Genomic DNA, 72,089 nt, shown 5'->3' with positions numbered 1-72,089 from the left:
TATGTGGTCCTCCATTAATATGGATGGATACTTTGGGTTAACTTGCCACCACATTACACCAGAACCAAAGATGGCAACTGTTGTATTGGGTGTAAGGAGGTTTTACCAAACCCACACAGCCCAGCATCTCACGGAGGCCAAAACCTTGCTCATGTCTGAGTGGGGAATTACCTCCAAAGTTCAGAGTATGGTGACTGACAGTGCATCCAACATGATCCTAAGTGCCCAGCTACTCAACTTTCACCATATCTCAAACCCACCAACTTATGTGAGCACTTTCAGTCTTCATCTAACTTTATGGAGTTATGTCATCTGTATAATTATGTTATGAGGCGCCACGTAGGATTTTAATCAAACTTTGCTTATCAATACATGCATAAAACACATGCATATGCACCTATAAATTACTCACATATACATGTATACTATTGTGTTCAAAAATACATATATGAAATACACGTGCACACTTAATTTCTAGCGATTATCGCCGATTTGATTGCACAGATAATATTTAAACTAAACTGAGCTAGACAATGACATCTCTGAATTCAATAATGAAATGCCTTTAACTGAAAATTGAGTGTTTAATCTTATCATTATACATTACTGACACTCTATCCTCCAATTTGATACTGTTAAGTGCTTTGACACAATCTGTATTGTTAAAAGCGCTATATAAATAAAGGCGACTTGACTTGACTAATATGAAATCCATACCAATACATATTATGTTAGTAATGAATGCATACACACTTGTGAATAACTTGCGTATACATATTGTTACGAGCCCCTTTTAGCAGTCTAGGGGTAACAGGGGTGTAACAAAATGGGGAGAGGCTGAGAGAACTGCCGTCTCCAAGTCCCAGAGCAGGTACGCAAGAATGCTCAGTAACACCAGTTTTAAGGAAATAACCCAAAAATGTATTTTATTTAACAAATTGTGGAAACAATACTTAAGGCTTCAGGAGGGGAAGGCGGCCAAAACAACAAACAAAAAGTTCCTCTAACTAAGGTTTTAAGAAATAACTTACCTATCAAAAGAAAAGTGAAATAAAAATACAGAGATACTTCCCTGTCTTCCTCTCTAACTCAAACACAGGAGAAAAAGGTAACTTCTAAAGTAAATGGCATCCACCTCCCTACAAATGTTTTCCACTTAAACAGTTACAAAAGAAACAACTGAAAACTCTCTGCTACCAACACTTTTAACAACTTTACCTTAACACTACAGGTAAAGGAAGCAACAAACACTTTGTAATTTACAGCTTAATAACAGCGCTGGGACTGGAAGATGGCAGCTGCAAGGACGGAACACCTCAGCCTCTCTCCCTGGGTTAGCTCTGCAGGCTCCTACATACTCCAGCTAACGAACCCAAACAGGAGTCAGGTGGCACTCATTAGCCTGTCAAGCAGAGAGAGCAGGAGGAGCAAGAGAGACAGGAACACAGTATACACAGAATACAATTGTTAGTCGAATAACACCAAAATAGAATGACTTATGTCCCTATGGACGTAACAATATAAACTTAAAGCATGCATACACCTATAGACACTCGCTTATATGTATAAACTCGATCCATGCATATACACCTATAAACACTCGCACATACATATAAACTCGCTGCACGCATATACATCCATAAAACACTTGCGCATACATACAAAATAAAATTCACTAACGTATACAATTCAGATAAGAATGACGTATGCTTTAGTTGTGCATACATACATATATATATATATATATATATGCAAGTGATTTCATATGTGGATGTGCGTGAACTTTTCAGTGCAAACGGAAGGCATTTCAGTGTAAAAGGAAGTCGTTTCAGTGTAAAAGGAAGTCGTTTGAGCGTAAACGGAAGTAACCTGTCTATACTTAATGCATTGTGTTGCCTTCTTGAGCATCAGTAAATGTTTATACCTTTTGTAATAGTTATGTACGAGTCCCTCAGTTGTCCTTAGTGTTAAAAGATGGATCTCAAAATCATACAGTCACTGTTGGAAAGGGTTCAAATATGCAGAAGATGCTTGAAAACCAAAGAATGTGCAGGAGCTGGAGGATTTTTCTTAAGTACAGCAGTCAGTTGAACTGCTCAGGACCAACAAAGAGACTCGTGAACAACTTTCACAAAATATAAAAACAGTCATGGATCATCCAGGAAATGACACACAGTATTAAGATTCAAGGGTATGTAAACTTTTTTTGAATGGGGTCAGTTTTATAAATTCAGTTATTATTTTGTCTTGTGGAGTATATGTAAACATCTGTTATGTGAAATGGCTTATTCAGGACAGTACTAAATAAAAAATAACATGCAATTTTCATGATCCCTCTTGTTTTGTTTCAATTATTAACAATTTACACATTCTGCAAGTGGTATGTAAACTTATGAGCACAACTATAGTGTCTAAATTATGTAATGCAATGTTAACTTGTTTTATACTTGATAATTTACTTTTAACTTTCTGTTTTTTTTTATTCATTTTCACATTTGCAGTCACTGTTGAAAACTCTTGTGAAGTGGCAACAATACTACAAACTATGCAAAATACATTGCTAAAAAAGAGATCTCATCTGTGCTGTATTATTTTCCAAGGCTGAAACAGACAGCTGAATTATTGTGATATAGGCTATGAAAAGCACTGAGCACATCTCAAACGCGTCCTGGCCAGGATTTCTATATTACCTACAATATCTAGATTTTGGCTTTGTTTGTGTGTGCAGACCGATGACATCGAAATGTGCCATACAGACGGTTCCTTATGCTTTCAAAACGCTCTTGAGGTACTTTGATGTCAAACACTGATTGGTCTGATATGTATGCGTATTTGCATCGCTTTCACTGTAGATCCCACCTTCTCACACACACCATGATTGGTCCATTATGTACAATGCCTGCATGTTATTGGTCAAACAACTTTTCGATCATTACCTTCAGCAAGCATGAAAACAAAGCCAAAACAAATCCTGGCAAGGATGTTCTCCGGGAAAAATGGCACGTATGGTCACCCTATGTGAATGTTCTAAATACACCATTGATCGTCCACCTCAAATGGTAAAATGGTAATTGACACCGTTAAGGTCATTGCACACTGAGTCTGAAATTTTTGTATGCATTTTTTTCCATATTCGTAATCCTAAAAATTTGTCACGCACAGAAACCTTGCACACCGAGTCCGATGCGTATTAATTAATCCGTTGCGAAAAAATTAGCAAAACAGTAGCCTACTAAATGGAGTCTTCAAGCATTGAGGATGATTTTGTTGTCCTCTCGCTTCTTAAAAAAAGAAAGGAAATATTGGGTCCATCCAATCCTAAAATATAGAGAGGACGGAGAGTCCCCCCTCCTTATTAAGCAGTGGGGATTATCATGGGTGATTCAAAGTTTACTTCAGGATGTCAGTGGCTCAGTTTGATGCTTTGCTAGCGATACTAGAGCCGCATATTAAAAAAAAGACCACCAATTTCTGTGAGCTCCGTGTGCAAGGATCTATATACAGTGCTTTGTGCCGCGAGATGAAGTGGATGAACTGGATGAACTTAACAATCGCCATTCTGGATTTTGGTGTTCGCATGTATGGAGGCTCTGAACTGTCAAAACGATGCTTGCTACGGATACGGGTGGAGGGGTGGGTCATTCAGATCAATGCAGTGGGGCTTCAGAAGGGGGCAGGGGGCCTTGATGCCAGACCTGGACAACAGGCAATAAACCGAATCAGCTGAGTCAAATAAATTAAACTTTTAAATTCACAACTAAGGGATAACTGTTATCATTCAGTAGTTTAAAGGGGAATTTTAAAAAAATCACTTAACAGGTGATATTTACATTAATATTCAAATACATTTTGTTCTCAACACATGTAATCCATAGTAAACATTACTTTCAAATGTTAATTTATTTTAATCAAACCAGTGAAAATAATAGTTTTCTACAGCAATATTTCACTAATTCTAAATTAATCACTATTGTTTTATATTTTATTTGTTACAACAATTTATTCAATGAAATTGTAACTGACCCAAAATTGACCATTTTAAAATTTAACCAGTAAAAGAGATTTACCTTACTAAACAGGTAATACTTCCAACAAATCACTGAAATTTGCTACATTTTCAAATCTGAAAAACTATTTATTTTATGGTAACTTTTCCAGACAAAGTAGCCCCAGCTGAAGTCCCTCCAAAGCAGTCCCAGTTGACCACACTAAGCAGGTAATACATACAAATGACTAAAGTTCACTTTTTTTTTTAAATCTAAAAGCTGTTCATATCATTGTCTATTTTTATTTTATTTTTTTAGTCTAGGCAAAGCAGCCCCAATTCAAGTTATGCAATCCACCCGCTGTTCAGGAGAAAGGTGCCATGACATTTAAAGTTGTGTCCTCCCTAATTTGGGAAGAGAAGCACAACATCTGAAAAGTTGTAGTTTTTAAACCAGAGCTACATGCTTGGATAGGTTAGGCTTTGTTTCACTGATATACTTGTCAACTTGCTTTTAAAGTTACTTATTTTGTTTTAAATATACAGTTTTTCTTTTCATAAAACAGGACTCCAGTGAATCAGCTATCATGCACGACTGAGGGAACACATGATATCCTGTACACACAATTTCTGCCAAAATTTCCCAGTCTCAGAGATACTAAAAATGTAGATGAGGGCATACCAGAGAGTTAGTACTTACTGTTTAAATACACTTTTTCTAATTCACCCCCAAGCTCCGTTTAGGTTGAAGAAATGTTTTACTTTAAGTTATCGATAACTCAAATGCTTGTAGTTGTATTCATACAGTCTTGTATTCAGTATTCAGTCAGTCTTGTATTCATACAGTTTTTTTTTTTTTTTTTTTTTGCAGCTGAAAGTTTCAGCAAAGATTATTCAGGGGCAAAGTCAAGGACACAACTTTGTGATGGCAGCTGAACACAACATTCTCAGTTGCTGATAAACCCCACCACATTGTGGAGAGAGCCAAAAGTTTCTGATTTGCTCCTGGTATTAAATTTTTATTTTTTCTGTCCACCAGTTCAAGGACAAAACCTTTCTCTCCACCACAAAAGAAGGCACTTTATCTCAGCTCACCTGCCAAAACACCACATGCCCTGTAGAACACAGCACTTCTCAGAACCTTACAACAGACATCACTGGAGCAACAATACACATTTATCAAATTTGTTCACAACAGCACAAATTTCTTGATATGCCAATATCAGCTTCCCCCTGCACATTACCAAACGCTTTCTTTTCTTTAACAGTGTACACATGGTAAACTTACAAATCAAACAACAAATGACATTACAACTGTCAATATAGAAAAACGATCTCCCTGTTAGCACTGCCACCTGTAAAAATCACAATACACTGTACATTCCAAACCTTATTCTCTGCACCGTGAAATTCCACAAATAATTCCACCAGCACCACCTACAATCATCCATCACACTATTTCCACTGATAGTCTTACAAGACTTCATGCTTGCACACCAACCAGATCATCAACCTCTCCATTTACATCAGCCCCAATATCTACACCACTTACAGAAACCCTATGTCCTTTGATTAATCCATAAAAAATGGACACGTAGTGTCTGGGCTGCTGAAGCCTATTCCAGTGTCAATTGCATGTAATGGCGATAGACAACAAGTTTGAAAGTAACCTTTTATAAACAGGCATTGATTAATTTGTGAAATGTGGTCCATTTGCAAGTAGAATTGTTTCAGCTTGATTTTATCTAGAAGGATACTCCCATAATTTCATGTAATGTTTGCTTGTCTTGTCACAACCTCACCTTGTGTACTACATGATCTTCAGTACATGTAAGTCTACATGGGATTCTGACTCCTCTGAGTTCGATTGCTTCAGTCTGTTGTGCTGCTGAGAGGTTTGTGTTTGTAGCTCCGTGTACCTTCGCTTTTTATTGAATCTCTACTTTACTTTCAATCCCTTTTGTCTAAAGTGATAATATATAACTTAATTCCCACCATATTTCTGGTGTTATCTTTCAAACTAATCTAACTAATTTGATCGTTCTCCTTTAAAAACCGCGAGTGCAGCTTGTTAGCCTGTTAGCTTGTCACTCGTGGTTCCATTTACATTCTATTCGCGCCTATTATTATTTTATTTTTCCTCGCTCCGTTTTCATGAGCTCATCAAACAACAGTGGTAAGTGGTAAGTTAAGTTGGTATCATTCATCAATCACGGTGAGTAATGGCTTCTTCTCCTGCTATTGTTGTTTGCACTGTTTGCCACATGTATAGTTTATCTGTCTCTGTCAGCAGCGAGGATTCACATGTGATAAATGCAGGGAAATAGTTAGGCTGACAGAGAAGGTTTTAGAACTAGAGACACGCATCCAAACTTTAGTTGAGGATAGTAAGAATGTGAGGGCTGTAGATACTGCTTTGGATGCGACTAGCTCAAGGAGTCCTGTACATTGTTCGGTTTCGGTTGAGCCCGTGCAGCAGGGCAACTGGGTGACAGTGAGGCGGCATAGTCGCGGGTCAAAACACCACTCTTCCGTTCGATCAGAACATCAAACAGGTTCTCCCCACTCGGTGACGCACCCACCGAGAAACCTGATGAAAGTGCTCTAGTTATTGGCGATTCTGTTATGCGGAACGTGAAAATAGAGACACCAGCCACCATAGTCCATTGTTTACCAGGAGCCAGAGCGCCTGACATCTTGGCAAATTTAAAAGTGCTGACTAATGCTAAACGTAAATTCAGTAAGATTGTTATCCACGTCGGCGCTAATGATGTTCGACTTCGCCAGTCGGAGATCACCAAAAATAATGTTAAAGAGGTGTGTGAACTTGCAAGTACGATGTCAGACACTGTAATATGCTCTGGTCCGCTCCTGCTTACCGTGGTGATGAGATTCATAGCAGACTGTCGTCACTTAATGGCTGGATGTCTAAGTGGTGCCCGCAAAATAACATAGGCTTTATAGACAATTGGAAGAATTTTTGGGGCAGACCTGACCTGTTGAAAAGAGATGGTGTTCATCCCTCCTGGGGTGGTGCCGCTCTTCTCTCTAGAAATATGGCACATAGTCTTAGAGTTTGTACTTGACTAACTGGAGCCCAGGTCAGGAAGCAGACAGACTGGCTAAACCGATCGTCTGCTAGCCGCCTCACGCCACCAAAGTCAGTTAACTCTCAGCACATAGAAACTTTTTCACCTAGATATCACACTATAGAGACTGTGTCTGTTCCCGAACTAGAAAATACAGAAAACATCCAAACCAAAGTAATAGTAACAATTTAATTGATGTTCAACAAATAAAAAACGATATAATACAGATAAACACATGATAAAGCTTGGCTTATTAAATATTAGATCCCTTTCTTCAAAAGCACTTTTTGTAAATGATATGTTCACTGACCATAAACTAGATGTGCTTTGTCTGACAGAAACCTGGCTAAAACAAGATGATTACATTACTTTAAACGAGTCTACACCCCAAGATTACTGTTACAAACATGAACCGCGTCCAAAAGGTAAAGGGGAGGTGTTGCTACAATTTATAGAAATATTTTCAGTATCTCTCAGAGGTTGGGTTTCAAGTATAATTCGTTCAAGTAATGGTGCTTCATATAACGTTATCCAAAGAAACAAGTGTTAATGATAAATCCTGTGATGTTTGTACTGGCTACTGTATACAGGCCACCAGGGCACCATACAGACTTTATTAAAGAATTTTCTGATCTTCTATCGGAGTTAGTGCTGACTGCAGATAAAGTCCTAATCGTTGGTGATTTTAATATCCATGTTGATAATGACAGAGATTCGTTGGGATCAGCATTTATAGACATTCTAAACTCAATTGGTGTTAAACAACACGTGTCAGGACCTACTCATTGTCGAAATCATACTCTAGATTTAATACTGTCACATGGAATTGATGTCAGTGGCGTTGAAATTTTGCAGCAGAGCGATGATATCTCAGATCATTATCTAGTCTCCTGTATATTCCATATAGCTAAAGCTGTAAAGCCAACTTCTTGTTACAAATATGGTAGAACCATTACCTCTACCACAAAAGACTGCTTTATAAATAATCTTCCTGACTTATCTCAGTTCCTCAGCATATCCAATAGCTCAGAACAACTTGATGATGTAACAGGAACTATGGACTCTCTCTTTTCTAGCACTTTAGATGCGGTTGCTCCTTTACGCTTAAGGAAGATTAAGGATAAGAGTCCAACACCGTGGTATAATGAGCACACTCGCGCCCTAAAGAGAGCAGCCCGGAAAATGGAGCGCAGCTGGAGGAAAACTAAATTAGAGGTATTTCGTTTAGCTTGGCGGAAAGTACCCTATCCTACAGAAAAGCATTAAAACTGCTAGATCTGATTACTTTTCGTCTCTTCTAGAAGAAAACAAACATAACCCCGATATTTATTCAATACAGTAACTAAATTAACGAAAAATCAAGCATCAACAGGTGTTGGCATTTCCCAAGAGCATAGCAGTAATGACTTTATGAACTACTTCACTTCCAAGATCGATACTATCAGAGATAAAATTGTATCCTGCGGCCGTCAACTACAGTATCGCATCAGATAGCGCACAATAGACCCCCTGAGGAACAATTCCACTCATTCTCTACTGTAGGAGAGGAAGAATTGTATAAACTTGTTAAATCATCTAAACCAACAACATGTATGTTAGACCCGATTCCATCTAAACTACTAAAAGAGCTGCTTCCAGAAGTCATAGATCCTCTTTTGGCTATTATTAATTCATCATTGTCATTAGGATATGTCCCCAAAACCTTCAAATTGGCTGTTATTAAGCCTCTCATTAAAAACCACAACTTGACCCCAAAGATCTAGTTAATTACAGACCGATCTCAAATCTCCCTTTTCTGTCAAAGATACTAGAAAAGGTAGTATCCTCACAATTATATTCCTTCCTAGAGAAAAATGATATCTGTGAGGAATTCCAGTCAGGATTTAGATCGTATCATAGTACTGAGACTGCTCTCATTAGAGTTACAAATGACCTGCTTCTATCATCTGATTGTGGTTGTATCTCTTTATTAGTTCTACTGGATCTTAGCGCTGCGTTCGACACTATCGACCACGACATTCTTTTGAATAGACTACAAAACTTTGTTGGCATTAGTGGAAGTGCCTTAGCATGGTTCAAATCGTACTTATCTGACCGCCATCAGTTCGTAGCAGTGAATGAAGAGGTATCATATCGATCACAAGTGCAGTATGGAGTACCTCAAGGCTCAGTACTAGGGCCGTTACTTTTCACGCTCTATATGTTACCCTTGGGAGATATTATCAGGAGACATGGTGTTAGCTTTCACTGTTATGCTGATGATACTCAGCTCTATATTTCTTCGCGGCCCGGTGAAACACACCAAATTGAGAAACTAACGGAATGCATAGTCGATATAAAAACTGGATGACGAGTAATTTTTACTGCTAAATTCTGAAAAACAGAGGTGTTAATTATCGGACCTAAAACCCCACATGTAACCTAGAACATTATCTAACACTTGACGGCTGCTCTGTCAATTCTTCTTCATCAGTCAGGAACCTAGGTGTGCTGTTCGATAGCAATCTGTCATTTGAAAGCCATGTTTCTAGCATCTGTAAAACTGCATTTTTCATCTCAAAAGCATATCTAAATTGCGACCAATGCTCTCAACGTCAAATGCAGAAATGTTAATTCATGCTTATGACCTCAAGGTTAGACTATTGTAATGCTTTATTGGGTGGTTGTTCTGCACGCTTGATCAACAAACTACAGTTGGTCCAAAATGCAGCAGCTAGAGTCCTTACTAGAACCAGGAAATATGACCATATTAGCCCGGTTCTGTCAACACTGCACTGGCTCCCTATCAAGCATCGGATAGATTTTAAAATCTTGTTAATTACTTATAAAGCCCTGAATGGTTTAGCTCCTCAGTACTTGAGCGAGCTCTTATCGCATTATAGTCCTCCACGTCCGCTGCGTTCTCAAAACTCTGGCCGTTTGATAATACCTAGAATATCAAAATCGACTGCGGGTGGCAGATCCTTTTCCTATTTAGCACCCAAACTCTGGAACAGTCTACCTAACACTGTTCGGGAGGCAGACACACTCTGTCAGTTTAAATCTAGATTAAAGACCCATCTCTTTAGCCTGGCTTACACATAACACATTAATACGCTTCTATTATTCAAATCCGTTAAAGGATTGTTAGGCTGCATTAATTAGATCAACCGAACCGAACACTCCCCATAACACACGATGTACTCGTTACATCGTAAGTTGAATGGCATCTGCGCTAATGTTTGTCTGTTTTTTCCTAGTCTGTTTCTCGGTCCGTGTCCGATCAGATGGTGGGTCGGCGCCGGAGGTGGCGTCTGCGGCCCTGATCGTCGGCGGAGACCAGGACGCCGGATGACCCCAGAGATATATCCCCAGATATATCAACCAAAAATAACAAAATAACTAAAATATAATAAAATACCTAACTACATAATACTACTATTGTTAGAAATTGCAACAAAATTAAAATAGAAATAGAAACTTTTGAACTGCGGGTTTCGTCTGGTCAGAGGAGAACTGGCCCCCCGACTGAGCCTGGTTTCTCCCAAGGTTTTTTTCTCCATTATGTCTCAGAGGAGTTTTGGTTCCTTGCCGCTGTCGCCTCTGGCTTGCTCAGTTGGGGACACTTAATTTCTAGCGATTATCGCCGATTTGATTGCACAGATACTATTTAAACTAAACTGAGCTAGACAATGACATCTCTGAATTCAGTAATGAAATGCCTTTAACTGAAAATTGAGTGTTTAATCTTATTATACATTACTGACACTCTATCCTCCAATTTGATACTGTTAAGTGCTTTGACACAATCTGTATTGTAAAAGCGCTATATAAATAAAGGTGACTTGACTTGACTTGACATGATATTTTAAACTTGGTTACAAATTTAAATATTGATTGCTCTGATAAAATTTTTTGCTCATTTGTAAACCGTACTGAATAATATAATTTGCTAAATGAATAAATTGTTAAACCACATGTTCCTCACACTGCTGAAATATTTTCATTTTAACATTATAATTTAATTTAAAAATGAATTTTCTCTAATCATTTGGCTCAATTAAAAGGTTCAAGTGTTACTAAAAATGAAGTCAAATATTATTATTTTAACTAGAATGGGCTACAAATTGTTACACAATATATCTGGCTTGCTACTTTTAAAAAGCATACAGTTTTCCTTACTGTATACTTACGAATATACTTGCAGTATACAACTACTAAACTAGTAGTTTACAGAGACTACTTCAAAGTGTACTAAAAATGCTACTACAAGTATTTAATTAGTAAACTATCAGTATACCTATAAGTTCACTTTTAGTATAGCTGCAGTACAAGCTAAAAAGATTGAAACCTAGTTGTGTACTCAAATTTGACTACTTTTATACTTATACACAGTAATTAAAAGTATACTTTTATATACTAGAAAGTGGGCCAATTTAGTCCCAAGGAGTATTGAAATGGTACACTTACAAGTATACTACTAGTACACTGATATTTGTATACTTACTACATAAAGTATACCTAAAATATACTTGAACTTAAGTATACTTAATAAAATAAACTTGAAGTATACTACTTTTTGGTAAATTAGGATTAAATTTGGATTTGTGTAATTTGTAAAGATTGAATTTAAAGGGGTGGTTTACTGCGATTTCACTTTTTTCATTTTAAATAGTGTGTAATGTTGCTGTTGGTGCATGAACAGTATCTGCAGAGTTGCTGCGCTGAAAGTTCAATGTAAGCGGAGATAACGTCTTTTAAAAATCAGGAAGTTTAATGCCTACAAAAACGACTCATATGGGACTACAACGAGATACTTCCCGGGTTGCATACGTAACAAACCCATAAATTTGCATTAACCCCTCCCTCCGGAACATGCAAAAAAGGGGGCAAGGCCATGTTCTGCGGCTTTGTCGAAGAGGAAGAGTTATAGTGGAGAGTTGTAGCCATGCCGTCGAAACGGTGTTATTTTCACCCAGCTGTCAGGTCTTCTGTGTTCAGGCTTCCTACAGATGCTGTAGTTGGTCAACAATGGTTAAAATTTAAATTTATGTTTGATTATGTTCCTGACAATTACAATCCTAATTTAGCTCTCTGTGCTGCACATTTTACGGAAGACAGCTTCCAGAATCTACACGAGTTCAATTCCGGATTCACACAGAAACTATTACTAAAACATGGAGCAGTTCCAACTTTAAAAACAGAGGCAGCAGCTGTTGGGCCACAACCTGTAAGTAAGATTTAATAATTTTAAATGTATTTGCATGTATAATTTCAGACGTAATGTTTTAGTTTTATCAAGGTCGTAAACAAATGCCAACGCTGGCTTTAGTAGCCAGTTAGTTAAATGCTATTTCGTGTGTCTATGACAAATGCGTACAAACATTTTGGACCCGAATTTGTAATTATGTACTAATCTTGTAAATGTATTTTCCATGTATACTTTATGACGTAATTTTTCGATTTGATCAAGAATGTAAACACAAGCCAACGCTGTTTGGTTATAGTAGCCAGTTAGTTCGATGCTATTTTGTGTGTATAAGACAAACATGTACAAACTTCAAAAAATTATATGTAATCACAACAGCAAACTTCCATTCAGAAACGTTTGTGAGAGCCGTGCTTGCGGAAGTTCTGCTTGACTCTCTTCATTACCGCTTTCTGGGTCTGATTCTGGCTCAAACTGATACGGCAATATTGACACCATTATTTACATTTGACCGGAGCACATGCAACTGTCGCCCGTGAAGGTAATGGGCGTGAAGTTTCCGGACAATGTGCAGTACGCAGTTTAGCCAATCACAACACACCGGCCCAACTAACCAATCTGAGCCCATTGCCCGTTTCTGAGGGAGTGGTTTCAGAGAATCAGGAAGTCAACCGGTCGTTCAAATGACAGAGGAGAAAGCGGCTTACAATAAAGGTGAAATATATGAAAAATAAGGCGTTTTTTAACAAACGAAACACGAAGACATGTTATATTGCACCCCTTAAACACAATCAAGTAAAGAAAAAAAGCAGTAAACCACCACTTTAAGCAAAGTACCATGAATATAAAGATGACTTGCCTCTTTTTAATGTTTTGTTGTTGTTCTTTCTCACTTAACTGCAGACACTCTAAAATGTGCTTGCCATGAAACTTGATGTATGCATGTCAAATTCACTACACATTTCCCTTCAGCCCATATTGCTTAGGTTGGCCACACACTGGACGTCTTTAAGGCCGATTTTAAGCCCGATTTGCATCCCCCGAACGATCGGGGGGTGTGGCCCCATTCACGGCTCATCACAAACAATTTTTCTAAAAATCCTCTGTTGGGTTGGTACCATTACGCTTATTTATCTGCTCCCGGTTGAGACGGAGTGTGCCCGAACTCAAGTCGTAAATATAAAACATGTTTGATCGAAGTTCTGTCTATATTAAATTATCGTAGTTTTCTAATGCTGGATTCACACTGCACCATTTTAGCCCAGGTTTTCACTCGCAGTCGAATGCCCCAAATCTGAGGCAAATCGGTTCTCATTCATGGGAGTGACAATCATATAGTGTGTTATCAAATATGTGATCTGAGAGAAGCGTCACATTCAAGTGCTTTGTTGTCGGGAAAAAAATTAATAAATAAATGTAGCATCCCATTGGTTGACAACAGTATAAACATTCTAGAATTTAAGTTATTCAAGAAAGCATGTGGCAGAGAGAGGGGGGAATGGGATCGGCAAAGAATAAGAAAACACTTTTAATAAACAAACATAACAAAAATGTTGTTTTAAAGAGGACCTTATCAGCTTTTGAGAATTCCATTTGTTTCCTCCAATGCTGAAATATCAAGTGCTTTTATTTGCAATTAATTAATCTATGTGTGGCTGCAAGTCAGCTGTAGTTGTTGTTTTCGCTCATCGCTTCTCATTTTTTTCCCTTCTGCTTTTTTTTATCTCAGTGTTCACATGCACAGTCTTGCTTTTGATTATGCTTAACAAGCTGATAACATTTAGATTTTTAATAGATTTTTGTTCCCATTACTCTGATTTTGCTTTGCATGCATGCAAGCGTCTTTAGTGGTGTTCTCACAGCTTATCCATGTGCGCAAGTCTGACTGTGTAGAAGGTAAACATCACAACCAGAAGTATAAGTAAGAATGTCTACCAAATGGCAGCACTTTTGGTGCAAAGAAAATTCTGTTGCAATGCTAAGCCACATAAAAGAAATTAACCTTCTGAATTATCTAGATGGGTGGAAACATCAAAATGTGTTTGCTGCCAATGGAAAGCGTTAAAATCTTTACATTACAAATCTAAAAATCACTACAGCACCAAAACCTTTGGACCCACAAAAAAGTCCTTTCTTAGATAAATTAGACTAGCTTCTATGTCACAGGCCACTGTCACCAATTGATGATAGCCATTGATATCATTTTTGAAGTTAACTTGTCCCACACAGTCAAGTTGTTGACTGTAAAAACATTTCATCCATTGCTGACATCAGTGACATTTTATCACTTTATCTATTGTATTATTTATGAATATTAGTTTGCTGTTACAGCTTGGTTGCAAAATAAAGATGAGGAGAGGATCTAAATGCAGCAAATTTTATTTACAAAAGAACTCAGGAAGTGAACTACCAAACTAACATACAACAAGAACAGACAATGAACAGGAGAAAACACAGGACTTAAATACAGAGAAACAAACCAATCAAACAGGTGCAGACACTAATCAAATCAATGAGTAATGAAGGTAACAAACTAGTGGCAGGAAAATTAAAACTAGGTCGAACAAGAAAAACTAGAACAAAACCAAACAAAACATGCATGTAACACTTGCTTATTAATATCTTGTCAAATTATGCTGGGTACGCACCACAAGATAATCAGGCTAATTTTGGGCCGATTTCTCCCCTTCCAACAATCCTAGGTAATGTCCCAATTATCTTGGTGGTTCTAAAGATTATCTTATCAGATTTTCCTGTGGTGTGAGGTGTGTTAAGAGTGACTGAATCTGCTCGGAAGAACGTTGGAGGCGCCCCGATCGCGAATCGTAAATATTCAACATGTTGAATATTTACAATGAAAAATCCTGATGTGTGAGGGGGAACCCCGAGGACACCACACACTATAGGAGCAAAACGGTTAAATCTAGGATTTTTTTCCCTCTCATGTTTGTGGTCTCTCACATTTTGAAGATCTTATAAGATTTTAAAAATCTTTTAGTGTGTACCCAGCATTATTTGTTTTTGTGGAATTTGCTTAGACTTACTTAAAGGGGAAGACAGATTAGGGGGCTGTTTCATAAAACAAGTTTACCAAATAAGCCAGGTTTATTTCAGTTAAGCCTGGAATACACTACCCGATTTCCCCCCGATTTTACAGTCTGAACAAGTTGACGCTAGTTGAGGAAAGTCAGAGCCAGTCTGCAGATTACAGCTGACAGATTCCACAGAAAATCGCGTAGTGTACGATGGCCACAGACTCCGATTTTTTAGCTTCAGATTTGGATTCTATCCAGTCATAGATATCAAACCATGTTTGATATTTTCGGCCAATTTTGGAACACATATTCTGTGTATGACGCGTCGCTATGGCAACCGGATACGCGCTGACCAGCACAAGAGAAGAAATGGAGACATACACCACCAAGTGGAGCTCCGCCATGGAGGAAAAACGAATTAATCTATGGCAGGAACATGAGTGCCTTTATAATGTAAATGACAACTCTTATCATAACCGGACAGACAAAGAAAAAAGTTGGGCGGCAATCGCTACAGAACTTAACCAACCAAGTAAGTACTGATTTGTCCATTATCATTAGCTCCTTCTTGACATAATTAGCAAACCACATTCTGGGGTAAACATTTATCTCAATTCATTCATTATTATGTTAATATTTATCATTACCCAGGGCTCAACATCAACGCGTGGATACGTAGCCTGTCCTTGTTTTAATAATCTGTAATAAGTGGATACGTAGCCTGATAAAACGTCAATAGCTGCTAATGATTGATTGTATCACATTAACGGTTATATATTAACGGCTATTTATTAACTGGAACAAGGTAGCGTTCTAGCTCGTGCAGCCTGTCTGTGTGGGTAGGAAACAAAACAGAAAAAAAAACTGTCATAAAAAATCATTATCACAAGTACTCAACATTAATTGACTTACGTTTTAGATTGTCAATGAAAGTGTTTGAAGAGTTCATTTGCAAAAACAGATAACTTTTATTTAACAGATAACTTTTTATTAATTTTCATAAATCCTGTTTTTATTGTTATGTTTTTATTGTGAGTTAGATTTATTTATTTATTTTTTGGTTATTATTTAATCAAAACAACCCAACTGCAGTTTGATTGATATTACTTGGAATGTAGAATAAAAAAACATGCTTTTATCGCAGTTATCTGTTTTAGCAGATGAACTCTTCATTTACAAACAAAGCCACAGCAGAGCAGCTGTGCGTTTCAGAACAACGCAGTAGTGTTTCTTTTCTGAAAAATTCATTGTTTTAAACTAATGAATGATTTAATGCCACTAAAACAGACAGTGCTTTTTGAATTAATTAGTCGTTTTGAATGAATGTTTCAATGAGTCACTCATTAAGACAGTGACTTGCCGCCACCTACTGGTGGGTTTTGTTTCAAATCTAAAAGCATTGCATTTTTTCCAACATTTTATATTTAAATAATGAATCCTGTAACATTCTTTATGCAGTTATAATTTAATTTAACTTAATGATATGAAACATTTATAAATACATTTACATTTCAGTTTCAGAGGTGAAGAAACGAATTACTTCATTGCGTACACAGTACAGCCGATTACTGAAGCCCAAGCCAAGTGGCAGTGGAGATGCAACTGCTACAGCAAAGCAGATCTGGCTTCATAAAAATATGGAATTCTTAAAAAAACACTTGATGCCACGTAACACAGAGACCAGTGTATGTATTCCACTTTTTTTCTCCATAACAATTTTTTTTTTTTTTTTGTATAGACAATGAGTAAAAAAAAAAGTTATTGCACACTTTCCTGTACAATTAAAATTATAAATGAGGACTGACAAATTCAGATCTTGAATGAAATGGCAATAAATGTCTGCAAAGCACCCTTTTGAATGTAGACATATCATGTGTAAATAATGAGATAAATGTATGTTCTGATTTTTTATTAAAATAATGATCTTATATACACTTATATTCAATTTATTACTTTTTACTTTGAGTACACCAAAGCATATTTTTAAAAGTAATTGATTGAGTAAATGTGTATTAAGCTAGACGTAAAAGATTTTACCATTTCTTTATTGTGTATACTTTTATATGTCAATTAATTATTCACCAAGACTTTAATGTCTTTACAGCTTGACCCATCAATAAAGGAACTGTTGAAAGAAGATGAGAAGTACCCAAATGAAATGAGTGATCAAGAAGACTGCATGTCAGATGGATCTGACCAGGAAGCAAGACCACTTCAAAAACGGTCCGGGAATGCTCAAACTGACACTTACAAAGAAAAAAGTGCTTTTCCAACAACAAAAGCACAACCAAAGAAACGGAGACAATCTGAAGACATAGAAATTCAGAAACTTACAGTGTTGAAAGAGATGTCAGCAATCGTTCAAAATGCCAGTTCAAAGCAGTCTGCTGCTGCTGCTAATTCAGAAGCCACGTTTGGGCACCAGGTGGCAATAGAAATTAGCAACATTAAAGATAACACCTTACGAATTAGTGTAAAAAGAAAAATAATGAATATAATTTATGAGGCACAAGAAACAGAGCAGTTTGGTGCAACCCCAAACTATCCACAAAACCCACCCTTCATTGCTCACCGTATACACCAACCTTTCAACCCCCACCTCATTTTTCATCTCACTCACTTCCACCACATGCACATAATTACAAGACACAATTTGACCATCCTCAAACACATGGGTTTCCTAAGATGGTCCATGATGTTGAGGACTAAAGACTTAATTTATGCTTTGCATTCTGCTTGTTATGAATATGCTTTAAATGTACTATATGTTGTTTTATGAGCTCATATTTGCTTACATCAGGGCTGCCCAACTAGGGGTGCCCCTGGTTTACATATTTCCTTAGTTCAGTAACATTTTCATGATACATTTGTAAATTGTAGAAGATTGCAGAGAATAATTCATTGGGTTAAAAGAGGTGATAGAAAAGTGTATTTATTTCTGTTTATACATCAAATAAAATAAACAGGTCAATGTGCAATCCTGGTGTAATCACTGTCAATCAATTGTATTGTAAGTTTAATAGTTACAATTAAAAAACAATCTTTAGTATAACATTATATTACTACAATAGTTTGGTAGACTGATTTGCACTCAATTAAACAAATGTGTCTTGCCAAGGAACAAGGCCTGCAGGAGAAACAAAGTACTCTTTAAGTGCGTCTCTCTGTTGCCGCACTTGAAGGCTGAAGTTTCTAGCTTTTCCTCCTTGCCAAGACTGCAGTGCTGGTTCCTCTTTCCTCCACTCTCCCTCCATAAGTCTGTGGTCTTCATCCTCTCTGTCAGCCAGTCCAGGGGGTGTGTATGCATCAGAGTGCCGTTCACTGAGGAAGTTATGGAGGCAGACTGCTGCCAATGTGATTTTCCCCACATTGTCTGGGTGAAGAGGGACAGTGGTGCGAAATAGCCTCCACCTATTGGCCAGAATGCCAAAGGCATTTTCAACAACACGACGTGCACGTGATAGTCTGTAATTAAAGATCCTCTCCTGATGATCCATGTGCCTGTGAGAGTAGGGCTTCATTAGGTCTGCACGTAAAGGATATGCATCATCTCCTAAAAACATGAATGGTATGACGGCTTCTGAGTTTGGCAGTGGCTGTGGAGGTGGGATGTTGAGGAGTCCCTGGTCAAGTGCTTGTCTGAAATCAGAGTGGGCAAAAAGTCCTGCATCTGCTATCCTGCCCTGAGCACCAACACTCACATACAGAAACTTATAGTTAGCATCCACCACTGCCATCATCAAAATTGAGAATCTTCCTTTGTAATTGTGAAATGTACTTCCACTGTGTGCTGGTGGCTGAATAAAGATGTGTTTCCCATCAAGGGCACCCAAGCAGTGCGGAAACTGCCATCTTTGCTGGAACGAAGAAGCAATTGTTTGCCATTGCTCCTCAGTTTTTGGTGTCTACAAGTAATAAAAAAAGGAGACAAAGAAAGAAAAAGAAAGTATACATGCTTTCTAAATTTATTTTACTGACTACCTAACACCAAAGTATTTCATTGGGAAACAACCAAGCATAAACTGACAAAAATCTATAATGCTACATAAAGCAAGGCTCAACATTAAGCATGTCATGTGTTTGCATAAAGGATTTCTACTTAATTCTTTGATATAACCTAAGTTGTCTGATTAGCTTGATCATTAAGATTTTTAACCCTTGTGCATCAATAAAAAAAAGTTACACTTAGCTCCATAGTGGACAAAAATGTCCATATTAAAAAAAAAAGGTCATAAAAATTGGAAGCTTGGGAGCACAGACTTAAGTTTGGTCTCATTTTAAAGAAGACCCATGGCAGATTATTGTTGAAGTAAAAAAAGTTTAAAAAGTGAAACCAAAAAAAAAAAGTTATACAGGTTTAATTTTATGAAAATGATTTATGAACAATATTTAATTTTATGAATATTTTATATATGAAATAATGGGTTTCAATGGGGACATTTTTGTCCAAAAGTTGCTGAGTGTTTCACTTTTTTGTACCTAGTGTAAAATAGATTTATTAAAGGAAATGAGGGTGGAAAATTAAAATTCCAATAAAAATACACAACTGAGCCAAAAATTGATGCAGTTAGCATTAACATAGGCAAAATTATATATAAAAAAACTAACTAAATGACAAAAAAGAGTGTCCATAAGAGTGCACAAGGGTTAATGTACAAATTAATATTTCAATACAAATATTTAATTTATATGCCATATGAAGCACATTGTTACCTGATAAAACATTTTGCAGTATAGCCCGACTTACTGATATTCAGATGATGCATTAAAAATAGAAATAGAAATCGTTGGAATTTTTAAGCTTGTCATTCACGTTTTCATCAAAATCAAAATACTTCACCTCTTCCTTACATTTAGATAATCGTCTTTAAGTACTTTGTGCAGTGCATCAGATGTTTCTGACACAATCCTGGAGACTGTACAAGCACCCATCCTATACTGGAAGCTCAATGATTTGTAACTTTCACCTTTGGGATTACAAATATATAAAAGATATCTTAAAAATATGAAACACACACACACACACACATATACATATATATATATATATATATATATATGTATGTATATGTGTGTGTGTGTGTGTGTGTGTGTATAGAGAAAGCCCCAGATATCATACATACAAACCTGTTGCCAAAAAGCGTAGAGTTAATGACAACCTTTCCCTGGCAGTGATGGCCCGTCTCATTTTGGTATTCTGCTTGGCGATCAGAGGTTCAACCATACCAAGAAGGATGTTGAATTCTTCATGGGTCATTCTAAGCATTTGTCTGAACCCGAATCTGTCCTCTATCTATCAGTGTTGCAGAGAGCGCGGCCAACCCGCCGCCGAAAAATACGGCCAACCCGCCGTCAGTGAGTGCGGCCAACCCGCCGTCAGAGAGTGAGGCCAACCCGCCGTCAGAGAGTACGGCCATCCCGCCGCCAGAGAATGCGGCCAACCCGCCACCAAATATGGCAAGCCCGCCAAAAAGTATGGCAAGCCCGCTGGTCCCGTCCAGCTCACCGGTGCCTCCGCTGGTCCCGTCCAGCTCACCTGCCCCTCCACTGGTCCCGTCCAGCTCACCTGTGCCTCCGCTGGTCCCGTCCAGCTCATCTTCGCCTCCGCTGGTCCCGTCCAGCTCCGCGCTGCAAGAGCGCCGCCCAGTGCCTGCGCCAAGAAGGCGCCTCCCTGTCTCCGCGCTGCAAGAGCGCCCCCTTGAATCCGCGCTGCAAGAGCGCCGCCCAGTGCCTGCGCCAAGAAGGCGCCTCCCTGAATCCGCGCTGCAAGAGCGCCGCCCAGAGCCCGCACTGCAAGAGCGCACCCCAGTGCCTGCGCCACGAAGGTGCCTCCCTGCCGCCGCGCTGTCCGAGCGCCCCCAAGAGTCCGCGCTGCCAGAGCGCACCCCAGTGCCTGCGCCAAGAAGGTGCCTCCCTGTCTCCGCGCTGCAAGAGCGCCCCCTTGAATCCGCGCTACAAGAGCGCCGCCCAGTGCCTGCGCCAAGAAGGCACCTCCCTGTCTCCGCGCTGCAAGAGCGCCACCCAGTGCCTGCGCCAAGAAGGCGCCTCCCTGTCTCCGCGCTGCAAGAGCGCCCCCTGGAATCCGCGCTGCAAGAGCGCAAACCAGAGCCCGCGCTGCAAGAGCGTCACCCAGTGCCTGCGCCAAGAAGGCGCCTCCCTGAAGTATCTACAGGGAGGGGGAGATACTGTTACATGTATGTCTGTCCTAGTCCTCATTTTCCTTATTTGGTTTGGTTCCTACCCTCATTAGTTAATTATCGTTTGATTGTCCCCACCTGAGTTTGATTATGTTGTTTGCTCTTTTGATCCTGCTCCTTTATAAGTCCTGAGTTCTCCCTCTGTGTTTGTCCGTGATTGAGTATGTTAAGATGTGCGTATATTTAGTGATCTACTTATCTTCATTAAAGAAACTACCTTTTGTGTAACGGTCGCCTCCTCGTACTCCTTGGACACCCCACGCACGTAACAACTCACTGTCCGGGACCGCATTATTTGAAAAGGTCAACTTTAACGGACGAAACCAGATTGGCCGACCTGTACTCACTCAAAGAATGGATCTGACAGGATTACCTCCGGTTGAGTGACTCACATCTAACGTGTATAGTAAAGACAAACTCACTGTGTATCTAGTCATGAAGATGTAATATATATATATTTCAATTTCAGTAGGCAACTATTTTTACAGTTACATTATTATTCCAGCCACAATTATTCATAACAATGTATATAACAATTACACATGATTAAGCATAAATCGTCAGTTGTTTTACACACATGCACACAGACATTATTTCTTACACGACATAGTACTGAGATCCATAAGAAATATTTAGACGCGCCCATAACAACAAAAGACAATACTTTATTGAACCTTTTCTGATAAGAAGTGTGCGCTGCAAACACGAGCATTTTTGACGATCGTTTCTGTCTAGTCCGCTCGTTTTATCTCGTATAACCACCACAGCTGTCGTTGTTTTTTTGTCTGGCAGTATGCGTTAAAATTTCATTTTCAATATTTCTAAATTCTGACTTTATTCTCGCAATTCCGAGATTATATCTCACAATTCTGATAAGAAAAAATCAACTCGTCATTCTCTCTTTTGAGTTATATCCCACACATCTGGCAGATTTTGACGACAGTATTCTATAAAAATAATTTGCATTCTGATTCTGACATCCAAAGGCACAACAGTACATTTTATCTCTTATTCTGTGGATTTTTCCCGTTTCACTCCACAATGCGCGCGCAGCTGCGAGTGACGTAACTGTGACGTCTACACGAAATTGGTCTATATATGCAAAAGTTTTGAGGTGGGCACAGACAACGTCTGAGACACGGCATTGCAGAAAAACTTAACTTTGAACCTGAAACTCTCAACAGAAACTAAAGTAAAATAAAGGAAAGAAAAGTGTACCATCGTGATGGCTTATTGAAGAGCAGCAGGCATGCAGGTCAAAGCACGCTGAAAGAGCACTCAAAGAACACAAAACATAGGCAAAAAGCAATAGTAAAAAGACAAAAGAGCCAAAAGAAAAATAAATGGTCTCCTGAGTTTTTAAACTCCTGTTGGACATATCCCAAATGGTGTCTTAGCTTGGGGTGTAGCTATGTTTCTCTCCCAGACCTGAGAGGCCATTATGTGTTTGTTCATACAGACAACAGATAATCAGGAAAGTCTGCAATCATGCCCACTTTACAAACTAGCACATCAGATCCTCCTGTGGGCCCAGGGAAATCTGTCTACATCTTAAAAGAACTCTTCCTGTAGACACCACTTCCTGTTTGTTGCTGCCGCATGGTTTGAGTTTGGAGCTCTGTGAAGTTGATTTTTTTTAATAGCAATTTTATATGCTAAAATTTTCGACTTATATAAACGTGTGAACATGATCACAATCAAATCCTCAAAAAACTATTGAAAAGCCTTGATATCACTAGTTTTATTTTGATTTCCCAAATCCACTACTAACTTACATTGTAGTGTGTTAGCATTGTCAGCGTGGTTGCCGCTAATCTTGCTTTACACTCTGCTCAGCTCGGACAATCTCCCTCCCTCAAGATGAGTGTGAAAATAGATTTTAAATATGAAATTTAATAGTTTTTTTAAATCAGTTGACAAGTGCATGAGTTTTCTAGCATTAATATTATGCTACTATACCAACAATTTAGGACAGTCCGTGACACACAGATTTCCTGCACAACTAAGAATGCAGATCTACTGAGTAAGCTAAAGGTATGAAAGGTAGAGGGCTAGATGATCGTAGTTGGTTGATTATTTCGCTGTTCATGTTTGTTGCTGTTCAAGTTGTTATAACTTACCATAAAATAAAATGACGCAGCTGTTAAATGGGTCGCAATGAATATGTTACATCATTAGTTGCAATGAACGTGTGTTTTATAGTAAAGCAGAGACAATGAAGTATTTCTGGTGGTGGTGGTATCACTTGTCTGTATTTGTGGTGAAACTGCTGCCTAAAGGCAGGGACACATCAAGCTGACTTCAAAGAACTAGTAAGGCAATGGTGTTGTTGCCTCGCATCGGCAGTGTTGGACCAAAAAGCTGCACGTAAACACACCGCAAAGACTACAACTGACTGCAAACTAAAACATGCGTTCTGCGTCTGCGTGAGAGGAATTAGATGTCTATATATCAGTAGCTGTCGATAGTAAATATTCGTCATTCAAAAGGAGAAGCCGAAACAAATATATATGAGATAAACGCAGATATGCGGAACCTAAACAAAGCAGTGCTCGCTTACCATTTTGAATATCAGTAACGTTGATAACTTTAATTTTAAGCGGCTCATGTTATGAAAATATGCACATATCGGAATGCTTGGGTAAGATCATCCAATATTAAAACAGCCTACTATCTGTGCCACCTTCATTTTCTTGCCCGTTTTCATCACTTTCGCTTTAATTCTCGGACACTGACTCGTTTGCTAAACTGAACATCCAATCAGAGAGCCAATGAGTTGAACACACTAAACAAACTAGCCCGACAGACGCTCACCAACAGCCTGACCGTCAGCTTGGTGTGTCCCTGGCTTAAGACATACTGTATCTAGTGATCCAGAATGTTTATTTCCTGAATGTCAGATTTTTTAATAAATTGGCTTATGTGATTGTTACGTAGCAAAGACTAAAGCTCTGTACATAACATGAAGGGTGACACTTCTTAAAGGGTCATGAAACCCCAGACTACTTTTTCTGAGATTTTGACATAGTTGTCTGTGTTGCACATCATAGAAGACAATGCTAGCATCCGATAATTTTAACTGTTGGAGGAAACGGGTTAATTTTAAGCTTTTTTGCGCTATTTTCATCTTCCCGGGGTTTTAAAGCTACATCGTGTTGACAACACAATTTGTGACGTGGCAACTGTGATTTCTGTGATTGTGGCTCGTAATCGGTGCTCTTATGTCGTAAAGTGAGAGAGGTTCAAAGATGACCGTTGTTATGGTCTTGCGACCAAAGAAAGCCTACGATACAGCATGATCATTGCACAGTGTGTTTGCTGGTACGATCCACGTTTACTGACCAACCAATAAAAATGCAACATGAAGTCAACGCCACATGGCGGTAAAACACAAAACTGCTTACCTCAAGCTCTTATCCCTTCCTCTTTTGCCGCAATACTCTGCCATCTGTATTTGCTAAGTAGCTTTTAGTGGGGTTATTCACTCAGAACGCATTTTTTCACTCCACTGCAGTACTTTACCATTTTACTTCAATATAAACGTGGATGTCTTTGAATGCTGCGCTCTCATCTCAGGTCTTTATAGCAGCTTCTCACGCATAATACATGATTTAAAAAAAAAACGGCGCTCAAGTTCAAGTTCAGCTTTTAAAAACATGTCTCTAGACCGTGCGCTTTTTTAATTCCACTGACCTGTGTCTCGCATTTTTAACAGCCAAAACACTATGGCCCGGTTTCACAGACAGGGCTTAGACTAAGCCAGGATTAGGCCATAGTTCAATTTGGACATGTAAGTAATTTTTATAAACATTAACAAAAAAATAACATTACTGGGGTGCATCTTGAGACAAAACAAAGGTTCTGATATATTTTAAGATCAGTTAGAGCAAGTTTATTTCAGTTGAAACAGCTCAGTCTAGGACTTTTAACTGGGGGCAACTGTGTTAGGGTGGCCCTTATTTTTGGACGTTTGAAATCTTCTGCTCTTACCCTCCCAGTCAACTCTCCTTAATGAGAAATGGAAACAAACCATTGGACTACGTTTGGGGTGTGCTCAACAAAGTTTTAATTCTGTCTTAATGACCATAACAGCATGTAATTAATAATTATAAAAAACCATTAGTAAACTGTGTATTAGGTTAAAAATGAGAACACAGAACAGTGTTGTTAGTCTTAAAATGTTAAATTACATTGGCGATAGCCTTGTGGGCAGTGCACTGACATGTAGCGCTGTTGTGCTTGTCCTTTCCCAATCCTGTCCCCTTCTCTCTTTCTCCCACTTTGCTCCATAGAAATCCATGTTAAAACGGGGTAAAAAAAGATTGAGACTGAATTGAAACTTTTTTTCAATATAAATATGAAAAATAAAAATATGCAGAGTGTTAAGCTGTGCTGCTGTTGGCTGCCACAGTAACGACAATAACTAAGGAATTCCTTTAAAGTACTGGTTTTGTGAACCAGAAAATCTGTCATGTCCTTACTGCAAAAAGACAATCACTGCGACACTCTAAAGTGATGAAACTATGGAGCCATGTGCTTTTTTAAACCATTTACATAGGTTTCACATTATATCGTCATGTAAGAGTTATTTTCTGCAAAACCCTTAAGTAAACCTAAGTCAAGTCACCTTTATTTATATATTGCTTTATACAATTCAGATTGTGTCAAAGCAGCTTTACAGTATTCAACAGGAAAAAAAAATGTTTCAATGATCCCAAAAAAATCAATTCTACTATAAAGCAACTCTAAAAAGAAGACAATAGTAAACAGTCAATTTTTCAGTTACGGTCAGTTCCATCATTGATTCAGTGATGTCTTCATGCAGCTCAGCTCTGTTCTCTTCCAATAGCGTCTGTGCAATCAAGTTGATAATATTGCCAAATCCCAGATAGCACACGTACGTTTGCAAGATGTCTGTTAAAGATCTCTTGATCTGGAAAGCATCTGCTGTCTACAAACGTCTGACAGACGTCTTTCAGATGTCAGTTTTACATATATTCTCAATCATAAACATCTTAAAGACATCTAATAGACGTCTATTTGGCATCTAAAAGGAAACGTCCTATAGACGTCCTGCAGATGAGCAAACACCCTAAAAAATACGTCTTGCAGATGTAAATGCAGACATCAAATAGATGTCTCTGAGATGTACGTCTGCTATCAGGGATATTAAGTGTCCCCAACTAAGCAAGCCAAAAGACTTCTGTGGCAAGGAGTCACTGGAACCTCACCTGTGAATTGGGGTAATGTTAGTAGTAGGGATGAGCGAGTACAGCATTATCTGTATCTGTATCCGTTAACCATATGAATTATCTGTATCTGTATCTGTACTCGGACTGGGTGGGGTCTAACCCGGAAGTGGGCGGGATTTAACCTGGAAGTGGGTAGGGTTGTCTTGAAATGGGCGGGGCTTTAACCGGTATGTTATTTTAAGCATGCAATTGATATGGGTTGATCAGTAATTGTTATATTTATTGCTGATTAGAAAACTATTTACATGACAGCATCAGCATTGAGCTTCAGATTTTAGAATTATGAAGTAAGAGAGAGAGAGAGAGAGAGAGAGAGAGAGAGAGAGTGTATGTGTAGCTAATTAATTTGTAATATAGTTTTATACCCCTACTTCCTTTTTTTTTTTTTTTTATGAAATACAGCAAGAAAGTGTCAGACACTCAGTGCGTGAAGTAAAAAAAACTGGTTAGAGCCAGCTGACGGTTTAAAAAAGAAAAAAAAATCTCCGACAGACGCAAGTCGCATTCTACCAAGCACATTCTACACTCGTTTCAGCCGAGTATCCGGCTCAACCCTAGTTAGTAGCTTCCAAATGGGACACATGTAATGTATGAATTGTCAGAAATGGAAAAGTCAGATTCAGTTTCATATCAAATTGTTTATATTTTTATTGAGAATGACATTTCAGATGTATCTGTGGGTGAGATGAATTGATTTTTCATTACAGTGATCCAAATTAAATGGTCTTCTATCACAGTGAATATGCAGGTAATTTCTGAAACTGCTGTATTTCATAAACCTTATGCCTCAATGAGGAACAGTACAATTTTATTCCAGAAGAAGTCAGCAAATGACATTCCAAAACCTTTTCACACTGAAGGTATGTGAAAGGCCTCTCTGCAGTGCTAGGTCTCTGTGAATGTTAATGTTTGCTTTAAGTGTGAATCTTATTCCACACTAAGGCCAGATGAAAGGCCTCTGTCTAGTGTGAACTCTCAAGTGAACCTCAAGGATTGATTTGTTTATGCAAGTCTTTCCACGGTGATGGCACATGAAAACCTGTATCTAATGTGAATTTTTTTCATGATTCTTAAGCTGATTCCTGTGTCTGAAACCCCTTCCACACTTATGACATTTAATACAATTCTCTGTTAAGTGAATTCTCATGTGGTTATTAAGGGTAAATTTATATCTGAAACTTTTTCCACACTGATCACATATGAATGGCTTCTCTCCGGTGTGAATTGTCATGTGGGATTTAAGGTTTTTCTTGTGTGGAAAACTCTTTCCACACTGAACGCATATAAAAGGCTGCTCTCCAGTGTGAACTCTCATATGGACATCGAGGCTTCCTTTTCGAGTAAAAGTTTTTCCACACTGTTGACAGGTGAAAGGGCTCTCTCTGCTGTGAACTCTCATGTGAACTTTTAGATTTCCTTTTAGGTTGAAACTCCTTCCACACTGATCACACACAAATGGCTTCTCTCCAGTGTGAATTATCATGTGGTTTTTAAGGTTTCCTTGTTGATCAAAACTTTTTCCACAATGTTGGCAGTTAAAAGAGCTCTCTCCGTTGTGAATTCTCATGTGAATTTTAAAGTTACTAGATTGATTGAAACTTTTTCCACACTGTTGGCAAGTATAAGGCTTCACTCCAGTGTGAATTCTCATGTGATCTCTAAGATTTCCTTTTGGCCAAAACTCTTTCCACATTGAGGGCATGTGTAAGGCTTCTCTCCAGTGTGAATTCTCATGTGATCTTTAAGGTTTCCTTTTTTGCTAAATCTTTTTCCACACTGCAGGCATGTGGAAGAGCTCTCTTCAGCATGAGCTCTCATGTGGAATATAAAGTTTGTTTTTCTGTTAAAATATTTTCCACACTGTTGGCAGGTGAAAGAGCTCTCTCCAGTGTGAACTCTCAAGTGGACTTTAAGGTGTGCTTTTTGAGTAAAACACTTTCCACACTCTTGGCAGGTGAAAGGCTTCTCTCCAGTATGAATTCGCAAATGGACTGTAAGGTTTGCATGTTGATTGAAACGCTTTCCACAATGAAAGCAGATTAATGGAGGCAGAGGCCGTAACTTTGGGCCTCTCTTTTTAGTCTGTGAGCAACATTTTTCTACAGGTATAGAATCATGATGCTTCTCAAACTGATGTTTCTCTTCCATTTCATTCAGTAAATTATACTCCTCCTTCAGCGGCATCAGATCTAAGGTGAAAAAAGACAAATAAAAGCCATTAAACACGCTATATTCTGGGGTATACTCTACTTGTCTGTAAACTAATATGCTTTACTAATAAGGGGTGTGTCTGCACTTGTTCCTCTGAACTGTTTTAAGCCAATTCATTTTAGAATGTCCCACATAGGCCTACTCTTAACAATTCATTAGACCACTAGCTTGTCATGTCAAACCAATATAAAGTCGTTAAGTCGTAATTTTGACTTTTAAACTCGTAATTTCGACTTAGTGTGTCATAAGTTTCAACTTTTTTCTCGTACTTATGACTTAAAGGGGTGGTTGACTGCTTTTTTTCTAGGCTTGATTGTGTTTATGGGGCGCAGTCTAACATGCTTCATTTAAAAAATATATTTTTCACATAATTTACTTTTATTTTACACAGTCCCTTCTCTCATGAACGCTCTGATGATTTCCGGGTTTTATGAAGCCCCTCAGAAATACACAATGGTCTTAGATTGGTTAGCTGGCCCAGTGTGTTGTGATTCACTAAACAGCCCAGTGCACTTCCAGAAACGTCACACACCTCAGTGGCATGTGCTACGGTGTTGTATTGTAAACAATGGCGTCATCAATATTGCTTATCAATTTGAGCCCGAGTGAGACCCAGAGAACATTAGTGAAGAGGATCGTACAGAACTTGTGCAAGCACAGCTCTTACAGGACATTTCAGAATGGTATGTTTCTTTATTTGTTGTTGTCTCATACTTTTAGATACGCTGTTATTTGTAAATGCTACTGCTTATGTTAGCTTCTAATACATGGTTTTATCCTGATTAAAGTCTTAATACAGCAGAATACATGATTATATTGTAGCATTTTTGTAACAGTTAAAAAAAACCACTATAAAAGTGGGTGTGGTGCGCTGAGGAGTGGAGGGGAAGAGAGGAAAACGGACAACTTTGGTTTCAGACAGTTTCATTTCGCTCCCATCAAGTTAAAAACACAAATAAACGCACAGCCATTTGCACTCTGCATCGAAAACATATGAACGCGCTGTTGCACCTCTGATAACTTTTAAGGCTTGTTCTGCGGCATTAATATAAGCCTTTTAACAGGTTGTGTCACGGAGCTGTAAAAACAGTTACACACACTTAAGTGAATGAATTGCGTTTGTGCCGAACACTTATTGCAAAGCAAAAACAAACACTCTCCTCCATGAACGTTTCTCTCAGTTAATGTACACGATCTCACAGTCTGAAGCATCTGTCATAGCAAATCAACACATGCTGTTGTGAATAATTAAGCGAAGTGTCATCTCATAGGACAAGAACACGCAGTCTCATGAATAATTTAATAGACACCGACGCGTCATCAATGTCCTTTGCCACGTCACAAATTGTGACGTTAACACAATGCAAATTTTAAACCCAGAAGATGAAAGTAGCGCAAAATTAACCAGTTCTCTCCAACAATTAAAATTAATGAATGCTAACATTGTCTTCTATCATGTGCAACACAAACACCTCTGCTAAAATCTCAGATAAAGTAGTTTGGGGTTTCATGACCCTTTAAGACCAATTTGGAAGGTCTTGGTCTCAACCACATTTGTACTTTGTCTCGTCTCAGTCTCAGACTAAAGGCCTTTTCACACGGAACATGAAAATTTGGCGCAATGACGCTTTTAAATCGAAACAATAGATCCTATCACACCAGGTGTGAAAAGTCCTGTGTGGCGATTTTTTCCCCCCTGTCACTCCGTGATGAAAAAGGCCGTCCAATTAGATTTGAGCTAAGATCATGTGCCCGGCACAGCTGCTGTTGCACAAAAGGGCGCTGTTTCGAAAACCAGTGTAAACAAACACTGAAGAAGAGTATTCTGAGAGTGAATAGGACGCCGAGTTCTTGTTATCATTGGTTATTCTCACATGTTCTTTATACAGAATATAATTTCTATTAATTCTCCACTGAATGTGATCTGAAGAGCACTGTCCGTTTTCTTCCACGAGCGCGAGAGTTATGAGTCAGAGATCTGTCAATCATGGGATATCTCCTGCCATTACGTATGACAAAAAATTAGAGAAACGATTTGATAATATACACGATTATAACGCAGTTTCATTTCATTTCAAATTTTGATTTCATGCGGACTTTAAGGTTACCTCCATACTATTTGTATAGAATTTTGTATATTTGTATTAATATTTATCTGGTCATGTGATCTCAACATGTCTGTCCACCAGGCCTGGCTCCACGGGGGGGCCAGGGTGGGCCTGGCCCACCCAGTCAGAAGCTTGGCCCACCCTGGCCCCACACATAACAGCCAATCACAAAATTGTTGTGATATTCAATTGAGGTTCATATATTTTTTCTTTTTCGTTTTCTTACCGCCCACACCCACATACGTGCTAATACTGTATTTTCGCGCATCAGGGAGCCGCTATCAACATGCGGGAAATTGAAATGCTTTTGAATGAGTGCTCGCGCCTTTCACTTTCGATTTGGCGATCACGCGTACCCCACTGAGCAAAGACACGTCCAAACAACGTCTTTTGTACTTCGTTTTTGAACGTCCAATTTTGGTCCCCTGAAGGTGCAGACTGTGACGCCAGATGACGTCTTTTTTCCAACGTCTAATGAACGTCCAGTATTGACGTCCACAGGACCTCTGTATAAGGGCTAATTGTAGGCCAAATGTGGTCTTTGTGGACGTCTTTTCTACATCAAACTTAAACTCATTTTAGACATCATGTACTCAATAAATAAATATTTAAATAACAAATAATGTTTCATCACAAGTAACCTATATTGATATTCATTAACCATGCTGATAAGAACAATGTTGATATTTGTCTTAAATAAAATAAATATTACATTCATTAATAATGTACATTTTCTGCACATGTCTTCGACATCCAAAAAAAGTTACCTAGTCCGACGTTCAAATGTAGAACTGCATATTGACGTCCAAATGGGGTCTTGGTTAGACGTCCAAATAGCGGACCTAGTTTGCACGTCGTGTAGACGTGCAGAATTGGTCTTGGACCGACGGACGCAATATAGACATAATCTGCATGTCCGTCAGACGTCTAATGTTTAGTGGGACAGTGCTCTGTGTAAAGGGAGAACATCTTACAAGATCAGATATTTGTCAATAAGCTAAGAATCTGTTGATGTATGGTTTCGTCAGTCTCAGTGGTGTAGTGCAGGGTATATTCAGGTATAAGGCTTATCAGTCAGCTTTGCGTAGCCTATACCTACTTCTAAATACCCTCTGATGCGCATTCAGTGGTGCCTCGCATTAGCCAAAATAATGACAGTCCACCACATGATTTGCTAATCAAATCATCTGTGAATAAATGCAAATATTCCTAAAACACCCAGTAAAGACAGTGATGCGGTCAGGACGCTACCGGCTTCCCTTTAAATATGATTGATGATTGCGCGCCTGCTTTGTCCCCAGACAAGATGGCAAAATAATAATTAATTATTGATTTCTAATTTGAATCAGTACATTATAATATGAAAAGAAAAATCAAAAGGACCAGGTTTTTGCGATCAGATATTTTTAAACCGGTAAACTCCTGTAAACTTTTCAGTCCAAGGATCCAGTAAGCGAGCAGCGTTCAAACAGCAAGTTTAAAACAGCTCTAATACAGAGAAAACCCGAGATCAGAGATTGCGGAGATTGCAGAGATTGCGGAGAGTCGTTTCAGCTTGTATTTGGCTTAAAAGCACGAGTGTTTTATAATGGATTTTTTTCACTATATATAAAAATTGTAAATGGTATGGGGGAGGGAGGGATTACATTTGCCCGTCACTGCCATGGGAGAAACAGTCAGTCAAACATAGGAATATGTACAATTCTGGAAAAATGTATCTCTTTAGTTTTTTTTTTTTTCAAATAGAGATCATATTCTCCTATGATTCTCAGTAGACAACTAAACAAATAGCTTGTAATTTACTAGAGGTTCTGACAAAATGTTAATTGCTGCGGTCTATTTAATTTTTAAAATTTGAATTATGTATTGCAAAATTTGCACCTCTGTTGTGGCTAATATTAATTTCATAATTATCCTTACTCCATGAAGTAGCAGAACTTGCGTGAAAATGTGCAAATGGCCCATTTTGGGGTGAATTAAATGCAAGTCTTAAATGTCACTGTTTATAAGGCATTCATCCTTTCACTTTAAAAAAAAATGGGGGCATAAAAATAGTACCCCCCCCCAAAAAAAATCATAACCCCTGCCCACCTGGAATATCACTTGGCCCACCCTTCAACTCATACCTGGAGCCGGGCCTGCTGTCCACAAGAGGTAACCTTCCATGTCAAATATAACTGGTTTAATTATGCCACTCATATAACATTCTTCAAAAACACCAGTCGTTTCATTATATGTTGACATTTTAATAAGGATCAATTGACTGAGTCCAGCTTTGAGAATAAAAACCAACCTGTTTGTTCCTCAGTATCTTCTTGTTTCACCTTGAATGCTTCTTCAATCTTAATGTCTTCACATTCCTCTTTAATAAACGCCATTGTGGATCTCAGCTGCTTCAGCAGGAGTTTTTCAGCGTGTTTGGACACTCTGTCATGTTTAAAATTAAAATAATTAACAGAAAGACAAACAAATACAAACTAATTCTCTGTGTCTCTCAATCAGCTCCCTAGTTCATTAGTCAGTGCAATGGTACGAAATTGGTCAAAGTGATAGTCTTGGCCAAAATAATAATAATAACTACACAAAAACACTCAAAACTAGCAGTTATAAAATAACACAAATTATATAGTAAATTCCTACTGAGGCATTTATAATGTATGTTTGGTATTTAATGATTCATAATGGATTACACATTCATCAAAAAATTGCGGTTTGATTGTAAAAGCTGTTTGTTTGTTCTCGTTTCATTTAAATTATACACTGTTTTGAGCAGCAGGTTTTGTCAAAGTGCGGTGATTCGAGCGATCCTAATCAATGAATCATTTCACTAGACAACTGATTCAACTGACTTGGAGTTTAAGCTCAGTTTCTCTCATCACTTCTTGACAGTGACCGAAATCGTGTTTACGACAAACCGATTCATGATCTAGGGAGCGAAAATGAGACGCACCTTTTCTGTTACTCACGGCGCTTTATTCATACAAAATAACGTCCATTAATGTTAAATAATGCATTACAATGTTACATTCTATAATAATACATCGCTTGAAAAAATAAATAAATAAAAAAATCGCAAGGTTTGCATCGATTTAAATACTTTAAACGCTTATAAACATACCTCTCTTCAGACGAATCACAACAGATGCAGGAACGCGTCGCAGCGTTGTGGCGTCACATCGTCAGATCATAATAAAAGTCCTATTTTGTGTCTAAAACAACAAAAGTGCATAGAAATGTACAGACAAACAGCTGTATTCAAAGTTAAATTCTTGGTGGAATACATGTTTAAATACATTTTGTCCAATTACATGCTAAAAGTAACTGCCACTTTTGGAAAATTTAATATGTGCGATTCTCTTTAAAATTCCCAGCTGTCATATGAGTGCAGATGCAGTTTTTTTTTTCTTGATTTTGTTCATGCATATTTTTCCAGAAAAAGCCATAGCAAAAACTAACATTTTACTGTAATTTAATTTTGCTTTAAAAACACCAAAGTATGTTGCAGTGTGCTAGTGAATGTGCCGTATTATGATATTTGGACTGATATGCACACCTCATACATCATAACAGTTGACTGTGCCTGTGTTTTTAAACTTATTTTAGTTAGCTTAGCATGCTAACTGGTTAGGATGCTAACCATTTGCCACTCTTGAAACAAAGTCACAGCTTTTGTCAAATTTTAATTTTGTAAGAAATTCAAACAATAAATTCCATTTTGTGGCTGTTTAATGTGTCGTCATGACAGATCCCTGTATTGCCTCAGTTCAAGCGGCACATGAACCGATCGTCTTTTCATATTTACTTAAAACACGAAAATACACATGAACATCAGAAAGTATTTAATTTCAACTGCGGAAAGACATCAATACACACCATTTTTCAAGTTTAAGTCCACCGAAGTTAATCTACTCTACTGTCTGATTTGTTTCCTGGACAAAATGGCAGAGATGGATACAGGTGATCCGAGGGCCAAGTCAGAGTTGGAGGAAGAGAAGAGCCTGGAAGTTGGGTGTAACCAGCAGGAAGGAACCATAAAGCCAGGTCAAATCAGTGGAGGGGGCAGAGCCGGCAGCCACAAGCAGCAAGTGTAAAACTCTTTCCACACTGAGGGCAGCTGAAAGGTTTCTCTGTAGTGTGAGGTGCCACCTGTATCTGAAACTCCTTCCACACCGATGACATTTCAAACAATTTTCATGAGTGAATCTTCATGTGGCAATTAAGGTTAACTTTACTTCTGTAACTCTTGCCACATTGAACACACACAAATGGCTTTTCTCCAGTGTGAATTCTCATATGAGTTGTAAGATTTCCTTTTTGTGAGAAGCTCTTTCCACACAGATTGCAGGTATAAGGCTTCTCTCCAGTGTGACCTCTCATGTGGGTACTAAGTGTTGGTTTTTGTGTGAAACCTTTTCCACACTGATAACATACGAATGGCTTCTCTCCAGTGTGAATGTTCATGTGTTTCTTAAGACTTTCTTTTCGTGAGAAGCTCTTCTCACACAGTTTGCACATGTAAATGCTCTCTCCAGTGTGTGTTTTTATATGGGAATTAAGAGATTTTTTATGTGTAAAACTCTTTCCACATAGTTTGCAGGTGTAAGGCTTCTCTCCAGTGTGAACTCTCATGTGGCTTTTAAGGCATCCTATTCGAATGAAACTTTTTCCACACTGCTGGCAGGTGAAAGAGCTCTCTCTGGTGTGAATTCTCATGTGGACATTAAGGCTTCCTTTCTGAGTGAAACTATTACCACACTGTTTGCAGGTGAAAAGGGTTGCTCCAGTGTGAATTCCCATATGGATTGTAAGGCTTACTTTTTGAGTGAAACTTTTTCCACACTGTTGGCAGACGTAAGGCTTATCTCCAGTGTGAACTCTCGTGTGGACTTTAAGGTTTTCTTTTCTATTGAAACTTTTTCCGCACTGTTGGCAGGTGAAATAACTTTGAGCTTCTGTCTTTTGAGCTCTTTTTTGAGAGGAAAACTTTTTTTTGGACCTTTGAGTCTGTGAGCAAGTAAACGATTTTTCTCCAGGTATGAAATCAAGATGTTTTTCATACTGAGTTTTCTCTTCCATTTCATTCAGTACTTCACTCTCTTCTTTCAGCGGCATCATGTCTAAGATGAAAAAACAAAACAAATAAAAGTTAAATCCAAAGTTCTGGCATGAAACTCTAGATGGCACAGTTCGATAGGTCAACCTCAATCTGACATACAACATCAAGCATTTTGATATCATAAATGGTAAAAGCAAAAATAACTATATAATCATAAATATTGTTGCAGTGATATAAAATCACTAATATTGTAATAGAAATTTTTGGTCATATTGCCTACCCCTAACTCCACCAGTATTTTTTGATCATTTTCACGAAATTTTCAAGGCCTCGATAATGGCGGCGAAAAACAAGTCTTCAGGATTACCTGGGCTGCATTCCATTTCAATTTTAGACACACTTGTGAACTTCCTCAAATTCTGACGTGCATTCCACTTCGTGAAGTGAACGAGGATGGATAGACCCTTGACCTCTCAATTTTGACTGAGGGAGTGAGTCTACTTCATATGTTCACTTCAGGCAGCTCCATATACCACCATGCAACACGACTGTGATATTACAACTCTATAATATATAATTTAATTATAATTTAAAATATTTAAAAGTGTCCAGTCATACCTATATTTATATACAATGCTGCATCAAAAAAATATAAATAATTAATTAACTCCATAGCGGATTCCAAGTGATCAAGGACATTGGATGTTCCAGTAGGGTTCCGCCTGTAGTGGGCACTCGTGCAATGTAATCATCTAAGTCAACGAGACGAAGGCGAGTTAGCAAGTGAAGGGCATTAAAAAAAAGGAAGTGGAATGCAGCCTGGGACTAAGAAGTTACCGGCAGGTGAATTTGATCAGAAACTGTTGAAGTTGAAGATGAACTCTGTTAAGACAGTGCCTCTCCAGAACCGGAGTTGAAGAGCTCTGTCTTATATTCTTTTGTGTTCAACAGAACATGACAGTGAGTAAATGACTGAATCTTAAATTTTGGGTGAACTATCCCTTTAACTCAAAGTTTCAGGGAAAAATATTTCCAGATTAATGATCCAAAACTTCAATAATCTTATTATAATACAGTGGTTACACTGGATAACCACCAACACTGCACATTTATGATGAGACATGGTCTCATCGCTGTATCCGAAATCGCCCCCTATACCCCCATTCACTGTTGCCTACATTAGGTCACTAATTCAGTTCACTTGAAGTGGTAAATGAAAACGAATGAGTGAATTCGGACATTGCGTGCACCAGAAGCACTGCCGCTTTTGCATAGTTTGTGCCATTTAATAATCATTTGAAACATCTGTTACGTATGTAACCCTCATTCCCTTTCAGTCGCTCACTTTCGACGTCATGTCGATATCGACGAAATTGTGAATCCCTACCAAAGCACCAAGGAGGCTGCCCCTTCCAGTGTCCTGTGCATGCCTCCAGCACCTCCAGGAGGATGTGTTTGATTGCCTCGGTCTGCTTCTGTGCAGCCTAGAACTGCTGGGCAAAGTTCTTGAATGCATCGCCGAGGAAGCCGGTCTGGGACATCCCTAATCAACATTTGATTAGGGTTAGAGCTAAACTCTGCAGGAAAGTGGATCTCGCAAGCCAGATTTAAGTATCCCTGGTATAGAGGGTGATTTCGGATACTGTGTCATCTAAAAGAAAATGCAGTGTTGGGAGTAACTCCAGCACCAGGATTGTGAACCACTGTTATAGTGAATGGATATATGTATGTGCACATGAGTAGCAATGCACGTTTGGGACCATCCTGCCAAGTTTGGGGTTTCTATGATATACGGTCTCTGATTCCCATTTATTTAGTGCTTGGACCCCTAAAAATCAGCTATTTATATCAATATAAACGATGAAGGCCATAATGCTAATGACATCCACCAAAGGGTAAGAGATCCTTTTAAGTTTCATAGTTTAAATACTGTATAAATGGGTCGAGATTAACTTGTAGTAAATAAAAAATGAATAAATAAATAAATAAATAAACAGTTTATGGCGTCAAATATAATCAATTTGCAAAGAAATCTATGTTCTATAAAATGCTCATTGATTATTAAATATTACATTTAATTTGACATATTCTAGTAATATTGAAAGGAATACATGTAAAACTGCTCAACTGAAACAAAGACAATATTATTTTTAATATAATAAATAATTATACACTTCCATAGAGATACTTAAATATTTTTTTTACACTGCTTTCTGAAACATTCATTCAGGTATCTGAATATCCCCATAATTATTTGTCCCCATACTGTTTTTCTTTGAGGAAGCTTTGCATTTATTGAGTTAATAAAATATCAACTCAAATCAATATTTTGTGTCCTGTTATTTACTTATTTGGCAAGTATCCATGTATTAAGCAGGGTAATATACACTCATCTCATGTTTTGTTAAATACTGCCGCAAAATTATGGGATAGAAATAATTGATTTTCATTGATTTTACTCAAAATAATTGTTTTGTTTAAGCTACAACTGTACTACTTTTCCTAATTTGATGCATCACGCTACAACAACTAATGTCCTTCTTGGAAGCAAGAGCTTCTCAGCTGCAAAAAGCATTAGTATTTGTCTGGCAATGTCATCTCAACGTGAGACCGCTTAAATTAGGACACTTGTAAAACATTCTTGAAAAATACTATTCATTTCAGTAGAAGTCTTGAACTGCAATGTGGAGGAAAATAAATAAATAAGGTGTGTAAGAAAAAAAAAAAAACGTAGATCCTTCCTGAGTCTAATGGTGCCTTCACGTGTTATCGGAATTATCGTAAATACAAGTTTCCAAGTCAGAGAATGAACATGAGGCATCTCTAAGGCTGTTCATGTCCAATTTCTGACTAAGAAGCTTGTATTTATGATAATTCCGATAGCATGTAAAGGCAGCATAATTCCTCAGATTTGTTTGTTCGTTTACTTACAAAAAAATCAACATTACCAGATGTACATATACATTATGAGAATTTCTCCATGTTTCCCCATCATTTTTCAAAATTTCCACCATGTATCACTACTAGGCAAATGTATGTTTAGATAGACCAACAATTATAAAAAGGGCAATATACAACTAAAAATGATTCCAGTTCATGAAACATGATAACGAATGCCATATGAAACATATGTAATCTGATTTTGTCTTGATTACAATGTGCAAACATTTTGGAAAATTATTCAAGGATAAATCAACTGAGAAAGCAGTGTAAGTATTCATATTATGGTGGCACCTGTAGCCTGTAGCATGAAGCCGGTTTCAGTTTTTACCCAGGTAAGTTCACGTTTAGTTTGAACAAAGTCTGAGTTTTTGGCCTCAAGAATTTGGGTTGGTTTTGAGCGGGTTTCGTCACCATGGTAACTTACGCTACACAGCTACCCTGTTCCGGAGCAGGTTTTATTCAAACCCAAACCCAAACTGGACCAATCAGCTGGGAGCAAAGTGACATATATGCATATACATGATGCAATGAAGCCAATCCCCCTGTATCTCTCACTCCAAATTAAAGCAGTTTATAGGCAAAGAATTTTAGAGAATTTTATTATATTCATATTATATTAATTATAATTGTTTATAATTCATATAATATATTCATATAATTATTATATGAAGTGGAAATTAATTTTAAGCGTTGCATTTAAGTTAAATTAAATACAAATACATATAGATAAGCTTTAAAATATCCAACTTTTAAAATGACTAAACTGATATGTTTTTCTTTTGAGCTCTGTGTAGAACTATAAATAATTAAATTCAGTTGATTCCTTTGCATAGTCATATATGAAACTTTTACTGCACCAGAAGTATTAATTCCTGCCTTGTAATGCATTTAAATGTATTTTTAATAACATCTGACGCTTTTCTGACGCTCTCCATGCTCCGTGTGATTGGCTGTTTGCTGCACGTGTCACGATTTCAGGTGCACGCACTCCAGAGTTATGCTGCCTACACGTGCTATCGGAAATTTCCTATTTCCCACTTATGAAGTCGTGATTAAGAGCTTGTCGTATTCAAGTGCTTTAATGTCGGAAAGAATAAAATGTAGCATCCCACTGGTTGACAATCATAAACATTCACCACGCTATACATGCAGTTTGCTGACAATTCTGGAATTTCGGTCAAATAATGCTTATTTCACTGCTTATAAAACATAATATGCTTCGCATGATCGTTCATATCTAGCCTATAAATACACTACTTTAGCGATGTAGTTGTTGTGAGAACAGCATTGACAGCAGCAATGGTTGTTCCCTCCACCATGTTTAAAGTTCATGACCCGCCCAACTCGGAAACTCTGGTATCAAAATTATTTCAGAATTTCCCAGTAGTAAATACGACTTGAGAGGCCGTTCATGTCCAATTTCCGATTAGAAAACTCGTATTTACGATAATTCCGATAGCACGTGAAGGCAGCATTAATTATAAACTCTGAGTTGACAGAGAACGTTTATATTGAGCTTTGTGCAGTGGCGGTTTTAGGCATGGGCGAACGGGGCAGCCGCCCGGGGCGGCATTTTTTCATGACACGTGGGGGGCGGCACAAGCACTTGGGAAAAAAAAAAAAATCATCTGCGACGCTAAGCGGTTTTCTATTATCTATCATATTATCTATCATATAACTGTGCGGGGAATTGGCAAATTGGCGCCCCTGCTTGTTGAGAAGGTACCGAGCACAGAAGCTGTGTGAGAAGTGGAAAGGGGAGGGGGGTGCGGCCGCGGGGGACAGTTGACCTCTCCCAAATTAGTGGGACAAGTGGGCTAAAGTCAGTCACACCCAGGGGCGCGGGAAGTGTTTTTTTTTATGTGGGCAACTGTTTAATTGTTGGGAATATTAAAAAAAAAAAATCGGAGTGTCTATCTAAGTGCAAATAGCTATGTTGCTGGCAGAGGCTATTTACACTAACTCCACCCACAAATGTATGATTGGGATAGTTAAATATGCAAAAGACGGTTACTAGTTGTCAGATTCAGTGGTGCAGATGGTAAAATTTGCGTTACACTTCTTTCGACACGATCGACCAGGGTTCGAATCTGCCTTTTGGCGAACTTTTTTTCTCCCTTTTTAAATTTCAAATCACATCACATCAGAAAAGCATTTATTTTTTAATAAAAATGAAGGAAATAATCAAAGAGTTGAACATAAAGTATCGGGTAGGGTTAGGGTAGGTGTAGAGAGGGCTTTTGTGCCAATAAGGTGGCATCCATTTAATAATTAGAAATTAAATTAAAAAATTACACTCAATAAGTTATTGCATACTATTTTATAATGTATTACAATGCAGAAGTGCACATAATTACCACTATTTTTGCAATAAGTAATGTTTTTCTCTAATAATGTTTTTCGCCATGTTTTTATTTGATTTTAACATAGAATAAATAGAATCTAAAGCTATTTGCACTGTGTAAATAACATATCACTAAAGAATACTGCTATTTTCACTTGTGGTTTAGTCTTGACTTCTGGTCGTGAGTGACAGTGTTGGGGGATGGGAAATCTGTTGATTGTCGAGTGCCAAATAAACACAGAGTTATGTATATATTATGTATATAGAGTATATTTATTTAAGTTCTGATAACTTATACTGTTTTGTGCAGAATTGTGTTTTTCATGTTGAAGGATTTGTGCAATTGAGAAATATAAGCTTGTCTTACACTTATATTGTTATAGTAAAACTGTTTGTGCAAAATTTTTTAGCAAAAAAAACTAAAAAAAAAAAATTCTCGAATGGGGTGGGGGGTGGGGATGGGCGCTCAGAGGGGGTCTCGCCCGGGGAGTAATTCAATGTAGAACCGCCACTGGCTTTGTGAGCCCGCTGATCCTGATCTTAACCAAGTTGGATTTGTTTGGTTTTGTCAACTCTAAACCTACTCTGAAACTCTTTTTGTGAGTTTGTTCATCTCGCTTCGTGCTACAGGCCACTGGAGACTGAGGTTGGTACCACATGCTAACGTTAGCTGGTCATCATTTTTAAACTATATTTAAGCTTTTGATAAGAGAAAAAAAGGTTCTGAAGAGAAGAAAGTTTTTTTGAAAAAGAACAAATCAGAGAGAAAGTGAGGGGGAAAAAACTTAGGACTCAGGTTCAGGAAGGATCTGAGACACTTCTTTATTATAAAACACAAAGACATTTGTATTCACATTGTGTACTATTCTGTAAAGGTCAACATTTTAATAAGGATCAAATGACTAGGTTCAGCTTTGAGAATGACACCAACCTGTTTGTGTCTCAGTGTCTTCATATTTGATTCTGAATACTTCAATCGTCAAATCTTCACTTTCCTCTTTCATGAATGGCATCTTAATAATATGTCACGTTGCTTCGGCAGGAGTTTTTCTGTGTTTGGATACTATGTCCTGTTTAAGATAAGGACAGTTAACAGAAAGAAATGTAAATGTAAACTAAATCTCTGTGTGTCTCAATCTGCTCCCTAGTTCAGCAGTCAGCGCTCTGGTAAGAGAATCGGTCAGAATGTAATTTTCTGTTTTTGCATCACTACTTGCCAATGACCTAATTCGTGTTTACTAGCCCATACACACATTGGCAACATCAGGCAAAGCATCTTTTCTTTTACTCATTTGTGGATGCACTTACAAAAAAAAAAAAAAACGTTTCTTGTTGTTAGATGAAGCAATACAGTGATACATTCAATAATATTTTATTCATTTCACATAGCTTGCAAACTATGTAGAGCTGACGGAACATTTTATATTGATTTTAAACTCCTTAAATGCTATGAAACACAAACCTTTCTGCAGCAGATTCACAACAGATGCTGGGACTCGGCGCTGCTTTATGACGTCATATCACCAAACCAAAATAAAAGTCCCGTTCTTCTGCTTGAATTCTGCTGCTTTCCCTTCATACTTTCTTCTTCTTTTAGTTTTTTTTTTTGGTGAGTTACAGACCAACATTAAAGGTGCATACCGCCACCTATTAGAGTGTGTAAAATCATGGCTTCATTGATCTTATTTTCATTTTCTTTGCATTTACAAACATCACATTTATCTGTGCTCACTTTTCTCATAAGCAGGCCCTGTACATCTGGGGGCCCTAAGCAGGATAATTTTGGGGCCCTGCCTTGCAGTTAATAGTGGAGCATTGCCATCGAAAACCAGCAACTGGCAACTCTACAAACTAACACATTTTATCTGTACCTCTTTTAACATGATTGCCCACAATTATTTTACTGCTTATTAAGTACACTCACTGAAACGGTAAAAATAAAGCATACAGATTTGCCACATTTCTTCTTCTACTTAATTATTGTCTGAATGATTTGTAAATTTTAAAATGGCACTAACTGTTTTTGTCCTCTCCGCTTCAAAACTGTAGTATTAAACAATCTTCAATAAAGTTGTTGCATCTACCGGTGTTGCTGGAGTCTTGATCTTTTGAACTGCTTTTCCCTTTTCCACACTTTAAAAAGAGGGAGAAGTTGGACCAGTAATTCCTATTTTGCTTCCTTCTAAAGTGTTTAAAACATATTCTATTCATGTAGCAAAGAGATTAAAGATTCTAGGTTGAGTTTGTATTTATTTTTCATAAATTCCAACAACAAAAACACGGCAACGTAATAACTTAAGTGAACAATCATTAGCCAAAAGTGCAAATGCAATGCTTAGTAATAAAATGTATACATAAATTTAATAAAAACTCTAATAATACCCTTTTCACACATTCAGAACACATTCAAACCCCAAAAACGGTAAAACAACAAAACAATTAACAGCATATAAAATGCAAAGAATCATACATAAAAAAAAATCAATAAGCAAATAATATAAATAAAAATAAATAAGAAAAAAGGGAAACAAAAAATATTGGGTTAGGGTTAATACCCTAAACAACACAAACGTTCACTTCACCCCATCTCCTTTTTATTCCCCTCAGTCCCCTCCCATGTTCCTTCCAATGACCTTTTCTAAGCTAGGATGCAATTCATGAAGATTGGGCACTTCTGGAAAAGTTTTTGATTTTTGGCAGGGTGTTAGGTATGGGCCTAAGGTTTTCAAAAATCCATGGATACAAGTTGGGGTGGCCCCCCTAGTGGTTGTTATCCATAAAATCCAAATTGGCCCCCGCCAAAAAGAGAAAAGGTTATATCTCAGCTTCCTTTAGTCTTAAATTGTTGTATAATGACATTTTTTCTACATTGTTTGATACAAGGAATCCAATTCTGATATATTCTTCTTATTTTAAGTCCAATTCCATGTTAAATCTATTATCATAGTCATATTTAGCTCAAATAAACTGTCAATATCTCTGAAAAGGTCACATTTAAATATTACTCAGGGCCCTAGACCCATATTTTTACCTCCAAGGTATGCTTTTCTTTGTTGATTGGACAGGTCACTATCATTATAGTGTCAAAATCACATGTTATGACCAAAAGACCATTGTTGAGGCTTTAAATTAACACTTCAGAACTATGCCACAGTGAAAAATGATTTTAGGCTGTTCACCATGGATCAATATTACATTTTAGTCAAATAACACACACAAAAAAAAAACAATACATACTTAAACGTCATGTATTTATTAAAAAAAAATTGTTTCACTCTTCATCATTATTAGTACAGCCTCCCTCACACTTGCACAGTGTGGTACAGCGAAGTCCAGCGCGGTGGCACTTACAGTTGCCCTTACAGGCCACCACACAGCCACAGTTGAGGAGGAGTGAGCATCCCTTGCTGACATCTTCCAGATCTGTCCAATATGGCACCCAGACTTTGGTTCTGTCATTCCATTCCCAACCCCACTCACTGGGGTCTGGAATCTCTGGATTTTTGGAGAGGGACTGCTTCCAGACAAACGCTGCAGTGTGCAGGGCACGCTTCCCATGCTGGAGTAAGGCATGCTGGGTCGGGGGGATTGAATCCAGGGACTTGATTCCATGAGTGAAAAGAAGCTTCCGGGTTTCATTGACTGACTTGACACCGCAGTTCTTACTATACATGAGTACAGTCCAGCGTTCGAGAACTCGCATGTGCACGGATTCCAGTGTGAGGCTGGTTGGGTCTTGGGTGATCATAATGAGGGTGTCGGTGACTTCTGGGTAAGCTGTCCACGCATTCCATGCGGTTTTTTTGCCAATTCCATACATTGCTGATACAACGTCACATCCTGTGAACGCGTGGAAGAGGGGCAGTGCTTGGCATTTTTGAGATCCCAACATTTCTGAGATGTGGTGTATTGGAATATCTTTATATGCTTTCCCTGATCCAAATCCAATCCACAGCTCTGAGAGGCCTAACTCCTGGAATAGATTGATGGCCAGCACAACCACATCACTATCTACTGTCCTTAGGTAAGCCTTGGTGTGACCCTGTTCGGCAGCATGATGTAAATGTAGCATCATTCGTGTGTCGTGAGATGGTTGGTTAGGGATATAGCAGTACCATGGAGCTCAAATCGACCAGACTCATCAATATTATCAACTCCACCAGTAGTGAAAACTCCCCGCTTCATGTTTGATGGAACAACAACTCCATCAACTGCAAACTGCCTTGACATGGCACGGGCAAGGGCCCCTGACATCCATGACTCGTTCATAAGATACTGATATGCCAAGTGCATGGAACTTCTTGATGATGCCTTTATTGCGATCATTTCCATGCAGTTTCAGTCCCACATAGAGCGGAAAGGGTGTCTCTCTCTCCTTCCTCTGATAGAGGGTGAGGGCTCGACTACTTTGCTTTGCAGCATTGCTGCATATCAACTGACTTATGGTGCAGGCGACTCTGACCCTGGCACTGATGGTGGCCTGATTCTCTTCATTCTGCTCAACAGAGCTTGAGCCTTGAATCAAAACATCTAGAAGGGTCTGAAGAGGTTTTGCAACTGGCTCACTTAGACAGGTTGATGTAAAGGATCCATTGAAAGGCATCTGTTGCAGAAGGATGTATTTGCGCAGCATAAGACCCACTTCAACTATTGTCTTTGCCTCATCTTCGGTCACTTGAAGGCAAGAGGTCTGAGCCACAGCTGCACCAACTATCTTCTTGTGGGATATGTAGACATCACGACCCTCTGATAAAGCAGACCACTCAGGCCCAAGCTTCTCTAGGAGGTGCTCTTTGAATCGTTTCTGGTGCACATATGTTCCACTCCAGTCTGAGCCCAGTTGCTCTAGACGACGATCGTAAAGTTTCCTCAAGTCAGCTAGCTTAAAGGTAGATTCATTATGCTGTACATATGCTACAAGCTGAGCAATAACTAATGGATCATACTGCATTGGCATTTTCATTGCTTCTGATTTCTTTCTTTCTTCTGCACGAGCATCATTGTTTAGTTTTGTGTAGCAGGATGCATGATAACTAACATCTCCAGCTCCTGCATCAACTGCAGTGTTTAGCCTGGCATAAACTGCCCAGTTTTTTGATTCCAGGGCCCATTTGTTGAGATTCTTTGAACAGTTCTCACTCCTAGCCCTGTAAATGGGCTCAGTGGTATCATCTTCATATTTTTCACAGTAAACACACTGCAGTTTTTTACGGTCTAGGCTAGCATTAAAACTTGACCTGGTTTTTGGGACTGAAAGTAGTCACTTCACTGTTCGACTCCTCCTTTGGTCTCTTATTGTTAGCTCGCTGCAAAATATGAGACCGGAAGTGTCCTCGACATCCATGATGATACTTAGCCTGATTTTTTTCCAAGGTGCGGGCTATCCCTGATCCATCATTTAAACTTTCCACCGTCACTCCGAGAGGCAATGGGATATTAGCTTCAGCAAATGCTGTCAAATCATGTTCAAGGGTTTGATATGCTTTAAGATGACGGTCAGTTTTATATGGACATCGCAAATCTTTGTTAGATTTTTGTTGACACAAGCAACACAATGTCCAATCTGTTTCTCTTCTTGTAATTAACGGATTTTCATCACTCATGATGAGAGATCTTTAGGCTTGACATATGAAGAGGGAAACTTGAAATGTAAAGGGTTACCACATCAGAATTTAAATGTCATCTAATATTTAGAGACTTTTAAATTAAATTAATTTAACAATTAAATTGGCTACATATACATTCCAGGGCTACATTTGTATGACTAGCTACCTCAGTAATCAATATCACTTTAAACTGTAGGCCTACCTTGCTTTAATCAGCAAACATGAAGCTCTGGTGAAGGCTGTTGAGCAGAATCAAGTCACCCATGTTTGAAATGTGGGTGAAAATGGGTTTATACACCTCTAGATAATCCTTACAAAGAATTTCAAATTATTTCTGAGACGAGAGTTAGTAAAAGTAAAAGCTAGTTTCCTATCACTAAAATATGTAAAATCACTGTACACTTACCTCACATATGGTCCTTGTAACATATTAAGTAGAAAAAGTGTAATTATACAACAATTAGACTAAAGGAAGTTGAGATATAACCTTTTCTCTTTTTGTCAGGGGCCAATTTGGATTTTATGGATAACTACCACTAGGGGGGCCACCACAACTTGTATCCATGGATTTTTGAAAACCTTAGGCCCATACCTAACACTCTGCCAAAAATCAAAAACTTTTCCAGAAGTGCCCAATCTTCATGATTTTTCACGTATTCCTTCCCAGCTATCAGAATTTAGCTTTTTGAGATCCTCTATAATGTCATCATAGGAAATCCCGCTTCCAACTTGGTGGTTGACACTGATGACTGACAGACCACTAAAGCGTTCTTTGTGCCATGGAGGACCTTAGGTAAGTTTTTATCAGCTTGAGCTTTGAAAAACTCCTTTCTGCTGATGCTATACTGCCACTGGTAGTGTGCACAGTATTCTCAGTGCCACCCAAAGGTTTGGATAAAGCCCAGTCATCCCTTTTTGGTGGAGAAAGTTGAGAAATTCAAATGCTGTCATGCTTGCTTTTGGTAAGTTTGGAGAGCTCTGGATTTCTGTGGTCAGTTCTTGCCAGTCAAGGTTAGTCTCCTCCCCATCAGTCAGTGTGTTTCCAAGTAGCTCACAGTGCTCTCTGAGTGCCTTGTCATCCATGTCAGTGAAACTGAGCAGAACACCAAATTTATCATTTATGTTCTTTAGTGATGTGAAACGATCTTCCAGGGACTGGATTGCAGTGTCAACAACAACATTAAAGAATGTTACTTCCATTCTCTTTACTGCATCATTCACAGTCTCATCTGCTGCCTCATAGCTAAACTGCCTTTTTGAGTTTCGAACCCTCTTCTGCGCCAGCACTGCTGACACATTCATGTTCTCACATAGTTTTCTTGCTTTTGACCGGGCATCAGAGAATCCTGTGTCCCTGTACTTCAACAGAGATTCTTTTCAAGTCAAAGTCTGCTTTGTCAATTCTGCCGCATGTACAGCACATACATACAGAGAATTGAAATTGTGTTACACTCCTTGGTGTATACAGATAACACTAAACACTAACAGTAGGATGTAAAAATACAGATAAATACCAATTAAATATATGGGTAGTTGACAAATAGCCTAATAGATAAACAAATAGATAAACTTTGCTGTCATCCGTTCAAAATTGCTGAAAATTATACCATTTTAAGTTGAGTGACATTTGTATCTCCCCTATTGCAATACTCAACTGTTTTTTGAAGATATTTTATATTTACATATTTACGTAGCGTCATTTAACAGACGCTTTTATCCAAAGCGACTTACAAATGAGGACAACAGAAGCAATCAATTGTAGTATTAAAACAACTAAAACAGATCCAAAGCTAAAACTTTACAAATACTATATATACACATTTAAAAAATAAATAAATAACAAATGCATACAACAAAATTTCAAAACTTAACATTTAAATGAAAACAAAAAATAAAGCTAAAAACAATTCAAAATATTAAAGAACAAAAGGTATGAGTATAATAATGATTCTAACATAACACTAAGCCAAACACCAAAAAACAACTACATGTGTATGTACAACCACACACACATACATACATATTGTCAGTCCTCTGTCGAGTGTGTCACGTGTTCCCGCCTCTTGTTTCCATATTTGGTCATGTTCCTGTCCTTGTTATTGTATTAGTTTATTCAGTTCATGTGTGTCTAATTATCTGTGATTGTCATGTGTATTTAGTTCCTGCCTGTTTAGTTAGTTTTGGTCTGGTCTACTCGTTATTCCCCGGTGTTCCTGTCTGTGTTAGCCCTGCCCTGCCCTGATGTCGTCATTAAAGACTATTATTTTGAAGTTTATCCTCGTCTCCGTGTTCCTTGTTCTTCCCTGCTGTGTGCACCGTGACACACACACACACACACATATATATATATATATATATATATATATATATATATATATATATATATATATACTTTCATTTCCATATAGTTTGTTGAAGTACTAAAATAACTCGAATTAAATAAAACTAAAACTTAATAAAAAAAAAACCTATACAGACATAATAAAAAAAATAACTAATAAAATGACAAACATTACTCCAACTTTAACTAAAATTAAAATAGATAAATACAAATCAAACTACATTAGTTTATCAGTAATCCTAAAAAAATAACACTGAGCCAGAAACGCATGCTAAAAAAAACAACAACTTACTTACACATAGTACGAAATGGTTATAAAAACTGAAACAGAAGTGAAACAAGTATTAGGAAAGAGGAGAAATAAAAATGTATTCTTATATCCTTTGCCGGTGTCCCTGCCCGGTGGAGTCGCACGGTAGAGTCGATGGTCTCTTCGGTATAAATATTTTGAGATAAAAACAAATCTGTGGTTCTTAAGGACAGAAATGGTAGTTATTAAAGTATTTCTATTTAACTTTGAACAAGTCAAAGGAGAAAGAAAGTTTAATTATGATATAAACAATATCAACATGTTATTTTAAACAAAACAAAAACATTTTCATCAACAAAATTCAGTCTCTTTCAATCAGTATGTTACTAAAACTCTTCTAACACCCCCACAGGATGTGCGGCACAGCTAAATATGATTGATATTCAAACTATATTCACGAAGATGTGAATTTTAATTTATTTAATTTTTTTTTACTATATAGCTACTCTTTCTAAGGCATCATTTTTGTTCTATTTACTTTCTGCATTGTTCTCTTATCTCCTCCTTTCTGCGTGGATCCCTGTTAATTTTCTGTCTATATTTCCGTGTCCTCTCTCTTCCACTAATTTCTCTCCCTCAATTCTTTCGGTTTCAAAAACATGGTATATTTTATACTTATTTTCATGACACTTCATAACAGTACACGTTTTCTATAAAAACATCAGAAAATAGTTTAATGTAATTATTGCATTTAAGAACACTGAAAATGATCAAAAAAGAATAAAAAGAAGGAGTTAAATAAATCTGATTTAATTATTTAAAATGCTTTTTAAAGAGACCTTGTCCTCTGGTGTGACATCTTTGTCCTGTGGTGTGACAGTACAGGCATCACACCGGAGGACATTTTCTGTCACACCATAGGACGGTTTCAGCCTTTTTCTGTCAATTAATGACCTTGCTATACCAAGCTAACCTGTCATTAGCGGTAAGCAAGACACATTTGCATCATTTTCCATGATCCTGTAGTTTAACATACATTTTTTTTTGTTTTATTAAAAAATATAATTTAGGGGTGTCACAAAGGACAACAAAACGTAACACATTTGTAGTGGTTCCAAAAAAAGTTAAATATTTGAACAATTCTGAGATGAAAATTGACCATGTGCACGTGTCATGGACTTCACAGGGGGCTTCAGTAACACGACCATGAATGAGGTCCTTCAACTAATTAAAGTTTTCTCTGGAATTGACGATTTAAAATCAGGATATGGTGTCACACCATAGGACATGGTTTTCAGAGACAAAATGGATTAATTTCCTGCACTTTCAGAAATATATAGATGAGAAAAATTATTGCCATTTACTAAAATAGACACTTGTACAATTATGCCGGGTGTATCATTTTGAAATTAGTGTCAATACGTCATAAATAGAACGCAGCAGTAGTTTTCTGTCAGGGATTTGTCGTGTCGCACCGCATCGAGTGTAGACAGCATAATAGGTTCTATTTTATTTTGTTGCGTCGCGCTGCTCGCGTCTGGTGTAGACATGGTGTCAGAGTTCAATGGTGCATGGGGCAAAAGAGAGGAGGGGTGGGGGAGTCGGGAGAGAGTTGAGCTTCCTGACAGCCTGATGTATGAAGCTGTCCTTCAGTCTGCTGGTCCTGGCCTGGAGACTCCGCAGTCTCCTCCCTGATGGCAGCAGACTGAAGAAGCTGTGTGTGGGGTGGGTGGGATCACCTGCAATGCAGAGGGCTTTGCAGGTGAGACAGGTGCTGTAGATGTCCTGGAGGGAGGGGAGAGAGACACCAACAATCTTCTCAGCTGCTCTCACCATCCGTTGAAGGGTCTTGCGGCAGGCGCCTTTTGTTTTGTCAGTAAGATTTACAGCAACATCAAGCTGCATGCTTGGAGATTGCAGGAGTTTACTGATAATGTTGATTTTTGGACAGGATTTCAAACTAGACCACTGTACAGATTCGAAATCTGAATGATCCTATTTCTTCTGCCAATGACTGGGCCTCAGTTCTTGCAGCAGCATCATTTGTTTTGTCTCTGACTTCAACCAAGGCCTCTCTGACTTTGTCAGTTTGGTACCGTAGAGGCTCAATGCTGTTGAATCTACTCTTCCATCTTGTCTCGCTCCATGACTTAAGCGTGATCTGGACAAGCTGCTTAAGAATGGCCCACCTCTGAGGAGCAGCAGAGAACAAGTTGTAAAGTTTCTGAACTATGCCAAAGAAGCTGATGGCATATACTGACTGCTTTGCTGAATCTGCAAACATTAGATTTAGGGTGTGTGTTCCACATGGAACATAAAGAGCACGAGAATTTCTTACAAGCAGCCTGGCCTGCACTCCTTTATTTTTACCCTTCATGTAGGAGCCATTATCATATGACTGACCCCTGCAGTCTTTAAAACAGATGCCCAGCTCCTCCAGCTTGTTCAAAATCAATGAAGACAGGCCAGTGGACTCTGGAGCAGGTAGGAAACCCAGAAAGTGCTCTTTAATCTCTGGGGGTGTTGACGTGGTGACAATTCTGACAACAACCGACATTTTTACCTGGTGACTGATGTCTGGGGTGCAGTCTAAAATGATAGCAAAATACTTTGACTGCTTAATTTCTGTCACCATAGTGCCAAGTATTTTCCCACTAACACAAGCAATGAGTGGCAACAAACAAAACTTAGCAACTGTATCATTGGAATCAGCAGGGATGAACACCGGTCGGGATGGAGATGTTGTATCACCAGAGGTGGGTAGAGTACCCAAAAACTGTACTCAAGTAAAAATAAAAGTACTTTAAGAAATATTTACTCAAGTAAAAGTAAAAGTAATAGTCTGAATAGTTACTTGAGTAAGAGTAAAAAAGTATCAGATAAAAAAACTACTCAAGTAGTTAGTTACTAGTTACTTTGGATCATATACTGAATATAGTCTATTTTTATTTAGATAAAATGTATATATACACACATACACACACTGCCGTTCAAAATACTTTTAATGGTTTTTTTTTTTAAATGTAATTTATTTCAGTGATGCAAATCAGAATTTTTATCAGCCTGATTTATTATCAATGCTGTTCTTTTTTAGCTTTCTATTCATAAAAGAATCCTGAACAAAATGTCACAGGTTCCAAAAAATATTAAGCAGCAAAACAGCAAAAAAACAGCATATGCTGGTAAGGTATGTTTTGAAGCATGGGATGCTGGTTTGAGCTGATCCTTTGCTGGTCATGTGCTGGTCCGACCAGCTTAAGACCAGCACATGACCAGCAAAGGACCAGCATAAACCAGCATAACAGCTTCAAAACATACCTAACCACCATATGCTGTTTTTTTCAACAACTGGTAATAAATAAATATATTTGAATAATTTCTGAAAGATCATATGACTCTGAAAACTGGAGTAACAGCCGATAAAAATTCTGATTTGTATCACTGAATTAAATAAAATAATTTAAAATGTATATAACCTCTGACACGGAGAAGAGTGAAAACTCCTCGCATGACTGCTACAGAACATCTGAACATAACGAAACAAATGCACTTCTTCCGTCTGTTCTGCAAAATGTAAACAAATGTAGCCTTTATTTCTGCAAGCGTAAATATTGTGAAAATATCAGTATTAATTGTGTCTAGGCATTCTTCCTGGAGCTAACGCGGGTTTGGCGGGTGTTTATTTCATACTCTGCTTATTTAATTAATAAATTATACGTTGTATTTAATGTGTAAGGTACATGCACAACGAACTGGTAATGTCATAGTGGTATCGTGTACTGTAATCGAATCTATACCTGTGGAACCGACAGCACACGCGGTGTTCGTCTAATAAAGATCTTCATAGCTAGCAAACCATAGCCTTTGCTTTCATCTGACTGTTGATCCAAAGCCACGTCTTCAACGCTCTTCTACAACTCTGAGTGAGAGCCGCTTCAGACGACTCAGCGCGTGCGGCAGGGAACTGAACGAATCATTCAAACTGATTCGCGAACCGATTCACTGGTTTGATCAAGCATTCGAACAGAATTGACTCAAAAGAATGAATCATTGGCGAACGAGCATCGCTCATTGCCCAGAAAAAAAGTAGACGGCGCGTTTGGTATAAATTGAAGGATTTTTAACTTATATTGCATTAAGATAACGTAAGGAGCATCGCCCACAGTAACGAAGTAAAAGTACCGTTTTTTCACTAAAAATATACTTGACTTGAGTAAGAGTAAAAGTACCCATTTTTAAATATACTCTAAAAGTATTAGTTACCCAAAAAATGCTCAAGTAAATGTAACGAAGTAAATGTAACTCGTTACTACCCACCTCTGTGTATCACCTTTAGTATGGCACGATAATGATGGGCCTGATGTGAAAAAAACATCAACATCATTGTGATTAGTTGTTTTCTTTATTACTAACATGTTAGTAATAATCATTATACCTACATCATACATAAGATCAATTTGTTGTAAAACCGGGCAATTTAAAAAGATAAAATATTTCATGTTAGTATAGAATGTTTATTAAGCTTTAATTACCTATTTTCAATAAAGACCAGATTAGGTCTTTAACGTCAATGTAACGTTACCGCTTAAAAATGACCTTGTGCTTGTCTCTGCTTTTTTTCCCCCTTTTTTCTGCGCATGAAGGATAGATTTGTTTCATTTTCGCTGTCCAATTTCCAAAATAAATCAAAGTCCAGGGAAGGGGCAGGTGGTGGGAGCAAGCAGACAGGCAATAAGGCAAAGGCCATGTATATCAGTGACCGCAGCGCGCTTTGCAACGTAATGACTCTAGTGGCGGCAGGGCCCTAAGCATCCGCTTAGTTCGCTAATAAGGAGGGCCGGCTCTGCTCATAAGAAATAATGTATTTAGTCTTGTGTGTCCTAACCGTAGTCTTGCATAACTGATTTTTTCTGTTCTGTTTTTACTAGAAAATGTTTTAACTTTAATTACTTTTTGAATACTGTAATATTCTCTTCCTTTATTATCCAAGTCACAAATCTTTTGCCGGTGATTATCAATGTTACTTTTAATTACTGTTTTTCCTTCATTGTTTTCAAGCGAGATCTCTATTTTGTCATTCTGATTCAATGCTCTCTTTTTTTTTTTTTGCTAATTTTTCAGCCATTTCATTACCTAGAATTCCTATGTGTGCTGGTATCCAACAAAATTGAACATCTCGTAATCTTTCTAGGTTTAGTAGTGCAGTGTATATTATTGTGTTACTTTACATTATGTTATTTGATATATGGTATTATCTTACTTAAAAATAAGATGTATAGTCATGAAAGTAATCCATATACTGATTAAGATGTTGAGTTATTCCAATACTGGATGTCCTAATGTAGAATGTAAGTCTGAGGGCCTATCCCTTGGACAGTACTGGTGGCATCCATTGGATTGTATCAGTGAACTTAAATAACCCTATGAACTTTGGGTGATTTCCAGAGTATGACAGATAAACAAGTTTGGTGTATGTCCCATATGGCCACCTTATTGGCAGCAGAATAAAGGTGGCTGATCTGGCCAAATTCCACCATTAAAATGAAGTGGCCAGGGGAGTAAAAGTGGACTGATAAGAAATTGTGGCAAACAATTAAAATTGGCCAAGTGGGCTGAAAAGAAGTTGTGGCAAAGCAGATAGGCATAGCCAATAAAAAAAACCGGAACTACCCATTTTGGTTAGAAAGATGGGTATAAAATGGATGCCCCGACGAACAGAGACTTTAGATGCGGCGGCTGTCATCTCGGCTTTGTTGCTGTGGTCAAAGTCTTATTTTGACATCTGGAACTCTGCGTCTTGAGCTTTATTGACAAATTTGAGAAGACCGTCATTTGTTTCCACAACAATATCTCTATTAAAATGTAATTTCTAGATGTTTTGCTGGTATTATTACTCTGTAAAGCTGCTGCTGAGAATAAAATACAACTCGGTCTGGTTTGACTTCCTCCACCCACTGTAAACCCAGATAGATTGCAACTAGCTCTGCTGTGTATATAGCTACATTTATTAGAAATTATTTTACTAATGTTTACTTTAAATTATGGAATAGCAATGCCCACACCATGTCCATTTCCTAAATCTTTAGATCCACCAGTATACATTTCTAAGTATCCATTGTAGATATTGTCATTTCCATTCTCTAACCATTCCTTTTTCTTTTCAATTATGTCTATATTTACCTTAGGTTATGGTAATATTCATGGTGGAATTATACTTATGTCATGAAACCTGTCCGTGGTTTTCTGTCTGCTCGCCACCAGAGGTCACCTTTCGATTATATTGACTCCCACAATACACAGACTGTTTTGTGTCACTCTGAACTACATTCTCTATGTTCCATTGCAATGATTGGACTCACCTGCAGCCAATCACACACACACAATATAACAACCACTCAGACCCTTTTCAAATCGCTGAGTATTGTTTAGCGTTTATCGCTCTCCTAGTGATAGCTATGTTAGATAGTGATGTTCTAGTTTCTAGCTCTAGTCTTAGTCTAGTTGCGTCGTGTTGCCTGATTGCTTGTTTCCTGGTCATCTGCCTGTCTTGGATTACTCTGTCTTGCTGTTTCAGACTCTGGTTGCCCCTCGTCTGGACTATAGTCTGTCTGTTGGATTTCCCATTTGCCTTGTCCTTTGGATTACGTTTGCCTTCGATTGACCCTTGCCTGTTTACCGGACTACTCTTTGTCTCGTCTTCAACATACCTGTTTGCCATTGTCTGACGCATGCCTGTTTTTGGCCACGTCTTTTAATAAAAGCTTTGCATATGGATCCGCACGTCTCTCTCAGTCGTTCCGTTACAACTTATGATATTTCCTGAAATAAACTTAAATTTATTACATATTCTTCAACTTTCTTACATATATTCCAACCAAAACCTTTGTTTATGTATCTCATATTCCCAACATTTTTTAATCACTGACGAAGCAAAGTTTTTCTCATCTTGTAGTCGCAACCAATGAGATAGAGCTAGCTTAGTATGTCTTAAATCTAATGGCTTTTCATTGCATTCCACCAACAGTGCATTAATCGGAGTAGTTTTCATTGCTCCTATACTAATTCTTAATGCTGTGTGTTGCATTCGGTCTAATTTCTCTAAATTTGTTTTAGCCGCAGCTCCATATATCAAACAACCATAGTCTAACGTAGCCTCCCACTCCATTCCTGTAATGCATCTAATTAAAGTATTTTTAGCACTGTTTCAAAGTTTTCAATCTGTTTTATCCATGTATATATTTCATCCAGCCACAATCCCAAATATTTAAATTCCTTAACTTTTTCTATCTTTTCATTATACAATGTCAAACTCGTTTCATAATTTTTTTTTTTTTTTTTTGTGAATATATAAATTTTTGTTTGAGATATTTTAACACCCCAGTTATAAGACCAATTATCAACATTTTTGATTGCTTCCTGAATTGTATCATTAACATACTTGCTATTTTTACCTCTTTTCCATATAACCCCATCATCAGTATTTAGGGTTGATTTAATCCCTAAACCTACATTCCTAAACATATCATTAATCATAATGTTGAATAAAATAGGACTGACTACACTTCCTTGAGTAACCCCATTACTGATAGTAAAAATGTTTAATATTTTAGACTGCACTTTTGCCATTATTGACCTATCTGTTACAAAACTTGTTACCCAATTATAAAGTCTTCCTCTTATTCCTAGATTATTCATTTTAGTCAATAATCCCTCTCTCCACATGGTCCTTTCATACCTAATATAATCCAACTGATACACTGCAAAAAAACAGCTTATCTTATTTAGTATTTTTGTCTTATTTCTAGTCAAAATATCTAAAAATTCTTAAATCAAGATACTTTTACTAGATAAGCAAAATGACATAAGATATTTGATTTTTATGATATGCATACCTCATATCAAACATTTGTACTGCAGCATTACTGCACTGTTTTGTAGACATGTCATTTTACTTTATACACCTATAAAAGACCTCATTTCAAATAAGCAGAAAAAAAAAAAAGTGTTGGTCAGTTTCTATAGTTTCTATAGGGGATGTCCCGTACAGTATGCATACCTCATATCCAACCATTTTACTGTAGCATTTTGGAGATATGTCACATTATTCAACCTTGCATGCCTTTAAGTAGCCCATTACTTTTTGTAGTAAGTACAAGAAGTCATATAAAAACATTTTACTCTGGGATTTTGGGGTACTACAAAACGTGTAAACAGAAGGGATTAAATAAAAATGGGAAAATTAGAAGAAAAAACACATGGAGGAAATCCAGTTGGAGTAGAGGAAATAAGAACAAGACAAAACTATAAACAAAGGTCACAGAGACCCAGAAACATAATAATGCTAACATTTTATGTTCATCATTGGAGATCTTTCAGTCCACATAATCATTGGTGGTTGAGTAGTTATGCTTCATTACAATTTTGGCAGTGCCAGTCATCCTCACCAAAAATGGCATTTGAGGGTATTTTTAAACAGGTGGGATGAAACCACCCATGGCACAATGAACATGGCACCATTATTTCTTTCTGTGCTGTCCTGCACACACAATGGACACTGACAGTGGTTTTTCTCAACTTTGTTTTTGCCTCCATTTTGAATTCTATCTTCCCTGTTCTGAAACACTTGAGTTCTGCCCTCATCCGACCCTCAGGGAACTGACAGTTCTCAGGTCTAATGTTGCTGCATAGCAGTGGTGGACAGTAACGAAGTAGCTTTACTTCGTTACTGTACTTAAGTAAATTTTTCAAGTATCTGTACTTTACTGGAGTAGTTTTATTTTGACTAACTTTTACTTTACTACATTCCAAAGCAAAAGATCTTACTTTTTACTTCACTACATTTAATAAAACACGTCGTTACTCCTTATAATACATCGCGTGCTCCGAGACGTGCTCTGATTAATGAACAAACTGATTCTTTTCAATGAACGTGTTAACCCAGATAGCACACGTACGTCTGCAAGATGTCTGTTAAAGATCTCTTGATCTGGAAAGCATCTGCTGTCTACAAACATCTTTCAGATGTCAGTTTTACATGCATTCTAAATCATAAACAAAAATAAATATTAAAGACACCCAATAGACGTCTATTTGACATCTAAAAGGAAACGTCCTATAGACATCCTGCAGACGAGCAAACACCCTAAAAAAATACGTCTTGCAGATGTAAATGCAGACATCAAATAGATGTCTCCGAGATGTACGTGTGCTATCAGGGTAAATTGGTTCGTAAATCGCACCAAAAGCTGTTCTCGAGTCGACAACTTACTGCTTCAAATGATCCTTTTAGTGTGAGTCTCCAGTGAACTGAACTCACAACAAGAACCGGGAGATCTTGTGAGTGCGTGCGTCTGATGTCGTGAAAAGTAAGTTATTAATGTCAAATTTTAGGATTAATTGCAACCGAAAATCATATTTAGGTCAAAACTTGTCAGTTGTTTGTGAACTAAATCTGCTGTAAAGGTGGATCTATTTAAGCCCACTGAAATGCTTGAATGCAGACAGAGCATAATGTTTTAGGTCAAAAAACGAAACATTAAAATAACACAGATTAAATAAAAAAAACTCATGCACCTTCATCTTCCCCGCTGCTGTGTTAGCACCTTTATTAAAATGCTATGCATTTAGCCCTATGTGACATCTGTTTTTAAATTGTTTATCAACACTATAATTTTTTTATATTGTTTAGATCAACTAGCCGAGTAGACAGATATGAATGTTTATTCATAACCATGCTGAAAATAAGTCAATATTGTTAGCTGATGCTAACTGTCTAGCTAACATGCTTGCTGGTGCTAAGTTGAGGTAATTTTTAGATATAAAGTCCAAATATTTTTATTCAACCACCTAGATAGATTACATCTGAGGGAAAAAGAAAGTATGTGATGTTCAGAACATGGTAGTAATTATCAAAGTGGGAAGTGATGCCCTCTGGGGGCATTTAGCCAGGTGTGTTTTTACATCACAGAAAAAAATCATTATGAAAATATAATTATATTTTTCCTTAAAATGTTCTTCCTATCTTCAGGCCTTATTCTCACGTCATATATAACTGTGACGTTCTGCAAAACAACAAGCTTTAAAACACTTTTTTTTTTTTTATTACTGGTGAAAATTAGATGGTCAACTCTCAGTTGCATTCTCTCAGGTACATCGCAGTGTAAGCTTCACAGTGAACTACTACACCACCATAGTCCATATCAACAACAAAAATATATCTTGACTCCATGTAGTCGTTATTTTGGGAAAATCCCATCTACGTTGAGCTGTAGGATTATTAAAAAAAAAAATTATAATAAATTTTTTTTAAATTAAGTAGCCTATATAAAATTGCAAAATAAATATATCTATTAGTACTTTTTAATTAAGTACACACACAAAAAAAAAACGAGTACTTTTGTACTTTCACTTGAGTAAAATTGAAAAAGGAGTACTTTTACTGGAGTAATATTTTGTTATACGCATCTATACTTTTACTCAAGTACTTGATTTGTGTACTTCGTTGTCCACTGCTACATAGTGCATATACAAATCCAATTGCAAGCAAGCCACAGTTGCTGCTATTGGTTTGCTGCTGAACAGTAGGAAACATGACCACAAATTGGTCTTCCTTTGGCCTTAACATCCATGATAAGGCCTGTTCAGTATTGTTGAGAGGCTGTCATAAATGCAAAACCTCATTATTTCCAGCAAAGAGGTTGCTTGCTGTCACCCAATGGTTTCCCCCCGTGTGTAAAATTTGAACAAATTGCCTGGTTGGAGTACCCACAATCCCTCCTCTTTCTAAAACGCCAAATAAAAGAGATGACTGAAACCTGTGAAACATTGTACTCCCTTGCAAGAAGGTGAGACGCAAAGTCGATCTCATCACTGCTGAACCAATGTTGGGGGTCCAGAATCGAAGTAATGGCACTGCCTTTGGTGGCTTGCTGTGTTCTATAAAGTCTACATGGAGGCAGTTTTTCAGTGTTTTTCTGAAAACTGTTTTTCAGTTTTTTCAGGTTCTTCCCATGCCAGCATGGACCAAGGTTCCCGTTTCTTAGCATTTGCAGGTGATGTTGATTTTGCAAAGGGCCAACATCCTGAGGCAGAGGATTAGTTTTTGTTAATATCAATTTTAAAAGAATAAATAAATATAAGACATTGTCATATGTTCACAAGTCGAATAGTAATCAAACAAATGTTATATTTTGCAATTACAGTAGAATTACACAAGATTGCATAACACTGCATCATACTTGGTGTCACAGCCTAAAAATACACCGTAGTACCCATTATGTTCAGAGCATTGTATTTTGAAATTAATAATCTGTCAAAATATTTCGGGTTTGGTTGCTAGAAACTAAGCTGGTGATTAGTGAATGACGGTCAGGTGTGTATGATCAAAACTCCGGTGATTGAGATCGCTGATTGGTGGAAGTGCCTGGTGTATCTGTGACAATATGAATGTGCGTTCCAATAATTTTCATGTAAAATAATGTCATTACGGCATTCACCTTTATTTTCATCAGACTGGGTGTCTGTATGTACATTTTTGTCCATCAAGGATGTGTCACATCCTTCCACTGCAGTCTAAACAATTCATACAACATACATTTTAATGCAATGATATTACTTAAAGTCTCTCTCTGTAGGTAACATAGAACGTGTAGATGTACAAATTTCAATACAGTATATATACACACATTAAGAACTTTTGTATTTCAGTACAAATTCATGCAACTACTCAGTCAGAACACATAAAAGGTGCTCATTTGTTGCCACCTACTGTAGTAAATTTGTACAAAGGACAAATGGTAACTGCTAGTATTGGAACTAATAATTTGGATGAGCAGATTCAAAGCACTTGAGTTACTGGGATGAATCAAAATTCTACAGCTAAAAAGGCTTGGATAGTCTATTGAACTTACCAAGTTTTGCCTGCAAACATTTTCTTCTTTGTTTACTGCCTGTCGTTCAGGATTTTTGGTCAGCACCTTGGGCTACATTCAAAATAAAAACAGTACATTATGTATTTCATAAGAATTGTTGATGTGTGGTTTTGACAGTATCTTACCAAGTTATATAATATATTAACACCATCCTACCTTTTTGGCTTTCTTGAAGACCTTTAGTAGCGATACATAAATGCCTTTCTTGGACCACCTTCTTTGTTTCCAGCGCTCAACCTCTACCCTGTGTGTCTACATTTACAAATATGTTTGGAAACATTGTTGAAAACAGGATTACTTAATACTTAAGTTAATTAAATATTTTGGAGACAAATTATTACTCTAACTTTTTTCTTGCGGGTAGAGTCTGAAAACTCCTTCAGCAGGGCATTATGGGATATTTGATAAATATGGACAAAATCATCCAGCCGTGTGAGGCGGCGTCTTTGAAAGCGCACACGTTTCAGGTCCCACTGGCTTTTCTCCATAATGCCTTGCGTTTTGTTGTCATTGGTGTAATTCTAAAAAACAAAGTGTACAAAAAACAAACATTGCTGTTTTGAAATCTGTCAAAGAGGTATTAAAGAACAGATGCATTGTACAAACAATGAAGCACAGACCTGTGTGTCCAACTGACTAAGTCACTCATTTTTTTCCACGGCGGCCCAAATCTCCTAAAAGATATTGAATTGATTTACAGTAAATGCTTGCATTTCAGCTCATAAAAGTATTTTAGGTTAGTTGTATTTGTTACACTGTAATTATAAATTTAACTACTGAGTAATATTAAGTATCTACATGTCCTTACTATAGGGTTAGGATTAGGGTTTGGTATGGTTTAAGGTAAATTGCATGTAATGCATCGTTTGTAGTAGGGCTGTCAACGTTAACGCATGAGATACATTCAAAATAATTTAATGCAAATAAATTACTGAGGCATGTGAAATTGCGTCATTAACATAATTAATGTAACGCAGTTAGATGATATTAAAAGTCCATGCTGATTAGGCTACATCAGAAATGTTTTGCTTTAAAACACGAACTCTCTGTCATATTCTGTCATTGTATCTGAAGAGCTCGAGCCCTCCCGCATCGCGCTGTTCCTGTCTGAACGGAACGTCGAAAAATCCCACCGCTGTATGGCCATTTGGTGTACATAAATGAATTAATTATATGGACTCATATTGGTTATTTGTAGGGGTGTCCCCAAATAGTCGACGATTCAATGCTTCGATTCGAGGAGCCTGATTCGACTCCCAGTCTCACAGTCGAATATTGGCGGGGTGTTATGATCATGCCATTTTGGCTATATGGGGGTGCTCAGTGTCTGATTTCACATCGAACTACCGGTTTTCTCCCAATAAGTTAATATACAGCCTATTATGATAATGCTGTAAATAAGAATCTTAAAAGAAAGAAGCTTTAAATAAATATTTTAACATGTGTGAATAAATCCAACCACCCTTATAGATTAAAGTTTCACTTTCTAATCCAGCTTTCCTGTAGCTCAAATAGTAGAGCATGGCGCTAGCAACGCCAAGATCATGGGTTCGATTCCCAGGGAAAGCAAGAGCTGATAAAATGTAAAAAAAAACAAAAAAAAAACACTGTAACTTGAATGCAATGTAAGTCGCTTTGGATAAAAGCATCTGCTAAATGTAAATGTAATCCGTCACCGACAGAGGAGCATCTTGGCGGCAGGGATTTAAATCTTTAACAAGACTCAAATTGATACAGGCAGAGTGGAAGACGTATAAATAACGAAGATTTATGTGAGATAAATGAGTTAAATCCCATTGATTAAAAACCTGCTATCATATGCTTCATTCTACTGGTCATCTTCAGCGCGCACAGCTCAAAACAGAAATGCAGAACATTAACTACTGTCATATACATAACGTTATAATGAGAGCACTATTGTAAAAAAAAATGTTGTGAATTCTTAAGGGTTTCGCTGAAGTGTAATGTTAACCATCTTTTAATCAAAACATAAAACATGAATTACCCCGTTTGTATCTGCGAGGCGTCCGTTACACATTTTCCCTGTGTATTTATGACTGTCGAATGTCTGACTTGACTCTTGGTAATGTATTTTGCCCCGGACCCAAATATATGATTCAACTATCGGCATAATTCGAAAATTCCGATTTGACTATGAAAATCCTTAGTCGGGGACACCCCTAGTTATTTGGTGTCTTTTTGGAGTTTGCAAGTGTCCTTTTTTAGAAAAACACCTAAATTTACCTTGAAAAAAGCTGAAAAATATAGTTTTGTAAGAATCACAATTCAATCTGATGGTTTACTTTGCTGGATATAGGAAATTATAGCAAAATGGACGTGTTAAACAAGATAAATGGTGTATGCTTAATTTCACGATAAGTGTGCAAAAGGGTGCGTGATTAATCGCGATAAAAAGATAGTGTTTTTTTTTTTGACATTGTTGATTATTACACTGCTTCAGGGTGTTGAGTTGAGAACCCCTGTGCTAGGCATACACTTGTCTACAATACAACTCTTATAATAATAATAATAACTATTGTGTTTCATTCATTCACGCAAATTGTTAAATATTTGTTCAGCTATGTCTTTGTTAGTGTGGCATGAGCTTTGACACAAGCGATTAAATGCAATTGTTGCTCACTGCAGACCAAGCTGTTTCTAACAGGTTAATCTCGACTCCTGGACATCAAGCTCCACCCATTGGCTCTGCAGTGAGCAGCCTCTCATTCATTGCCAAGTGTCCCATATGTAAACTGTAAAAATGACAAATAAACAACTTGAAATGGCACTTATTGAAACATTAATCATAGTACACTCCCCCAGCATTAGTGCAGACCAAAGAGGCGCATGAGGCAAGAAGTATTTTACCAGACTGGGCATGAATGTGGCACAATGGTATTCATTTGGCTCCCCCTCGTCGTGTACAGGTGCCTCTGCAATGATGTGTTCAAAGTGCCTCTGAAAAGGTGTGGGTCCCATGTCAAACTGACAATTGATAACAATTGTCCCAAGTTGATATGTTTATTTTTTAAATATCATCGTCTTCTCTTATGTTGAGTAAGTCTTTGAAGTCAATAAATTATGGTTTTATTTATAATATGTTTCATAATTAGTAATTATCTACATTTGTGCTGATAGTTCCACAGAAATAAAAAAAAAGTTAACCTTTAACAACCAGTCATAAAAAAACAAAAAATATAAAAAAATACCCACCTCTACATCCTCATCTGTAATGTCTGTCATAACTCCAGAAATGCCTATGTTCAACATCTTGTTCTGGAGATTGCGGAAATGCTTTGCCACTCTGGGGGCTTGAAAAGTCCACCGTCATGGTTAAGATGTTAACCAGCTGGTGGCGCTCTAGGCGACCGCCCTAGCTTGCCTTTCCCTAGAAACGGAACTGTATATATATATATTATATATATATATATATATATATGTGTGTGTGTGTGTGTGTGTGTATGTATGTATATTATATATATATATATATATATATATATATATACATATGTGTATGTATATATATATGTATATGTATATGTGTGAGTGTGTGTGTACCTGTTTTTCTATTCAGGTGGGGACTTAAACCTGAATACACACAGACTCATGGGGACTCGTGTCATGGTGGGGACCTAAATTGAGGTCCCCACGGGTAAACAAGCTAATAAATCACACAGAATGAAGTTTTTTTAAAATATAAAAATGCAGAAAGTTTCCTGTAAGGGGTAGGTTTAGGTGTAGGGGTGGTGTAAGGCAATAGAATATACGGTCTGTACAGTAGAAAAAGCATTACGCCTATGGAGAGTCCCCACAAGGATAGCAAACCAGACGTGTGTGTGTGTGTGTGTGTGTGTGTGTGTGTAAACATATGTCTGTGTGTGTCTGTTTGTTCTGTTTATTGAATGCAATTTCAGTTATTCATATAGGTTTACAGGTGAAAGAATATGACATTTGAATGTATTTTGCTTGAAAATGCACTAGTTTGATAAAAATGCATTTTTCTCAGTTGTCCAAAATGTTGTATTTCTGAAGAAACCTTTGTGCATTCAAGTGGTGATATACATATATGGGTGTGTGTGTGTGTGTGTGCGTGTGTGATTAAAAAAAACAACAACAGAAAAAGACCAAAATGCAAAGAAGGAAGGTCAATGCTATAGTATAGTATAAATAACCTCTTATTTTGTTTTAAAGGGGTCATCGGATGCAAAATTCATTTTTACATGTTGCTTGAACTGAAATGTGTGTTGGCAGTGTGTGTACACAACCACCCTATAATGATAAAAATCCACCCAGTAATTTTTTTTTAAATCTCCATAAATAATAACTAGGGATGCACCGATACCACTTTTTCCAGTACTCGCCCAATACCGATACTTTTATTTTTGGTACTTGTCGATACCGAGTACAGATACATATATTTTCATTGCATTTGTAAATTTTTCAAATATTGGGTACAGAAACCAAAAGAGTATGTATAATGTTAGTTGATTAACTTAATTTATCAAATAGATACAGTCAAACCTGACCAACTAATACTAACACTTACCTATTCTATCTATTTAAAAAAAAAAAAAAACCTAGCTACGTGTACTGTGCTGGGCTAACTGAGACTTGTTATGGCACTTGTATACTGCTTCACTCTCGATGGTCTGATTGCTTCTATTGTTCTCATATTCTACATCGCTTTGGATAAAAGCGTCCGCTAAATGATTAAATGTAAATGTAAATGTAAACCAAAATTTATTCAGACACCTTCAACATTTCTCACATTATCACAGTTTAATCGCTGTAGTTTATGGTAGTAAAATATGACAAGAACTCAGAGTTAAACTGTGTCAGAACAAATTCAGCTCGATAATATCAGATAACTTTGATAGAAAGGTATGTGATGGATTACAATCAACCAAAATTATTCAGACAGCTGTTAGTATGACAATATTTACACAACTATCAGTACTTTGTCAAGCAACCCTTATCCTTAATGACAGCCTGTAGTCTCCTGGGCATGCTGTCAACCAGGTTCATGCAAACCTGAACTTCAGTTTTTTTTCCCCAGACTCGGTCTGAATAATTTTTGGTTCCAAATTTGTATCAATTTTATTGGTAGTCCACTGTATGAAGAATTTTTGGATATAATATGTCACAGTTTACTTTATTTTGCTATCCTCACTTACATAAATTAACTATAGTGTCCTGCACCCACTAAAAAATATAAAAAATTATATTTGGTCTCTGAATAATTTTTGGTTTGACTGTATATCCTTCGGTTATTTTCACACTTAATTATGCACATTAAAATGTATTTTACAAGTTTTTGTTACTTTCACTGTTCATTTTTTTTTTTGCTCTATGGTACATCATCTTTAATTCAATTGATTTGGGGCTGCTAAAATCACGCGTTTTGCTGTAATAATGCAGGGAACCACTCGTTATAAATCTCCTAACTGTGATATTTTCAGAAATGAAAATACCCAGGCCCCTCCCACAATTGTTGATTGACACTAGCGTTAACTAGATTTAACGTAGACCCAGCCTGAGTGAGCTGTCATCAGAGTTGTTGGATGTGATAATGAACATGGCAGTCGTCATTTACTCCCAACATCAGAGCCGCTGAAAATGCAATGGATTACTTTTGTTTTTAAAGGGAATGTGCCCCCCGATCTACCTAAATGCGTCTATGTTCATGCAAATCATTTGTGATCCAGCTTCACATACAGAAGTGAGCATAAGATTTTTTATGAATATTTACAAATCGCCTTTCCAAATAATGTGCTAGTTAGCAAGTTTCACGATGATTGCGGCTAAAGTTTGAGAACGGCTTGTCACCCCATGGAAGAGAGGCGTGGAGTTAGCAGAGCTTATTAGTAGGGACGGGATGATACACCTACCTCCTGATTCGACACTATCACGATACTTGGGTGCCGATACGATATGTATTTATCATGTATTTATTATCGTTTTAAAAAGAATCGCGATAGTTAGGTGAACCGATTTTTTTCTCCTACTCCTACTTATTAGCATTTAAAGGGACATGCACCGAAACGGGTCGCTGTGAACAGTGCTGTTTTTGACAAGGTAAAAAGGGTGTTGTTTTACACTACCATTGAGAAATTTTAACCAAAGTATGTTATAGAATTCAGCATCGCGTTAGTTCAGGCAGGCCACGTCAGTCAAGCTTTCCAAAATCAGGAAAGTGGTCCTGATTAAACTTTTCATTAAGACCCTAAAGTATCATATCAACTGGAAAATGGGCCTCCGATGACCCCTTTAAGTTAAAATTGTAGAATGTTTTTATAAAAAACAAAAAAAAACATGATGCCAAGACAAAGATGCCAAAATATGCTTATAGACAAATCTGACCATGCTATAAGGAAAAGACAAAGTAGGAGACAGAGTAATCATTTATTTCAAAAACAAAAAACATAATTTTTCAATAACTCAACGTAAAATACCAAACAAGTAAGAATAAACAATAAACAGACATTTTTTTCATTTGGAATCATCAACAAATCTTGCAGTAGGATTTTGATCTGACTTTGAAGTGTGTGTGTGTGTGTTGCCACATTGAGAATGTTGTATAGCCTCGCCCCTTCATTTATGTGTATGTATGATCTATGTTGGATTTATATATTTTTATTGGACCAATTAAAATATGCTCTGAATTGTATTATTTCCTATTCAATTCCTATGGATGCCCACTTTTGTCCACTTTGTTGAATCGAGTCGAAAGTGAATAATTTTTTTGTGTGTGTGTGTGTTCAGGTGGCAAACTTTGGAAAAGTAGCTACATCTTGTACCGCTCAGATAAAGGAAACTATTTAAAATAAATAACTAAAAAAAACTTTTTGCCCAAATTTGTCCCGAATGATGCTTGAGGTTTAAGAGAGTAAAGTGCCCTTTCAGTCATATTGCAGTACCCTGGAAAACAATTTCAACCAAGGGGGAAGGTAAAGAATGAACTACTACTGATTGTCTTGAGACTGCTGGCTACCTGCAACACCTGCTGGTGGACCAATTTGCAATACACTTATTTTTGCAATTTCAACTGAGGGGGAAACCCAGCACCCCCCGGAACACGATTTCACCCCAGCCCCAGCGTGCCACTGCTCTAGGGATCAGTTTTTGTGAGATATTGTGTTTTCCATAAATGTGTGTGTAACTAAAATTTGTTGTGCATAAGGACACAAATATGGTTACAGCAAGCACAAAAAAACAAAAAACAAACAAAAAAAAAAACAGCTGGGACTGCATTTCCAACACAAAGGGATATTCAAATTAAATGGAAAAAAAGCAGCACCTCAGCTGAACCAATTCAGATGGCTCGACCAACATAGATCCACTCTATCACCGCTTGCATCTTGTATAAATTTTACCAACTAAGAAATAGACTTTATTTTTCCAATGTTAACCATATGAGATAACTTTAATGTAACTGTTCATTCACCCATTTCAGTTTCTGAACCTAGAACCTGAACCTAAATGTTCTGCCAAAATTGAGTGTCTTTCTTATGTTGAACACAAAAGAAGATATTCTGAAGAATTTTCGTAACCACACAGTTGACGGTAGCCATTGACTTCCATATTATTTTTTTTCCTAGTATTAAATGTTGACAAAATGTTTATTTTTGGGTGAAATATCTCTTTAAAAGTTTATGATGTGTACTTTACTTAATGCAGCAACAATAATGCAACTACATACAGTAGGTCTAAAATCTTACAATTTGTAGAGTTATTCTGAAATAATAATAATTATTATTATTATTATGACATTTTTAGAAAACACAGATGGACAAAAAGTCCCTCAACAGAATGAGACAAAACTACAAGAAATGAGCAGACAGAACACATAACAGGACATAACAGAAACAACGAAGAGTGGAGGGCCATAACACCAGGTCCAAAAAATTTCTGTATAGAAATAAAATGAAAAAGCTGGAAAAAAAATAAAGCCGCTTCCTGGTTCAAACCACTCCAGAGACCATGGACAGATGTAATTTATGAAGAATTTACTCAGATCAGTCGTGGTTGTGTGCTGTGCTTTAAGTACCATCATGTTAAATGCTTTTTTCAAAGCACATGCCACCTGCACATTAAAGACTGTAGCAGTCTATACATTTACAATATAAAAACCCCCAATAAAAATCACAAAAAACCACTGGTACACCCGTCTTTGTTGCTCGTAACGGAAACATAACGCACAAAAAAAAGTGACCAAAATAATCAGACAAGTCAAATATCTACGAAAGGGGAAAATTGCATAGACCCTCACACAAGGTGTGTGAGTAATTACTATTATCAAGCCATAAGAAAATCAACAACAGAAGAGATTGTGGCAAGCAACATCTTGCAATCCTTGACTAAAGATGCGTTAAGGGTCATTTCTAGTGAACTGAAAAAAGCACCAGGCTACATGACAACAATCATGGAGCTTACACAAAAGGTACTAAAAGAATGCGCTACATCTGATTGTCCTGAGACTGCTGGCAACCTACAACATTTGCAAGTGGACCCATTTGCTGTACATTTGTACACACAATATGGTTTAAGATTTTGGCCCAGCATCTGAAAAAAAAACGACACTTCACCTGGATGCCACAGGTAGCGTAATCTCACGCATTCCCAGTCAGCCCAAGAGAACTCTACTATGCTCTTGCACTGCCAGGAAAGAGAAAAACAAAACATGCCACAACTTCCAGTGAGTGAGCTCATATCAAATCAGCACTCAATTCCAACTTTGGAAACATTAAGGGCCCTTGATCAAATAACATCATGCCAGGTACATCAAGTGGAGACTGACTTCAGATGGGGACTAATTTCAAGTATCCTTCTGGCATTCAACAAAGAGATTTGCCATATCTACAAAGAGCCCACCAACAGTGGTGATCTTCAATTCACAGTCTTACATCTTTGCTCTTCACATATTGTAAAGCAGTGGTCTCAAACTCAGTTCCTGGAGGGCCACAGCTCTGCAGAGTTTAGCTCCAACCAGCTCCAAATCACACCTGCTTGGAAGTTTCTAGTAATCCTGAAGACCTTGACTAGCTGGATCAGGTGTGTTTGATTAGGGTTGGAGCTAAACTGTGCAGAACCGTGGCCCTCCAGGAATTGAGTTTGAGACCAATGTTGTAAAGGCAGTGTGCCAGGCATTTTCAAGAAAGACTGACAACAAGGCTTTAAAAGACTATGCCACCTACTGCTTTGCCTTGTTGAAAAACAGCACACATCTAAAAGAGGCAACAACTGTATTCGAAGATTCGAAGATATGTGTGTGCTCTTCATCAGCAGAGGAAATGGATGTGGTGAATGCAGCCAAAACTTTCCTGGACCTGAAAATAATGAAGACCACAATAAATATAAATGAGGCACAAATGATACCAGAGGCCACAGAAACATCTGAAAATGTAACTACAGTGTGCGGCAGATTGCCATTCACATCACCGTTTATAGCAGTTTTGGACAGGGCCAATAGCCTCCACCTCAGTAGCAAGAAAGGAAACAAAATTTACTTCCTTGTGAACCTACATGAGCATTTTCCCCTTCTGGAGTGGAGTTCTTCTTGGGGATCTTAGTCGGTTTTCTGAAATCAGCACAGCTAGTAAGCAAATAATCCAAAACTAGAGAAACTAACTGTCATGTGGAACAGTGGTTTTGGATTGTGAAAGAGAGCATCCTTCAAACAAAAAAGTACCTGCGTCCTGACTTCATGCAGAAAAGGTATGGATCCTGCCTGCCCTGACCATTACCTGTTTTTGGATTACTCTTTTGCCTTGCCTTGGATACTGTTGTTTGCTGTTGTTGGATCCTGTCTGTCTTGACCATGATCTGTTTAATAAAGCTTGCGTTTGGATCTTATCTCCATTGTCTTGCCCACGTTCGTTACAACATAGTACTGTTGAGTAGATTTGTTTGGTCATTGCACCACCGGTGGTGATCTTAGGAAAAGACGATCAAAGGCTATGAGTTCATTTCACTTCATTTACTGTATACCTTTGGAACTTTGTCCCAGTTGGTGACGCGAGCTAAAGAAATTTGCCTGGTCTCAATGTCAGGCACTGAATTTTGTTGTGTAAAACTGGTATCGCTTTCATAGTCTTTTGAATGGATAAAATATACAAATCACTTTAATCACCCCCCATTTCCATCCCTGACTATAGAATCATCTCATTGCATAAATTAGTACACAGACTAATTATCATGTATTTTTTTCTCTTTTAGCACTGTGACTCTGGATACTATTGGAGAGAGTGCAGGTCTGCGGAATTCGTGACAGTGCTTCCATTTCCATGGGTCCCCTGATGTTGTCTGAAAGGATCCAAATAGTTTTTTTCTCATTTAATTCAGTTGTGTGATGAACTGATTATGCATTTTAAAAAAATCTGTTATGTCTTTTTTTTTTTTATCTAGTACATATTACTTAGTTATTTTTATTGTTCTAAGATATTTAGGCCCCAGAACAACAGAATATATCCACAGATCCAAGTCTGTGTGGGTCTTTGATTTTATTATTTGTTTCTCTGCTAAATGTTCTGATCTTTTTCTAGAATATTTCACAGA

At 37.6% G+C, this 72,089-nt stretch overlaps 1 protein-coding gene, 1 non-coding gene and 1 pseudogene across 2 annotated transcripts; 1 reads left to right on the top strand and 2 right to left on the bottom strand.

Annotated features, from left to right (window-relative positions):
- Positions 1 to 27,160: 27,160 nt before the first annotated feature.
- LOC131538967 (gastrula zinc finger protein XlCGF57.1-like) lies at positions 27,161 to 34,339 on the bottom strand (annotated as a pseudogene).
- Positions 34,340 to 35,256: 917 nt separating this feature from the next.
- On the bottom strand, positions 35,257 to 36,177 carry LOC131538506 (gastrula zinc finger protein XlCGF8.2DB-like). The gene is made up of 2 exons (XM_058772379.1): positions 35,689 to 36,177; positions 35,257 to 35,559 (listed from the first exon to the last, which is right to left on the bottom strand). Exons 1-2 carry the CDS (start codon positions 36,175 to 36,177, stop codon positions 35,257 to 35,259), a joined length of 792 nt encoding a protein of 263 aa, XP_058628362.1.
- A 26,852-nt stretch (positions 36,178 to 63,029) lies between these two features.
- Positions 63,030 to 63,104, top strand: trnaa-agc (transfer RNA alanine (anticodon AGC)). Its single transcript has one exon. It is a non-coding gene; the product is annotated as a tRNA-Ala (tRNA).
- The last annotated feature ends 8,985 nt before the right edge of the window (positions 63,105 to 72,089 follow it).

Source organism: Onychostoma macrolepis, chromosome 04 (genome assembly GCF_012432095.1).
Source record: "Onychostoma macrolepis isolate SWU-2019 chromosome 04, ASM1243209v1, whole genome shotgun sequence".
Lineage (NCBI taxonomy): Eukaryota > Metazoa > Chordata > Actinopteri > Cypriniformes > Cyprinidae > Onychostoma > Onychostoma macrolepis.
Note: the sequence above shows the minus strand (reverse complement) of the source record. Positions and strands in the feature narration are given on the sequence as shown.

Excerpts from the sequence above, each read along its gene's own strand:
- LOC131538506 (XM_058772379.1), bottom strand. The coding sequence starts at position 36,177 with ATGCCGCTGAAAGAAGAGAGTGAAGTACTGAATGAAATGGAAGAGAAA. Across the intron at positions 35,560-35,688 it reads GCCTTAAAAGCCACATGAGA|AGCTTCTCACGAAAAGAAAG; the intron begins GTTCACACTGGA and ends CTGTGTGAGAAG.